Here is a 72089-nt window from a genome sequence, read left to right on the forward strand (position 1 = left end):
GATTCCCCCTCAAATGCAGTGGGTCGGCATGAAATGTTGGTTGCGAAGATATACAAAGCAGTGAGCAGGTAATGGATTGGTGAGAGCACCAACAAGCTTATTGGAAGATGCAATGTGCCTGACTTGCAGCTGACATTTGGCCACACGATCCTGGACGAAGTGCACATCTATTTTGATGTGCAGCTTTTGGATCGCCAAAATCTGGCCCGTATACAGGTTTTTCCGGTGATCCAAAATCAATGGCTATGAAGGTACCAGTTTTTCCCAGCTCATAAAAACATGTTTTTTCATTAAAAAAACATGATCCAAGAGTCTATTCCTACTAAATTGATCATGTTAAACACATCTAACTGCTCAGATCTATCATAAAACACTTAAACCTATAGGGCAGAACAAAAAATGAGACCTAATATGTTCAGTTTATATATATATATATATATATATATATATATATATATATATATATATATATATATATATATATATATATATATATATATATATATATAACTTATCCCTAAAATAAAACCATTTCTCGAATCTCTCCTCTCTTTCCTCTAACGAGCCATGCGAGCTCCCATTTCACTCATCTCTTTCCTCCAATGGCGGAAGCAGCGAAAGTACCAGGAAAATGGGGCCCCATCCTGCCTCGCCCCGTTTGGACCGGGGCTGAAAGACATGAAACGGGGAATGGACTGGGCATGGAGGTTAAAATCAAAACCTGTGCGGTGATGGAGGGCAAAATTTTGAGACGGGTAGGGGTGGAGACCTTGTCCCCCACCCCTGCCCTGGTTCACTCAAGAAATCAGACTTTAAACTTAGGGAACAAAACAAGGAACCCGGAGGGAGGGAGAGAGAGAGAGATCAGGATTACAAAACTAGAGATTCTAGAGCACCAGGTATAGCAGAACCACAAGCATTACAATGGTTGGAAGAGCGAAGCAGAATCATATGAATCAGAATCACAAAAGACCCCTTGTGATTCTGATCCTCACGTAAATGAGAAAACCACTCTGATTTGCCTTTGCAAATGAGAGTTGGTTTCTCACCACCCATTTTCTCATGTTTGGTTAGCCAGTGCCAATGAGATTCATTCTCTCATTTGCATGAGTCTGAATCTCATGAGATGTTACCAAACATGCATGATGCTTCAAAGGGAAATCTGTGCAAGTATACATGCACCTAAAAGCTCACCATGTTAAGAGAAAAGCATAAATAAGGTGCATGAGAGGAGAGAACGAGAAAGTAGAGGAAATGAAATGATAAGCCTTGTCACAGATAAAAAATCGAACTGACTTGATAGGACTATTTACAACAGCGGCAATAGAGGATCAATGAAAAAGTTTTAAGAATATAAGCTCAAATGAACTAGGAAGCAGTGAATCATTCAAGTTCAGGGACAGATAACATTAGACACTTGAAAGAAGAGAAAAGAAGCAGATGGAGGGAATGAAATCATCACTAAGACAGGAATCAAGTTGACCATATCAAACAAAATTATGGCACTTTTCTATCAACAATAGAGGGCAACCATGAAATAGCTGGACTCCACCGCAACTTCATACCAAATGTCACGTCTACCATATATTTCCATATTGAATGGTAGCTTGTATATATCAGTTGCTGAAGCCAAACATATTATAAAGAGGAAATGACTAAAATGCCCCTATAGTAATTTAACAGTGATTATAGCATACATGTAGGTTTTTTAAGACCTTTAAAAATCAACGGCTCACAATGTATCAAAATTTCATGACTTAAGAAATCTTATTTTTATGTGCAAAAAACATGATCCAAAGCATGATTCCTATCACATAAACTATGTTAAGTACATCCATAAGGTCTGATTGAGAAGATACAACCTACAACTATGATTTCTAGTATGTGCAAGTAGGTGCTCCCAGAGCACCGGAGCATATATATATATATATATATATATATATATATATATATATATATATATATATATATATATAGGGTCAACTTTGCAAGTCCTATTTTTCCATTCTTGTCTATCTAGAGCTACAACCTTGGTCACTTTATAGTCCTTCATATCACCTCTAACTCCCTCTTTTTTAGTGGTCTTCCTCCTCTTCTAGTTTCTTCTACTTGTACCATGTCAACCTTTCTTACAGGAGCCGTGAGAGGTCTTCGTGCACCATGTCCGAACTATCTTAAATGGCATTTACTTATTTTGGCTTTTATGATATGACTCCTAGTTGTGTTCTACTATATTTATTTCTAATTTTATTCTTTCTCGTAACCCTCAAACATCCATCTTAGCATCTGCATCTTTGCAGCATGCACTCTATCTTCTTATCGCTTCTTAGTTGCCCAACATTTGACTCCATATAATAGTGTTGATCTTGTAGCAATCTAGTAAAAATGTTCTTTCAATCGTAGAGGTACTCTTTTATCACATAACATGCCACTAGTCTGTCTTTACTTAACCCAACTGTCACTAGTCTTGTTAGTGATATCTTCTTCAAATCCACCACCATTCCATTGTAATATAGACCCTAAATACTGAAAGTTATGGCATTGCTGAACAAACATATCTTGTATTTTTATGATATTGCTCTCACTGGCTTTTGTATTAAACTTGCAATCTATATATTCATTTTTTGTTCTCCTAATTCTTAAACCATTTTTTTCTAGTATGCTTCTCTAATGATCTAGTTGCTTCTCTACGTATTTTATCTTGACTAATCAGTACTATATCATCTATGAATAGTATACACCAAGGGACTTCTATCTGGACAGAAGACATTATTTTATCCATAACCAAGAGAAAAATGTATGGACTTAAATTGGACCCTTGATGTAACCCAACCCTAATGGGGAGCAACCTTGTCTCACCACCTATAGTTCTGATGGTCGTAACTGCCCCGGTATACATATCTTAAATTATTTTAATATATCTATAAAGGATCTGTTTCTTAATACAAACCAAATTAAATTCCTTGGGACTCTATCATAAGGTTTCTCTAAATCTATGAAAACAACATGCAAATTTCTATCATTCTCTCTAAATCTTTCCATAAGTTGTCTTAACAAAAAAATAGCTTCCATCGTTGACTTTCCTAGCATAAAGCTAAACTAATTTTTTTATACACTTGATTTTCTTCTCAAATGTTGTGCTATTATCATCTCCCATAGTTTCATGGTGTGACTCATAAGTTTAATACCCCTATAGTTAGAGCTATGTAACACAGACTTTTCTAACAGGGCACCGCACCCGCACCCATGCAGATGCGACACTTGGATATGGCTTCCCTTATGATAGGTGAAGTCAACCACACAGGGGTCCATTTCTGTCCAAAAGTAGATTTAGTTAACCCTAACAAAATCCAGTTTTATCTATATTATATATATAAATACATAAATGCACACATACACGTAGTGTTAACTTAAAACTGTTAAAAATTATATATATACCCTCCCCACACCCAAGTTTTTTTAAAGTGTTGCATCACCGCATCGTCGCATCTGCACCCGCACCTATGTTACATAGAGTTAGAGCAATTTTGAGTATCACCTTTATTCTTATATATAGGAATCAAAATACTCCAAATAGGACATCAAAAGGGCCATGATGCAGAGTTATTTACAGAAGGGCAATTTCAAGTCCAATCGGCGATCTTTAGTTCCTAGATCTCCAAAGAAGATCCACTTTGTTGAATCATCATTTGCATGCAATTTACACGGTCAGAGTGAGGACTTCCCGAGGGTCGTCAAAAAAGATAACATAAATGCTAGAGGAAATCTTTCTTATATGGCTCATAAAATTAAGATTAAGATAATAACTGATAACTAGAACTTGGCTCACAGGGTTATTTCCAAGGTTGCCAAAATAGGAAGCGGAAGCGGGAAAGGATACGGGAAGCGGAAGCAAGAAGCGAGGCATTTTAAAATTTATACGAAGCGGGAAGCGATTAAAAGCGGAATATGAATAAAAAATGAAGCAATATGGAATCAAACAAGAACCAAATAAAAACTAAAATAAAATTGATCATTCTTATATTTCATGATTTTTTTGTAAAAGAGTTAAATTTTTGTTAAAATCTAACAATGATGGTTACCAATTTAAAGAAAGTACATAGAAAGTGAATGAAAGCGTGAGAGAAAATAAATGAAAAAGATGAAAAGAAACGTGAGAAAAGTATACAGTATGCATAGACCATGTGTATGAGAAGCATAGAAGAAGCATGGGGGAATCGAGCTTCCCATGAAGTTTCGGAAGCGAGGAGTATCACGCTTCCGAAGCAAGTTTCCGGGAAGCGAGCTTCCCACCTACCTAAGAAGCTTCCGGTAACTCTGGTTATTTCTCTTGCTTTCCACTTCATCAATGTTTCAAGAACTCTTCTTCCAGACACACAACACTGCAAACATCATTAAACTTACACTTAGACATCACCAAGGGAGTATTCACAAGATCAAATCCTAGACACCGCAAGAATATGTTTACAACATTAATTAATGCAGGCCAAAAGTTACGTTTTTCAAGCACCAGAAAATTCAATCTTATTTCTAAGCTGAGATTATGGTGAAAAGACCATATCAGGAAAATGCAAGAGGAAACTAGTTTAATATCAAGCAAAATAAAAGATACAACAGATCATACATAAGAAGAATGGCTTGAATATTGAAGTAATGCCTCCCATTACCTTCCTTATAGCTCTTTATTGACTGAATAAGAATGAAGAAAACCAACCACCTTTAGCCCTTGTTTTGGTTTTGATGCATTATCTGCAGTAATACCAATATGCATTACAGGATATCACCTACCCTTTATCCTGATCCCTACAAGAAAAAATACCCAAGCCCTCAATTGCGCTTTTGGTTATTGCCACTCTCAGTCAGATATCCTCATCTCGACACCTAAAACATCTTTAACCAACTCATACATCACAAATGCAATCGCAATGGATGGCACAACCTGTAACCAAATAGCAAAAGAATCAGTCGGATAAAAGAAAAAAATTCAACACATAGGTGATCAACTATGGAATGAAATGTCACACCATTCCCCGGAACCCTGGAGGTTGAACAGGAAAAAACCAACAAACTGTGATCAATATTTCAAATGTATGTGTAAAATCATGTTCCCCATGTCCAATGAACATGTAATCTGCTGCCCAAACAGAGGGAGGCATATCCATGTGTTACATTTATGCTTGTTTAAGACTAACTTTCAATAGGTAATTGACATAAGCATGTATCTCAAGATCCTACGGTAACAGAACCAGGTCTCCAGAACCACAACTTTGGCAACCATGAGCAAGTAGTTTGCTCAGAAAAATAGATGGCTATTAAAATTTGTCTTTTCTGTAGATTTACTTTGGAAAGAAGTAAAAAACATATTCCCAGTGAAATTATTACATTAAACCTATGCAATTGTTGATAATTGGCAGATTTAGTCATCGATACTAGATATCATCTTTCAGGACAACTTGCTTGACCATTTTCAATAAATCGACTGACTTTCTGCTAATTTTGAAGAGCTGGATTAAATTCTCATCAAATTATAGTCATTTCAATAAAATCAAGAGCATATTGAAAATGTTTACTATGAAAGTGGTGACATGGACAAGATAACAATTTCCTTGGTCACAGTAAGGAAAATAGGAAGCAAGGAATTGATGAGAAAATAGTGTTATCCAAGCTGAGTGAATAAGTTTTAGTCTTTGAGATTAATTAGGTACACGATGTTTTTTTTTTTATTCATGTCTTGTCTGTCTGGAATCTAATGGAAACTAAAAAATTACAATTGGAATTAGAGGGGTAGACAATGGAGACTTAGTCTAGAAACTCCCTATGCATAGAGAAATTTTGACAACCAAGAGGCAACTGTGCCCACAATCTCCATTTGCTTTCACTACTGGATTTGATCATTGGCACTAACTGCTATGCTATGTCACATGGGTGTGGGTGTGGGTGTGGGTGTGGGTGTGGGTGTGGGTGCGGGTGCGGGGGTGCGGCACTTTCAAAAAACTTGGGTACGGGGGTGCGGCAAAAATATAAAAAATTATATATATATATATAGAGAGAGAGAGAGATATAGATATATATATAAAGTCCAAAAGTTGGACATAAATGACCCTGGGTGCGTTGACTGCACCCAGGGTCAGGTTGACCGCATCGGGTGCGGGTGCGAGTGCGACGCGGGTGCGGCACCTAGTTGGCGAGTCCCTGTGACATAGCTGCTATGTTGCAGGCGCAGAACTTTCCGACTGCTCTGGCCAAACTACACAACCAGTTGATAGCAACGCTCTTCAAAAGATTCGACTAGGGCCTCCTCAGATTTCAGTCACCCAAATAAAACTGAAGAGTGATTTGTAGTGAATATATGTTCTATTAACACTAATAGGGATGCCTTGATCATAGTTCTCTAACCCCACAAATGTGCCATACATAACTAACCTTCACAGAATTAGGAACTAAACCCTTGTATAAAGCTCCAAAACCTTCATGCCGCACTGTTTTCCTGAATGCATCAACCATGCCAGTGTATTCAAGTGGTGCCTTGCTTCTCCCATCCCCTGTCACAACGGATGCTGCATGGCTCCAGCCTACCATCTGCATTCTTCTGCGTATGACATCAAGTGGGTAAGCAACTGTTTGGCCAATAGTTCCAGCAGCAGCTCCACAAGCAAGCCTTGTAGTCACACTCAGTTCATTGTCTTCAACAAGTCCAAATGGCCTTGTTTTGATCAACCAGTCCTTCAGGGACTCGTATACAGCAAAGTTCAGACCTACATAAGGAATCTGTGGAAACAAACAAAATTAGTCATGATAGCAAGCATTCCACTCACACATACACATGCATACACAACCCTATATATTACTTTTCTCTGGAGAAAATGCAAACAAATATTATAAAATCATGATGTTGAGCAGAAAACTGAAGAGCCATATCAATAAAAAAGGAAGGGTTTCACTAACCACTCCAATGACGGAAGGAAGCCATCCTTTGTACAGAGCTCGAGGGCCTTCCTCACGCAGGACAGTTGACAGTGCATGAAACATTCCCCTATACTGGTAAGGGGACTTCTCTGTCTGCATGAACCATTTTATGTTTTGAGGAGCATGGTAGCCACAACTTAGCATCCAATAATGTGGAAGTGAAACATTAACGAAGAGAAAAACTATGCAAAAATTACAATTAAAGGACCTGGACAGTTAGCCTCCCCCGAACCATGTCCATAGGATAAGTTGCAGACATTGCAATGATGCCCGCACATGCTCCAGCTCCAAGGCGCAGAAGTGGAGTGAGCTGTGCATCTTCTGCAAAATCAGATGAAGGCAAAGTAATCAATTTGTAATAACATTAAATCCATGCCCAACACCATATATGCATCACATATAAGTTCAGCAGGTAAAAAAAATCACACATACATTCAGTAAACAAAAGAAGCTCAATAAGGAACTCACATGATAAACATAAATAAATCATCTAAGTTCCACAGAACAAAAATAAGATCAGATGAATTGAATGATGTCAACCACATCTTTAAATTAGGTCTTGATCGTCCAATTAAAGCAATCAATTACTTATGGCCTGGCTATAATAGGCATTCTAACCTTAGGGGCCCATTTGTTTCATTCCCATGGAAGAGAAGGCTCCTTCATGGTGGCCTGGCTATAATAGGCATTCTAACCTTAGGGTTCCGTTTGTTTCATTCTCATGGAAGAGAAGGCGCTTTCATGGGAAGGGGCATCGGTTAATAAAAACTCCTGCAAGCCAGTTTTCCCATAAAAGTCCTTTGATATTCATGGGGAGGAATGAAGTGATTTTCACATGGGGCCAACTTGTGCCGGCACTGCATTTTCACGCTATGATGCTTGGATGTTTGTTTCCCCCATGTTGGCAAAAAGGGGGAAGCGAAACCAACTGAGCACTTTCCCATGAAAACTATATGAAACAAACAGGCCTTAGAGGTAATATTCAACAATCACTTTGGGAAAAAAAATAAGCTTGAATCTCAAGTTTTACATGTTTGGATTGACATGAAACAATTTTTTTATTTCTTCCCTTTTTTTTATCAGAAAAAACATAGGTACACCAAACTGGGATTTTAATCACCTGTGCAACAGATTTACTAAATAGCTTGGCGTGTTCTATAGGCATACCACATTTATTTGGATCATAAATCAGCAAAACCCAAACCATCAAACCAAAGCGCCCAGCAACCAAAGCATCCAAGGATACACAAGGAGACAAACTCATGCACAAAGATATGCACCCATGCACTCAAAAGGTTTGTGTCTATCAGACTCTAGGTTCAGAGGTACTGGCCAACCATGACTTCATAAAAAACAACAAAGTTGAATCTCGAGTTTAATATCGTCATATTGGGTAGGCACTTTCTTTTTTCAGCCATGGCTTTGGGTTCGTAAAAACCATCTTATGTCTGCCAACCTGAATTTTCAATTCCTTCTGTGACAGGTGCATTTCAATAGTTTGATTAATTGACCACGCAACCATATTTGTGTGGTGTTTGCTTGGCATTTGGCATAATCAAAACAACCACAGCCAAACCCTATTCAGATTTTCTCCAAATCCTCTTTCCCCTTCCTCCTTTTTATGCAGAAAAAGCACATGCGGCACACTCATGCAGACGTGGAGCCTGCAAAGGAATTATGCATGCCATTGCACAAACTCCAGATGCTGGATTACCTTACCCACACACACAGCACAAAGACATGCACAGCATAGAGGCACCAAGACACAGGTGCACACATGCCCACAGATTATTTTAATATCTGACCCTTGGTTCATCTTATGACCCCCACACATACAGGTCTTATGGACTTTATAAGGCATCTTTGTTTGATAACTATTTTTGAAAAAAAAATTCATATTAACAAGTTTCCATAGATTAAGTCTAACAGATGGGGACCAAGGCTGTCCTAGATTATATAAATGTCACATGGATACAGATGCGGGAATGGGACATGATACGGATACAGCTAGTAAACACAGCAATTATAAAAAATTTTGGCATGGATGTTAATATATATATATATATATATATATATATATATATATATATATATATACCAAAATACCCGATAGGGGTATTTTGGTCTTTTCACTGCATAATTTATTTTTGTAAGATATTTATTTAGGTTTTCCTTTTTTGTTATTTTTTTATTTTTCCTTTTTTGTATCTTCCTTTTTGGATCCATTGGGGGCCCCACCTAATGAGACGTTGGGGCTCCCCAACGTCTATTAGGGGGAGCCCCAATGGCTCCCTCTTTTAGCCCTCTCTTTTTGTATTTATAGGGGTCTTCCCCCTCATGTAAAGCAAGTGTTCTCTCACTTTTTCCTTTAATAATATTCATCTTTTGCCTTTTGGCATTCACCCCATAGTGGGTTTGTGCATTTTGCACATTAAGTGCTTGTGATATTCGGTTCTTTATTGTGCCTTTGTATTCCGCATATCTCATTACAATGGAGACATGGCCGTATACACATACATAGATGTATATATGTATGTATGCATGTATACCAGCAAGTTTGAATCACTATAATTATAAAGTCAAATAATAAAACTAAATTGAAATGTGATGTAATTGATAGACAAATTTTAAAAGAAAAAAAACGCAGGTGAATACAAAATCAGTAATCAAGATCCTAAAAAGTAAGACATAAAACATTATTACTCTTGGTTCAAAACTACAAGGGGAAAAACATAGCCAACATAAAAAAGACAAGAATGATCTTGAAAGTGCCTCTTAAAATATTAAGTGGGAGGACCTAGCACCAGCAAAGTGTCCAAACACCATCAATGTTTTCTGAAACTCAATATTTTCTGAGACAAGAATTAACCAGTCGTTTTTACGCAACAAAAGATTCTAAAAAAATAGATACATGCATGCACACCCCTGTTATAAGCAGCTGGCATCCTTGAAGCGCATGCAAGTTCTGGAACATGACCACCTGGATTATATACATTGAATTTTTTATTCTAGCATTTAGAGCAACTCAGCTATTTTTGTAACATGATTATTGTTAAGGTAACAGTCACATGCATACAGGAATAGTAATGGCCTTAAAAAATTTACAAAGTCTGCCATCCATCGTTAGTTGCTCAGAGTTTTCTTAAATTTGCAATACCCAAAGAAAGTGATGTGAGCAGGATAGATAAATAAAAGACAGTTCATACCATTTCCAGACTGTCGCCGGTAAAGCCACAAAATTCCACTGTAATGATGAAAACAAATTATTTTAACATATAATGAATACAGACTCCGAAAAAAAATACAGATAAAGAAAACAGAAAAGTTGATTCATTATGTCAAGAAAACAAGTGAAATAGAGACTGAACACTAAATTGTGATAAGAAATGATCCAAAATTTCACCATAAAGAAGTTTAGCATGAAAATAACAAGGCGAACTCAATATGATCAAGGAATCGTTTGGCACAAAAACAGAAACTATCAATACAAGATTCATTTCTATAACACCAAACATAGATGGAGTGCAAGCAAGTACTGCCGACGGTCACAAGCTCTTAACCTGAAACTTATGGAATACATGCAGCTATGCAAGATTACATAAGCCTGCAGGACACATTTAATGATAGTTTAGCAAAAGCAACACAGACTTCTCCTATAATAATACCAGAATAAAAGAGGCCCAACCCTGGTTTGATTATGGACGGTGAGGTGTCATAAAGCAGCACGGAAACCAAGATACTCCAAACCGAGATCCAAATGCCAAACCAACAAGCATTTGGATGCTTGAACAATACACATTAAAACAAAAACAATACAACTACTGTGAATGAATGATTTCATTAATAATGAACATTAAAATACAAAAAAGAAAAATACATTAAGACCTCACTACAATATACATTCAAACACTCAAAAAATACCTAGAACTACCCATCACTCTCTCACCTTACAAAGGCAGACACCCACCCATATTTATAGAGAAAATAAGGGAGAAGAGAGAGATTAAAAGAGAGGAGCCATTCTAGCCGTCCAACGGCTAGAACAAAGTCAACCTAGGTTGACTCAGCTAATATATATATTTTATGCACAGAGGCCTTTCATTATGTTGTTTTGTGATAAACAGGCTGCCGATGAAAAGGTTAGGAAATAAATCTCCCTTTTTGCAAGTTATACGGGAAGAATCCATATTATAATGGATTAAAAGCATGGGGCGGCACGTGTTATGTTCACATAGATAAGTCTTTGAGGACAAAGTCCCATGAAAGGGCTTATGTATGCAGGTTTGTAGGGTATGCAGATAACTATAAGGGGTATCGTTGTTATGATCCCGTTGTAAAGTGGATTAGAATATCTAAAAATGTGGCACTTGATGAGTTGTTATTTCAAGACGTTAATAAAGACAAATTTGTTCAAAATATGCTGAAATCTGCATCGCATACTGAATGTTATCAGATGTGGCTGAATGTTGAACTCTTTGCCTTTCCCAACCTTGAGCATTACTCACAAGAATGTACCAAAGGTTCATCGAAACTTAAATGTTGAAGAGTTGCAGCCGAATGTGCAGGATAACGATTCTAATGATGGACAACCACCAGCTGATTTTCAAAGATACAAAGAAGGTGTTGTGTATACCAGAAGGCCTAGAGAATTAAAAACATAATCATCCTTAGGAGAAATCCCACATGTTCCAAATGATATCCTTGAGCCAAGGAGATCAACAAGGATTCAACATCTGGTTGAAAGATGGGTAAGTTATGACAGTATCTTTGCAGAACATCAATTATTTTTAACTGAAATAGTAAAACATGATGAGCCCAAATCTTATAGCCAAGCAAACACAAAAGATGAGCAGAGGCTATGAATAAGGAGATGAGAGCCTCACAAGAGTGCCAAATATGGGATATAGTTCCAAGACCAAGTGATAAAAATGTTGTTGGTTCAAGATGGGTGCATTAAATAAAATATAAGCATGGAGTCAGCCTTGTTGCCAAGGGTTATTCATCACAGGAATATGGTTTGGATTATGAAGAGACTTTTAGTAATATTGTTAAAATGTGCATTGTTTGATTAATTTTGTCTCTTGCGGTTAATCATAAATGGGCTCTAAATGAGTTAGATGCAAAAAATGCATTTTTACATGGTAACTTGAATGAAGTTTACATGAAACACCCAGTGGGTTATGATGTTAAGGATTCTCATACTGATGTTTGCATATTAAAAAGGACTATATATGGATTAAAGCAAGCCTCAAAATCCTGGTTTAAAAGTTTTTCTTTAGAGATCCAGAAACATGGTTTTTAAAAGTCTCATCGGATCATTCCTATTTTTTTTAAGAAAGATGGGATAATTACTTTTTTACTTATCTATGTTGATGACATTATAGTTACAGGAAATTTTGAAAGTCATGTCAAAAATATCAAACTCTTTTTAAGTTTGAGATTTCATATGAAAGACTTCGGGAAATTGAAATATTTTTTGGGTGTTGAGGTAGACAGAACATGTGATGGTGGTCTTATTTTGACTTAGCATAAGTATGTCATGGATCTTCTTGGCGAGATAGGCATGAAAGACTGCAAAACAATATCAACCCCAAGTCCCATACATCAAAAATTTAGTACAGATAAAGAGTTATACAGAGATCCCACTAAATATAGAAGTATAGTAGGTATGCTTCAATACCTCACTTTTACTCACCCTGATATTACATATGCAGTTAATCAAGTGTCTCAGTCCATGCATGAGCCAAAGGTCACTCATATGGAGGCAGTGAAACACATATTAAGGTATTTAAAAGGCACAATGGGAGATGGCTTGGTGAATAAAAGAAGGTTATAGGGAGAAAATATGTTGTCATTATTAGCATTCTCTGATGTCGATTGAGCTGAAGATCCAGATGAAAGAAGATTCATTTATGGTTATTGTATGTTTATTCGCAGCAATGTGATATCATGGAGTAGTTGAAAGCAAAGAACAGCTACCAGGTCGAGCAACAAAGCTGAATATAGAGTTATGGCTATAGTTACTTCAGAATTGACATGGATTAGGTTTCTTATGATAGAATTGGGAGAAAAAGTTTCAAAATCTATTTTATTTTGTGATAATTAAAGTGCAATCCAAATATCAATAAATCCAATCCAACATGACAGAACCAAACACATATTGAGATTGATCAGCATTTCATTAGGCATAAAATTGAAGAAAAGGAGTTGGAGACTAAGTTTGTTGGAACTAAAGATCCAACTGCAGATACTTTAAAAAATGCCTGACAGTTCAGAGATTTTGGTACTTAAAGTACAAGTTGTCCATGGTGAATACCATGTACAATTTGAGGGAGGCTATTGGGACGTGAATTCAGATCTAGATCTAGATCTAGTTAAGAGTCCAAATCCAGATCACATCATAGAGAGTCCCCTTATGTAGAGAGTCATGTTGTAAAATCTCTTCTATTATAGAGTCCTTATTAGAAATTGTTATTAGACTCCTTAGAAACAGTTATTGTTATAAAAGGAGGTCAGCCCTCATGTTTCCCTCTTAAGGAACATATCCCAAAAAAGCAAGCCTGTCCATTCCCTTCTTCTCTCCTTTCTTTATTCTGAAATAAATCTGATTTGAAGATTGTGAACCACATTTATTAATAGACACTTGCGCTTCGTTAGTGCGCCTCCAGGCAAAAAAAGCCTTGCCTTGCCTCAAGGCGCGCTTTTCACAACACTGTTGTGGACGCAACAGAATTGTTATTGTCACATTTAGCAGGACAATGAACTGAGGTAATGGCATTTAAACTTGGTTGTGCACTTTATTATGCTTATATTAGGTTTTCATATCCTATGGCAGCTAAAGCTAATAGGTATCTCTGCAATGCTCCTCACACTACATGGTATGGGACTGTCATATGCATATATTAGGCATCATAGTAAACAAATCAACTAGCCATGAATTTGATTTGCGACACAGATATCAAAGCTTGGAAGGTGACAAGTGGATTACACTTCTGCAATATGGAACCTTTCCAGGACAAGATGCTACAAAAGTCTACCATTATTGAAACACATAATAGATCATGATTTCCAGCATAGAAGTACTCCCGCAATGATGCACCCAAAGCCTGACGCTGATGCACAGTTTTAGGATAATTGCATTGAAATTTGTCATGTTATCAAGATCAGATAACATAAATAGCCATACATGCCAAAGCTACTAGCTATAGATAAAAACTAGCACTACCTTGCAGCACTTGTCCACGTTTATGGGAAGCTTCTACATATCCTTAAAAGCTGCATCAATTAGTCTTAGCAAAGTGCAAACCGGTGAGCCCTAAAAGATATTGTTTCCCATCATGAGATCTAAGAGACAATCTTCACAAAGGAATTTGAGCATATCTTGCTGAGATTGTTGGGGAATGATTAATGAGTCATCTTAATCAGCATGCCAGCCAAAGGTAAGGACAAAGAAAGATAAAAGACCAGGCGGCAATGGGATATCATCCTGAAGATCTGCTTACAAAGTTATCTTGCAGTTGTAATAGGTTTATATGAATAAAAACCTAGAGAAAACCAAAGATAATGGTGCAAAAGGGTTGAAGAGAAAAAGGAACACTCTCATTCAGTTTCAAAATGTCCCAGTCTAACATGCCTCCCAGAATATAAATGTCTGGGAAGGAATTAACGTACAGGCAAAAACAATAATAAGCAAACAAAAGCATAAAAGATGCTATGACCAAACATATCATAAAATAGATTGAATGCCCAAGCAACAAAGCTGAATTCTCCAATTGCTGCCGCTTCCTATACATTTTGATACCAAACTCATGCATAAAAAGTACCTAGCTGCCTGCTCATAGCTAAAGAACTTAACAGCTGAGTTTGGCACAATCCGTGCACAGTTGGTGCCGTTCCCTCTAAAGAGTCCCCGAAAACCTTCTGTTCCCCATATGTATTTCAAACCTTGGATAGTGCCATTGTATTTTATGCTGTGGGGATTTTGAACCTATTTTAAGACCAACAGTTAGTTAAAACAATAACAATAGCACATAGGAAAAAAAAAAGAAAAAATGAGTTTGACAAGTTTAAATCTCCAACCAAGAAAACAACCATTTGGTAAATGACAATTATTACTGATATTCATTTACATCTCATGATGACAACTCACACTGATCCAAACTTTTAAAAGATGCTAGCAAGATGCTTCTGTTGTTGTCCAAGAAAAAACTACCAAACCTCAAGAAATTCCAACGTGTTCAACAAGGATGCAAAATGTTAACCAGCTTCTGAGCATACATATGCTGGAAATATTGCTACAGAAGCAATTCTTGGCATCATTAGCCATAATATTTATGCCATAGTTTGTCTGGACAAGATTATATCGGTAATATTTTATATAGAACTAAAAGCAAAAAGGCAGCAGCACTCCACCATGAAAATTTTGCATACTGCCATTGTCAAAGCTTCCACAACATAAGTTTATCAAAATGTCTTCATATTCCCTTAGCGTGCAGCAAGATTTATGTTTCTTCACTCCATTTGCCCAGTTTCTCCAATATAAAGGATTGAGATGAGTAAAAATATTAACATATTTGAATACATTACATGTGAATGCACCTTTTCTTACAAAAGTTTTGATCAGTACATCAACAAAATAAAAGGGCTATCAACTAAAGCAAGGAAATAGATGACAGGAAATAAAAAAAGAGACCAGTTACTTACTGTTCATAACTAAAAGAAATAGTTCATGAAATCTCAACAGTGAGCAAAATATCACAACGATTGAACTACCTCATGCTTTGCTTGAATAATGCACAAGCAGCTAAATACTAATGTCCATCTCAAAAAAAAATGACCATATCAGGTGAGAAGCACCTCTGACGATAATATTGTCAGAAGTGCATCGGATGCCATTCATCCATGAGATGATCGGCATACCAAGCACCACCATTTTTCCTTCTTTTTCAACCATTCTTTTTTTTTTGCTTTAGATGTTGTTCATCTACAAGATGAACGACGCTCAAAATTTTATTGAGCCCCATCTGAGAGGTAAACTATCCAACCATGGTGTTTGGGCTGTCATTGATCACATGGATGAAGGGCATCCAAGGCACCTCTGACCTGATCCTGTCTCAAAAAATATAACTTAGAAAAAAAGTCAGAAGACCAAGGCAAAAACCTTAAAGAAAATTCTATGAATAAAATTTTCTTCAACATATGGCCCACATATATATAACCAGAAAAATCATAAATGGCACGATGGAGCCAAGGTAGCATGGTCATATGGGGAAAGGCGATAAAGCCTCCAGGAAGTCTCTTCCTTCTCAAATACAAAATAGTGATAACAGTTGAAATTATGAAAGATTTCTTTAAAGATAAAGGAAATTGCAATGAAGAAAGTACACAAACAAAACCATTTCCATTTGATTTGCAACTTCTATTTACTCCTTCATCCTTCAGTGGTTGTATCCACTACCAACTATGACCTACACCACCTCTCACACTGCCTTTAGTGTCATTCGCACCTGTGAGACCTCCAATGCCAAGATGATTCATCATAACAGGAGCCTTTTGCTCATGGAACTATATTCTTCATTAGGGAAACACGCCAGGTTTTTTTTTCATGTATAGGGGACAAAACTGTCAGTCTAACTGAAATGGATTCTTGGACCACCAAACTGAGGAAATAATAAACCCAAACGCGAAAAGAAATGGAAATAATACTACAATATAGAGGAAAAAAATATGCCCTATGACAAAGGAAAGAGCATGAACAATGAATTAAACATTTTTCATAGGTTAGACCTTTGTCATCTTCCCACAGTAAAAAGGAAAATAAGAAAACCTTGGCTTGTCCAGGAACACAGAATAAAGAATCAAACAATAGACTTATGTGCAGTTAAGAGAAGATAAAGATAACGATAGACACAGTGTCGCCATTGGGCTTATAAACAGTATATGCCTTTGTTATCTTAAGGGACAACTAGATACATATTTCCTGGATCAGAAAAAATTTTCAAGCTTCATCATCATCCAGAATTGCATTAATTTGATTTCTTACATGATCCTCAGCATCATAAATGCCTAAGGAAGACGCTCGTCATTATTCACAAAGAGTAGTGCTATCATAGACTTTGCTGCATGGAAACATCACTGAAGGACCTATTGGTCTGAACAGTTCTCTTAGAATTCTCACTGACAAATTTTAATTACTTTTAGTCATTTCAGGTGAAAATAGCTAAAATTACTTTTAGTCATCAGAAGCTGAAACAGTTACTTTACTATAAACATATGATCCTAGTAGAATTTATCAAGCGGGCCTAATGTGCTACTTTGAGCTACAGAATTATTCTCTATTGAGATCCTCACCATGTTCTGTACATGAATAACTGTTACTGAAAAATAGTCAGTGACTTGGTCTTCTCTATCACCACCTTCACTAGAACCATCTCACCAATATCCAACTGCATTAAGTCAATATATGGATGGCAAAAGGAGTCTGAAGTTATTTGTCCATCAGTATTCCAAAATGTAGCATAGTCAAATATAATGGTAATATTTGTGGCATTCTTCTCCCTAACTTTCTTATGAACACAGAGAATAACATGGCATCCTTTATACAATCTGAATCATCAGGCATATGATGCCTTTTGATATTACCATCCATAAACACACCCTATGCTAACAACAGAATAAATCACCATAGAAGGACCACATCTAACTCTTCCTATCTTGCAAAAAACTTATAGGTGCTCATTAAATACTCCATGGAGGGTCAAAATGAGGAAAGAAGGTGATCCAGATTCATCTTGGCTATCCAAGAATGGAACATTGTGAATTGATCTTCACTTTGTCCTTTTTTGTGTAGATACCAAAAGCAGCTCTCTCAGCACATGATAAGTGGGGCTTCTTATTTCAAGCCCAAAAACAGAATGCAGTTTTTCCCATTAACCAACAAGAGAAGTCATATAGAAGCAAGACTGTATTCAATGGGATCCTCATTTGATAAAACCATCTATTTATACATCTAATGTTTTTCCCATCATATTGTTCATTCATTCACACAGCTATTCAGGAATTTTTTTCTCAAAAAACAGACTTCAGTACATAGTACATACTTTATTGTGGTTATTGAGAATCAAAACAACATATCTTTTAGACCATTTGCCCCACTTCCCTAAATTCAACTTCTTCTGTATAAAACCTCCTACACTTATTTTTCTATTTTCTGACTAATTCATTCTTGCATATATTCATAAGGCAGACTATAACTTCCACATTAACTTCTCAAAATAGTGTTGAGTGTTTTCTGCCTAAAAGTTACACCATAAGATATATCTTTTGTTAAGAGTTGTATGTACATGTGTACATATATATGTATTATATATAGCTATGTCACATGGACTCTTATAAAGGGTTGCGTCCACGTGACGCGATGCGGGTGTGGCACCCAATGCGGCTATCATAAAAACCAGCTGCACCGGGTGCGGTCAACTGCAACCAGGGTTATAAGTGTCCAGAAATGGACTCGGTCGAGTCCATTTCGGTCCAAAAAATAAATAAATAAAATGTGTTTTAAGGGGGGGGGGGGGGGGGGGGGGGGGTAGGGCACATTTGCGTAAACCCCCCCCCTCTTGACCCTTCCTCCGCACCTCTCGTAACCCACTCCTCCTCCTACCAGTCGACAGCACAGCGGTGGTCCTCGTCCTGCTATGGCAGCGACGGCAACAGGTAACCTTACTCCTCCCTTCATCTTCCTTCTCTTCCTCCCTCCACCGCCTCCTCCTCTCTTTCTTCTCCTCCTCATATCTCTTTCTTCTTATTCCTTCTCCTCCTCCCCTCATTGTCGAAGGGCCGAACCCATGGTTGGCTTAAGCTCTTAGGTTAAGTTCTACTGGGTTCAGCAGAACCTAAACCCAGGCCTAGGTTCGGCTCTGCTGAACCCAGGCCTGCTAGGTTGGGCTCCTGGGTTCATCAGAACCGAACCCAGGGTTGCTGGGTTCGGCTCTGCTGAACCCATAGTTGTTGGGTTCAGCCAGAGCTGAACCCATATCTTATTTTTAAAAGGCAAGCTGAGGTAAGGCAGACCCCTACCAGTTATGAAACTATACCATTGGGTTTTGAACCTGCAACATCCCAACACAAGGTGACGTGCACCTGATGCTTCTATAAGACAAGTGGAGCCCCACGTTAACAAATATTGATCCAAATTTGAATCGAAACAAAAAAAAGGTTCAATAGATATACAAACTAATCGTATCCAAATGCATATTTGGATCTTATTTTATTATCTATGTTGAGAATAAAGTGGTGGATTAGAGGTCTAACCAAAGCCGATCAATTAGCTCTTTTGAACCCAGGCTTGGGTCCAGCTCTGCTGAACACAGGCCTGGGTTTGGCAGAACCTGAACCCAAACCTGGGTTCAAAAGAACCGAACCCAGGCTTGCTGGGTTTGGATCTGCTGAACCCAAGCCTGAGTTCGGCAAAACCTGAGTTCAGAAGAATCAAAACCCTGACCTGGGTTTAGAAGAACCCAACCCAAGCATGCTGGGTTCAATTTATGAATTTTATTTTAATAAAATATTATTTTTTGGGTTTTAAGGACGAAAATGGTAGACAAAGGGAAAGGACTCACGAACAAAGGAAAAGGTATTGTGTCATCTTCATCTATACGTACAAGTTCGACTGTTAGTGTTGATATAGCTGGTAGTGGTAGTGGTAGTGGTAGTGGTAGTGTTGGTTCTCGTTCTTCAGTTGTATCATGTGATGATGGGTCACTACGGGCACATGCGGAGAAACTTGGAAAAGCTAGAGGTGGTGGTGGAAATATCATATTTCGGTGCAATATTTGTAAAGTAAGTTCTATAGGGTCTTATACAAGAGTTAAGACTCATTTGTTGAAGATATCAGGACATGGGATTTCTGGATGTAAAAGAGTTGATGAGACAATGCAGAGGCAATACAAAAAAATACAAGATGAATATGAGAAGAATAAGACCGAATCTTGTGCAATCAATATACCCCTTTCAAGCCATCAAGAAGATGCTAAAAAAAATAGTTGTAAGAGGTTTCAAAACCATTGGATTTCTCTCTTTGTCTCACTTGGTGGAGGCTCTTCAACCACTACTCAAAGCTTCATCCACCACCACCAGTTCGCAATTTTCATCTCTTCCCCTATCGGTATGAACTCCAACCTAAATAAATCTACTAAAATTTAGAGACCCCCCGATCGGTCGGTATCCTATGAGTCTCTCTCCTCAACATATGACATGTTTAGCTCTTATATACTCTTATTTTGAACCTAAGACTTATGGTCAATCTAAAGATCTTCTAGAGTGGGTCAAAGCAATGAAAATTGAGTTGGAAGCCTTAGAAAGAGCCAAGGCTTGGGATATTGTGAGATTACCAAATGATAAAAAACCAATAGGATGTACATGGGTATATAAAGTCAAAATCAAAAGTGATGGGACATTAGAAAGACACAAGGCTAGATTAGCTGTCAAAGGATATGTCAAGAATATGAAATAGATTACGAGAAAACCTTTGCCCTTGTAGTAAGAATGACCATTGTTAAGACTCTCATAGCCCTAGCTTGCAATAAAGGTTGGCCTATATATAAAATGGATGTGAAAAATGCTTTTTAAATAGATAATTGAAAAAAGAAGTCTATATGGATCCACCCCCAGGTCTTGAGGGGATACATTCTCTAATTAAAGAAAGCTTTATATGATTTGAAACAAGCTCCTAAAGCCTTGTATGATAAATTCAAGGCTATCATGTTAAATTTTGAATATAGATCATGTTATATTGATATTGTTTTGTTTGATACGACATTTGACGCAAGGTATCGTCATCTTATTGTTGTATGTAGATGACATGGTCATCACTGGTGGAGACAAATAGGGAGTTAGTCATATTAAGATTGTTCTTAAAAATATTTTTGAAATGACTGGTCTTGGATTTCTTACATATTTTTTTGGTATAAAAGTTACATACTCATAGGATAAAGGTTGGGTGGATGAAATGGAAAAGTGCAACTGGAGTGTTGTGCGATCGTAGAATGCCATTGCGGTTGAAGGGAAAGTTTTATAGGACGACAATTAGGCCCGCTTTACTATATGGTACGGAATGTTGGGCTGCCAAGAGACATTATATTCAAAAAATGAGTGTAGGTGAGATGCGTATGCTTAGATGGATGTGTGGAAATACAATAAAAGATAAGATTCGGAATGAGAAGATACGTAAGAAGGTAGGCATTCCATCCATTGAAAATAAGATGAGAGAGAATCGTTTACGGTGGTTTGGACATATTCGGCGAAGGCCTAATGATGCTCCAGTTAGAAGGATGGAGAAATGGGAAAATATATTAGTTAAAAGAGGTCGGGGTAGGCCTAGGAAGACTTGGATGGAGATGATAGGAAAGGATATGAATGTTTTGAACCTCACCGAGGACATGGCATTAGATAGAAATGATTGGAGGAGAAGGATTCATGTGGAAGACCCAGAATGATTTTCTTTTTTGGTTCATATCGCCGACCCCAATTGTTTTGGGATAAAGGCGTAGTTGTTGTTGTTGTTGATAAAAGTTACATACTCACCTCGTGGGTATTTATCAACCCAACCTAAATTTGCAACTGAGATCATTATCGGGTCTGGAATTACTGACAAGAAAAGGGTCGACACCCTAGAAGTGATTAATGCAAAAAATGAAAATTGATGATGAAACACCTCTGGAGGATCAAACACTGTACTGTCAGATGATTGGAGCTCTCACATACTTATCTATCACCAGGTTTGATAGCGCTTATGCAGTTCACACTGCAAGCCAATTCCAAAACTCACCAACTATTGTGCATATGAGCGTTATGAAAATAATTAGATATATTCAGAAAACTGTTTCTAAAAGCCTTTTTTATCATCTTCCTCCCTTGATTTAATTGTGTACTCTGATTTAGATTGGGGAGAAGATCCTAATTATCAGTACTTAACTAATGGTTTTTGTGTGTTTTTAGGTTACTCGCTTGTGTTATGGAAGTGCAAAAAACAATAAAAGGTTTCTCCTTTATCAACGGAAGCTGATTATCGAGCCATGGCCACTACTATATCTGAAGTTGTTTGGTTGAGGTGATTGCTTGAAGATATGGGGATACATCTAATGATGCACACAAAGCTTTATTGTAATAACAAGAGCGTCATTTACATTGTTGACAACCATATGTTTCATGAGAAGACTAAGCACATTTAAATAGATTGTCACTATGTTCGCGAAGAGCATTTGAAGAGAATCATATTATTGTCATACGTCATCTTATAATATCAATTGGCGGATTTCTTCACCAAGGCCCTTCACTCTCCTAGATTCCAATTTCTCCTTTTGACAAACTTTCGGTGATCTCACCGTAAGTTTGAAGGAGAGTGTTAAGAATTGTATATACATGTGTACATATATAAATATGCATACACATATATGTATATAAATACATATATATAAATTTTATCTAGGTTATTTTGTTTTTTTATTTTTCTCATGGGCATTATGGTCTTTTGACCAACTAGACATTGGGAGGTCCCCAACGGCTAGTAGGCCTCTCTTGTTCCTCTCTCTCTCTCATGTATATATATGGGGGCATTAGGGTCCCAATTATTTAATGCAATGCATTTTATATTAATAAAATAATTATTTTTATATTGTGAGTGTGTGCCTTTATGCCTCATGAGAGCTCTCCCTTTGTGGATTGTATTGTGTTATTGCCCTAGTAGGCATCTTCTTTGATTCTTGGAGATCTCATTGCAGCTTTCAAATAACATCATTCTAAAGCTCAATCATTTAACTTTCTTTCTTTTAAAAAAAAAAAGAAATAACTCATTCAAAGGGCCCGAAGGAATTTCAAGTATCAACTTTTGACCCCAAACCAAGGTTGCCAGCCTAGGAAGCAAAAACAGGAAACGATACGAGAAGTGGAAGCGAGAAGCGAAACATTATAAAATTGATAAGTGAGAAGCAAGGAATTAATTTGAAAGCAAAACATGAATGAAATAGGAAGCAAAATAAGAACGGAATAGGAATCAAAAAAGGAAGAGAATAAAAATAACTATTCTTAAATTTCATGATTTTTTAGTGTAAGAATTAATTTTTTGTTACAATCCAACAATGATGGTTACCAATTTAGAGAAAGCACATGGGAAGTGAGTGGAAGCGTGAGAGGAAGCTTATGAAAAACACGAAAAGAAATGTGAGAGAAGCATATAGGAAGCATGGATGGAGTGTGTGAGAACCATAGGATAACCGTGGGAGAATCGAGATTCCCATGAAATTTCGGAAGCGAGGAGTATCACTCTTCTGAAGTGAGTTTCTAGGAACGACACTTCTCACTTACCTAAGAAGCTTCTGGTAACTCTGCCCCAAACAAGACCAAACTTGGAAAAAAGAACTTTCTTTTAAGGAAACAAGAAAAGAAAAGAACAAATTCAAACATATCAATAAGAGATTCCTCTTTGAATATTTCTATTTTGTACTTGTTTGCTAACTTTCATCCTTGAAATAAAACCCCAGATGGTGGAAGATGGTCAGTTTATCCTAGTAGCTTTCAAGAATTAACTAAAAGATGGAAGTTTTTTCTCAACATGATTGAATATTTTAAACTCGCCCTCCCCCCCCCCCCCCCCACACACACACACCTCCCTCCCTCCCTTCTACAACATTGCTTCTCAACTTTTATCAGGGGAGAAAGGCACAACCTTTTACCTCATGTAATAATCCTATAACTCTTCAACGTTGTAATTACATGGTTCATGCAAGGATTGGCATGCTCACACAGGCAAGCCCCCTGGGTTCCACAACCTAGGTTACCAACACAGGCACATTAGCTGACAACTGACCAAAGTAGAGCCCAGCCAAGTGCTTAGTCTTTACTTTTTCTAATTTTCATTTGTTTCCTCACAAACTTGCATTTGTTTGCTTAAGATTCTGATGATTTCTTCTTAGCAGGCAATGTCTGGCCAAGTGGTTTGAATCTTTCAATTTGAAAGAGGGCTTTCAGATTCATTGCATGTGAAGAAACCAACACAAAGCAATAGCAATGTCCATCCAGTTACAATAGCTGCAATTCCCAAATTTATATTTGTGTCTCCAGAAATACATAAAATAACAAAAGACAATCATAGTCAACATCACTAGAGCATCTATATTTAAGAAAATTGACCTAATAATATATCAATAACTTCAGTAAATCAGGCAGACATTTTTAGAACACCATTCAATAGAATGTTTAAGACAAGTAAAGTTCCAGGAACATTAGAAATAGATAACTAATTATGTGCAGTTGTAAACACTACCTGAAGCAATATTTTCAAACGTTCTAACGGTGCAACAGCAGTCCGTGACCTGTCATAAAACTCCAATTGTCAAAAACGAGAACAGTAGTAAACAACAAGATATCAGGACTAATGGCCACGAAACAATAAAATAAATTTATGATGGTGACTGTGTTGATCACATCCACAAAGTGCATGTCATGTCTAGTGTCAGTGTTGGCATGTGCCATGATCTGACCAATATGTAGAGATATATGTAATCAATGTTTTAGGTTGATAATTTTGCTAATCCATATGCTAATCTTTGATCAAAATTTGAGAAGGGCTGGAAACTGCAGCCGGCAATCAAATCATCAGATTTTTCTTGCACCAATTTTAAGTTTTTTAGGTTACCCATGGTACTTCCTACTTTTGAAGCACATGTTTTCCAATATATGCAAATCCCATAGGCTTCATTTGTACATAATTCCTTATTGAACATTGGTTGAATTTCTCAAGTCATTTGAAATTTGATTTTATAACTAAGCTCATTAAAAATGTTGTTGGCAAAAAATGTGATGCTGATTACTCTGATCAGGTCACTGATAGTCGTTCAAATACTCCATTTTTTTCCCAAAGAGTTTAGACAGTGCATGATACTACAATACTACTATATCCATTTCATAGTAACATTAAAATTGTTACAAAATAAATTATCAGAACTCTGGATTCTAGTTTTTCTTTCTGCAATATTTCCTACTATGCCTCTCCTTTCCAATTTATTTGCTTTATTATGTTTATTCTAGAAGTAAACCAAGCAACCAAAATTAAAGAGACAAGTGCATTTTCTTACTCTTTGACCCATTAATGGTTACATATAGAAGTTGAAGCAAATCTTTTCAGATGCCAAAAGGCCCAAAACTATACCTAGAAGCAATATACAAGCTGGTCTTTGTCCTCCAACTTGTAAGCTATTGATTTTAAAAAATGTCAGGCTCCAAAGAAAATAAAGTTTTGCATTTCACCAGAGTAACTAAACCATCAACACTTTGCCCGAGCAGCACCATGTTATTTTATTGATCTATGGAGAAGTAGCAGAATGCCCTGACCCTTTTTATGCTTGGGTATTGACTGTAAGACGACTGATAAATTTAGACTTCCACGGTTATAAGCATAAAAAGTAGATGCGCAATTCATGAATCTCATTGCACTAGCAAGACTCTTTTATGAAACCATATAAATGTAGATAATTAAACTGCAAATGGAAAATAAACAGAAGTATCCAATAACTTGACATTCCTATAAGAAGATTATGATTTCAACACGCATGAAATTACCATTGTGGACCAGAACTCAAAACTAGTATCAGTAGAATCTTTCGTCAGAGTATCCCAATGAAAATGTCAAATGAAAACGGCAATCAAGGCAAATATTAAAAATGTAAGAAAATTCAGATTAGTAAGGGTAATGACAAAATAAGAGTTACGTTTGATTAATAAAATTCCACGTTGGAAACAAACGCAAAGTTAGACTTTTAAGGTGCAGATAGCAGCAATCAAGAATAAACTCACATGGTTATGGGACTCGACAATCAAACCCTAGTCGCTTCTTTTTATCTTGTCTAGCTGTATCATTACGGCTTAGCACAGAGAAAACCAAAAAAATCGACGCATCTATCAGGCAGAGGAAATACACCATAAACATATCTAGCTTGTTCCAGTGTCTCGGCTAGCAAATAACGAACGGAGTTGCACAAAAACAAGGTTACATTTTCCTTTTCTCCCCTTCTCAGACGAACTGAAAGAAACAAAAAGAACGAAGCAAGGATAGGCATCACCCGAGATTGATCAATGAGAACTTGTTCGCGCGGGTGGTTAGAGACAAAGGGAAGAGGTGCAGGAGGGGCGTAAATACGGCGACAAAGAAACATTCAGAAATGTTGAAACGAAATCCGTAAAATAGCTAAAAACAAGGGAAACAGCATCGGTTGCAGAAGCAAGGTCACTAAGCAAGAAAGAAGAAGAAATCAAGTGACTTGGGGCGTTTCACTTAACTAAGAGAGCAATGATAGGAGATTGCTGAGAAAAAGAAAAAGAATCAAAGAAAACCGATCGCTCTGTGACCGCAATGGATCAAAGCGAGAAAACGAACCAATCAAACCCTCGATCGTCGGCGGAGAAGCGACCCAAACGCGCAGAGTTAAGGAGGAAAAGAAAGAGGAGGGAAGAGGACGAGAGACTCACACTCCGCCAGCTACGCCGCCGGCAACGAGCGATTTGCAGACGCTGAGGATGGCGTGGCTGGGCGCCTTTACTCCCTCGCTGGCGAACTTCGCCTCTTCCGCCAAATTCACAATCCTCGTCACCGTTGATTCCTTGCTCTGCACAACATTCTCCGAAGCCATAAAAACCCTGGCAGAAAACCCTTGACAGAAAAACCCCGAACTCGTCGTTCCCGTGCAAGCGAGCGAGCGAGAGAGAAGGAAGGCCCGAGAGGTCTCTCCTCCGTCGAGGACTGCGATTCTCCGTCAGTGGACTGTGACTCAACCGAGAGAAGAGATCGGCATGGAGAATTTGGTGGAGGGAAAGATGAGGGCCACCAAGGATCAGTCCAGAAGCCAATCGTTGTTGTCGCTTCCCCCGCACGATTCTCCCTTTCGCTCTACCGAGTTTCTCTTTTTGTATATATATGAAACGTTGGGAAACGTTTCCCCTGGCCGTCGTCGGTTCCAACGAAAGCCTAAATCGAAGATCGGCCGGAAAAGCCGTCGCCGGTGGATCCCCGTTCGACCGCAGAAGATATCGGGATCCGCTGCGTCGCCTCGGCGATTCGGCATAGGAAAAATCTCGGGAAGGGGGTGGGGAGTCCGAACTTGTCGAGATCGGGGGGGATCCGAGATATTAGGGATGAAACGGGTCGGATATACCGATACGTTTCATACTATGCCCGATTCGTGTTATTGTTTCGGATAATTCATATCCAGACTCAGGTTGGATTTGGGAAAACAATCATGTCGATCAAACCCGGGTAGAAATCAGATAAATAAACGGGTTCAGAGCAGATGGATTGCTGACACGTGTACAACTGAAGAAGTCCCGTTATGTTTCTGGCACCCTTGTCCATAGTACATTGATAAGTCATCCATGTCCATAGTATGGATTTGGATTCATGTCCAGATCCATCTTGGAAGGAACTTGATAATAAGGGTTATACCTTACTTTTGGGGCTTTACATTTCTGTTGTTGGTTCTCTAAACCTGGTCCATTTTCCTAATCAGGGTTATACCCTACTTTTGGGGTTTTACATTTCTGTTGTTGGTTCTCTAAACCTGGTCCGTTTCATTATAAATATTATTTATTTTTTAACTTCTACATATACCGTTATTTTCAAAGATTTTTTCTCAAAAACACACACAAATTTTCAATATCTTGTGAGATTTTCCGGTGACCGTTTCGAACAAACCAGTGTCCCTTTTACTAGGACTGTCAATGGGGATCGGGTACCCAAGCGGTCCCCAACCCAAATTCCTAGGTATGGCCGTAAGGGCATAAAAATTGCTAACCGAAATAATATTCGGATCAACCCAAACCCCACCCAAGTAATATGCAGGTTGGGTTTGGGTTATGAATTCTTTCAGATGTATGACCGGGCTCAACTTCACCCCAGTGTTTTATGCAACAAGTAATAACAAAAGTAAACCCTTACCATTGGCAACACATTCTCTTAATGAGCCCAGCCAAACACGAGCTGGCTTGTATAAAAACATTTCATGTTATTTATACATAGTATATATATTTCTATATATTTTACTTGAAAATATATATAGCTTTTTATAAATTACACTTAATATCTCATATTTTATGTATATGTATATATTTTTCATTCATCCTATATATATATAATGCATTTTTTTATGTTTATTATTTATAAAAATATATGTTTTATCTATATGTGCACTATCGAGCCCTGGCGAGCCGAGCCGAGCTGAACACCTTGTATTTAGGCTGGACTCATTTAAGCTACATGAGCTGCTAGTGGCTCTGCTTGCCAACTATATGAACCCATCACGAACAAGTTCATGACGAGCCAAACTGAGCTGAGTCACCAGCTACTCAGTTCGTTTACCAGCCCTTTCTGGTGCACCTTGGGCTGGGTTTGGATTCTTTTATGCCCTCACACATTCTGACCTAAGGGGCAATGTGTACGTGGGTGTATACATAATTTTTCGTGCTCCATAATTCTTGAAGTAGGGAGTGGTATCAAATGCAGATAGCATTAAAAAAAATGCCTTAACCCTCTCTCTCTATAGAGTCTTAGACGAACTCGAACCTTTGCCAACTTCTCTTGTTTACCCCCCTCTCGCCGGTTGGTCAAATTTCTGCTTCTAAGCCAAGGGTGAACACTTATTTTTTTAAAAAGTCTAGCTGGGTTTACCAGTTATACAACGATACCAATGGGATTTGAACTCGCAACGTCCCAACACTGAAGGTACTAAGTTACTCTCTTTTTGTTGCCTTTTCTAATGTTCTTTCCGTTTATGATGATAATTTCTTCCAATATTATGTTTTATTTATTTTTTCAAAAATCATTATTTTGATATACATGTTATAACATATGCCTCACACCCAAAGCATCATGCTACTACTTATGACGTTGTAAGAACTAGCATAAGGTTTGAAGAGTGTTGGAATAGAGGTCCAACTGAATTGAGTTTGGTCTGACATCTGTTCAAAATCTGATATTTTATTTGGACATTGATTATTTCAACAAGATTTCATTTGAATGTGCATTCAAATTATATTGGATTACATATGGTCTATGTTGATGTTGTGCATTCGCTTCAGCACAAACTGATCAGCTTTAGATTCAAGTTTTGTATATGTTACATTTTGTAAAAAGAAGGGAATATTTTTCATTCCAAATTTATTTGTTTTAATACTAATAATGAAAAATAACTTTATACAGGTAGTGCTTGGAGCAAAAGCTAATTTGATGGAAAGGAAAAAGGAACAAAAGCAAATTTTGGGCCTTACAAGGATTTCACTCATCTGCTAGAGGCAACTTGCAAATTTCACAAGTTTGAAACCCACAAGTGTTGTCCAAGGTCGAAGATGGGTGTACTCGCTGGTGGGTAGGGGGGACCTCAAGGGTTTTACCAACCAGAGGCCAGCCAATGTGTGGCCAGTAACGAGGGGGATTTTTTTTTTTTGGATTATCAAAAGAAGAAAAAAAGAAGCATATTATTATATTATGAGCTTTGTTAGACACAAATGTGCATAATTGAGTACGTTAAAAAAAGTTTCAAAATATAGCACATTAGTGCTTTATTGTTTTTACCAAAAGTGTTTTGAAAATGTTTAGTCCATGTCTAAGAAGGAGAATAGTCTTTACTTTGGTAAACTTTGTGTATTAGGGTGATTTGTGGATGTTGTTGCTTTCCTTTACATGGAACATATGCGATCATTTATGGGCAAGAGAACACTCATACAACGGTGTGAGGCGTGTGCAAGGTGCCAAGGTTCGCTTTGACCAAGTCATCTTTGATTTTTTGTTTTTTCAAATGGTTTGACTGTTTGAAAGACTTAAAAAATGTATTTATATATTGTTTATGGGGCTTTGTGATTGATGGACGATTTTTGGAAGTCCTTGATTGTTAGTCAAAGGCAGGTGATGGTCATTTTCAAACCGTTGAATTTATGACCTTTAATTTCATTTATCACAAAAATGTCTTGACCTTCTTAAAGTTTATAAATTTCTTTATTTTTGTTTTTTTTTATCATATTTTCTGATTCTTAAGCGTTCTTTTATTCTATTCTTTTGTTCTCGATTTGGCTTGCCAAATTCAAGTGTAAGAGAGGTCACCTGATCTAGAGAAGCAGTAACGCTTTTGAGATCCAAGCCTAGTTGTATCCTAGAAATTCAGTTGTGAACAAACCTTTTTAGCATCTTAAAAAATCCCAAAGTGGGGCGATTGAAGTTCTAAAAATAACGATCATGTTTTTAAGCTTGAAATCTCAATTTTCCTAAATCATGTTTTGATCACCATTTATACCAGCAGAATATGTCCGATTCTGGTTAAGTAGAAGTTTCAATCAATAAGAGCATGGGCCATACTAGGCTCATCATCTGAATTTAATCCACAGATGGTTGTTGTCTTGGACTTAGCTTGTTTGCATAATTCTTTTGCGTAGTTATTTTACCGAAGACAATTATAAATGTAAATGCAAACAAAATATACTATATACATGTAAGATTCAAGTATGGAACATTGAAATCATCATACTCAATGTTTAAAACCCAAAACAAAAAAAATATGATTAATAACATATAGATTCAATAATGCACTCAGTTACATATTAGGATCATAGTGAGAGCCCTTAACCATATCTAGATCTAATTAGCATTGTCTTCATTACTAGGCCAGATTTTGTGTATAACTGATTCTAATTTTCGATTGGAATTGGGTATAACCTGAAGTCACATCGTGTTGCTCTGTCAATTGGATCAGAAGGTGTACTGGTCATGTCTAGGTAAAAAAACAGTTTCTTCAGAAGATGTGTATCCCGAACCTGATCTAATTCGCAATCTTATTACTTGTTTAAAGTTTTCATCACAAGGAGATTTATGAAGAACTTGTACCTGGTGATTTTGATCAAATCACGCCTCAACCTATAACAAATTTGTGTTCAGCGCTTATGTAGGCTCAAAATGTTAGGTGGGAAACTATGCATATACTGAGGATCACTAACATATTGTGTTATCAACCACTTCTCAGTCCCAAGCCAATGGAGTTGCTCAGTGAGGATCACTAACATATTGTGTTATGTTTATGCAAAATCCCTTACTAATAATTTTCACCACCAACCACCACATGAATCTATAGACACAAGAGGCAACCCTAACATTTTTGTATTTTTATTTTTTAAAATTGAAAAATTGTGGATCTTAATCGAAACCCAGGTCGAATCCAGATTGGTATGAAATTTAACAAATCATATCTGGCTCCTTATACCAATTGGATTGTTTGGGTTTAACCCAAATTCCAGTTAGGCTTCCTTTATCACCAAACCCTGACCTAATAAAGTTTGGTATGGGAACCATGCAAGTGAAACCCAACCCATTGATAGCCATATTCATTTTGCAAGTTTGCTATTGGAGAAAGAGAGAGAGTTTTTCACGGTAGAACTTTTTTATGCAAGTAAATAAGATGTTGGAAACATAATTTTTCTTTTTCTTTTACCTGTAGTAAACTTTCTTTTTTTTAAGGTAAATAGGAGGTGCTGGCAACGTTTCCTACTCCCTTTAAGAGTCAAAGGCTGAAAGAGAGAGAGGGACATTTAGACTTCAAAGTGGTTCTACCGGTAGGAGACCTTCCAAATGTATAAATTCCATCAGTGGTATTGGACACGGGTCGGGTTTGGTTAGTACCCACGTGAAACCAGACTTGGACCAGATTTTTGGGTATGGTATTGAATTCAGACATGGGTCTAATCAGGTTCATTATAAAAAAAACTATACCCAGACCCGATAAGAACTACATGAACCAAACCCAGATCATAACCGGTAAAACCATATTTTTTATTATTTTTACATTGAAAAATTGCGGGTCTTAATAGAAACTCGGGTCGGGTACAGGTTTAGTATAAAATTTCACAAACCATACCCGGGTCCATGTAAAAATTGGACATTCTTAATTGGATCTTTTTATTTATCACCATACCCGAAGCCTATAAGGTTTGGTTCGGGGGTAAACCAGGCCCGTTGACACCCCGAGTCGCAACCAAGCGTTAGCTATAGCATTTCTCCTTCGCAATACCATTTCAACACCTACACGCAATTAACGAATGATAGGATAAAACAAAATATGATCTCCAAGCATCGCAACCACATTCATCAACACGTGCACGATCACATGCAAGGCAAAAGGTGAAGAACAGAGAATCACCCAATTGACCCCCAAACGTATTGAAATTTTAAGAGGATACAGATGCATGGTGGTACTGATGACTCTGGAAAAAGGACACGAGAGAAGGGATTAAAAGAACAATATCAACCATCTACCATGTTAAACACTCAGTCCACAACTCCCAAAAAGAATCGAAGCAGTAGTAGTGGCTATGCTACATAGACATGATCACAATCCCCCCCTCTAAACCTTCCTCCCCAAAGATCACAATCACCCAAACCACGGAAAGAGATCGATAGCCTCATTGTCTTCAGAAAAGATTGTATTGAGACGAACCATCGAAAGAGTGGATGAGGTAGGTGAGCACCAGAGCCACCAGCATCAACACGTATGCAATTCCTTGATCAATCGATGTCCCTGCAAATACAAAAACGCCACCACCATAAAAATTAACAAGTGCCTCGCATTACCTCTTCATAAGAAGAAGAAGAAGGAGGAGAGAAACAAAACTAAGGATGGAAAGAAAAAGGGAGACAGAAAAGCAACTGACCGTCGCTTGTTGGTCCGGGAGCGGGAGCGGGAGCGGGAGTGCTTGCCTGAACCAGAGGCAAAGCAACCGCGAGAACGACCACCATCGCCACCAAACAAACCCTAAACATCGATGCCATTTTTGTCTGAGTGCCTTCTGTGTCTCTTGCAATACACAACCAAACGAACAAAGAAGAAGAAAGACAAGAACGTGTGCGCCCCTCCGGAAGGGAAGAGATGAGATGAGATGAGAAGAGAAGGAAAATCCTCTCTCTCTCTCTCTCTCTCTCTCTCTCTCCGTTTCTCTCCCACGGAATTGGGTGGAGAAGGGATGGGGGGGGGGGACCCTGTTTCATTAACCCCCACAAAGGCGCTCTATCTGGCGACAGATTCGGTGGAGACCTCTTCCTTCGCTGGTCCATGTGATCCCCCGTATCACTCTCTGCTACTCTGTGGCTCCGTTATTGATCTCTCTCCTACCTGCCCCCACACTGGGCGTAACTGTCTTCTCTATTTTTTGACTATTTTGAAAATGTCTGCTTTTTTTTCATCTTTTTTTTCCCGTCAGAGGAAAGAGTAATTGTCACAAGATGTTTTATTTGGTTAAAAAGGGCTTATTGAAAAAATAAGAAAAAGGGTTAAAGGGGACACGTTTAAAAAATCTATATTTATTTAGAATGAAAAAAGGTTACTTGAGCTGAAGCATGCCTATCCACCTTCCATGCATAAACTTTACGTCCTGTCTATCGGAAATAGTTTTGTTACATTCCTAAATCCTGTAAAAACACAGGTTGGGTAGTAAAGGACAAGATTTTTTTTAATGATTTTCATCACAAGACATTTGTACCATGTTCTCCATGAATAGCGTAATATATTTTAGTTTTTTATGACTAAGAACCCTCACCGAAATAAGGCAAAATCTACGACCACCTTGCCTAATGTGACCCACTTATAAAAGCTACGAAACACCCGTGTGTTTGTGGGGTTTGATCCCGTGCCATTAACTCAACGCCTTCACAACCACCCCGCTGGTTCATCGGAGATTTTCGTCGATGTGGCCCACAACCACCTTGCCTTATGTGACTCACTTCTGAAAGCTAAAGAACACTCATGTGCTAGTGGCGTTTGATTCTGCGCCATCAACTCAACGCCTTCACAACCACCCCGCTGGCCACTCCGGCGACCCCTGGACTAGCATAGGAAAAAAAATCGCCCTTTTCCTCTGACCTGCCATCCGTGCACTGGGGTCATTTACGCAATCTCTCTCTCTCTCTCTCTCTCTCTCTCTCTCTCTCTCTCTCTCTCTCTCTCTGCTGTTTTCCCTCCCACCCCGTCTCTGTATCGTTGGTTGTCGAAGTTGCCATTGCTGGACTCCTTTCCGTGTCGATCGCTGCTGAGCATGAAAGCACCTGTTGAGGTCACTCACTGCTGCAGAAAAAGCGATCTGATTACGTTGTTCATGCATCACTCGCCACCAAGGAAGAAAGCACCTACCGAGGTCACCCTTGCCCTATCCTGCCACCACCGAAGAACAACAGTGTCTTCCTAAAGCCTGATGCTGAAGAAGCTCACCTCTTTTTGCTCTTCTTCCTGTGCAGTTGGTGTTGAGAAGTCAGAAAGGCTGGACATCATCGTCTCTTCCATCGAGTGGCTAAGGTTCCTCTCCAAACGAAGGAGGTCAGACAACTCGACCTCATCGAGTGGGCCATGGGCTAGCCCCTATCCTTTCACGCTTGACTCCATTGGAAATTCATAGGTGTGACCTGCATATGATGAGTTTGATGCCAAGATGTGCTACTCTTTTAGTGGAAGTTCATGGTCCTGAGTTTTATATGTAGTATGAAGAAATCATGGTTTGTTTACAGGGAATCACACTTTGGCTTGAGCAAATGTGATGCAAACACATGATTATTTCAATTGTGCATTACTGATTTTCAAACAAACCAACAAATTTTCTTCACCAAATTAACTCCCCTTTTATTTATTGTGGATAGTTTGAATTTAAGAAGTTTGTGTCACCTGTTTAAGTTCAAGTTTTTCCACTTCATAGTGAAATTTCATCATCTTGAGTGATAAAACTCATTTCCCCATTCTAAACTTTACGTTCTCCTTTTGGTTGCCTTCATCTCTTTTTTTTCCCACTTTGTTATTTTTAAACTCCCAGACAATCCATTTTTGTGATTGCTGAGTTCAAATAAGCTTCCAGTATTATTATATTGAGCTATTATTTTCCAATGAAACTCCAACAAAACCAATTCCTTCCGTATTTCTCCTTATTAGGGATATGAATTTTTCCTCCTTCATCGGCCTCCCTTATGAGACTTAAGGAATGGGTCATGAGCATGTTTGGACTTCCATAGGGTCGTATGAGTATCAATAGGAGTATAAGGCAGCATTTTTCATATTACCATGGGACATCACAATGAAATTGAAAAAATTGGCAATGATGCTTTTTTATTGGCTTTTTCACTTGGGCTTTCCAGTTTTCACATAACATAGAAATGTGGTAAACATACATGTGACTACCTTGGTGACTTTTCATAATATAGCACACAAAGCTACATGTGACTATCTTGGAGGAGCAACTCTAAGAGTTTTTGTTGAAAAACAAAATAAAGATTGAATATAAATAAAATCAGAATATAAGAAAGAGAAATGAATAAATACATCAAATATATGTAGTTCAGCCAAAGACCTACAACAACGTGTAAAAACTCTCACCGCCTCTTTATTTCTCATTTATCCAATCCCTAAAGTTACGAATTTATACAGGTACATGATCCAGATAAATAATCTTTATTTACAACTAATATGAAAATATTCAAGATGGGATAAAGATGAGTATAGGTGATAATATTGGAGACTGCAACTGCCCTTAGAGATAAATGATGATCTTAAAAACTGTCTTCTGTGATTGAAAATATTCTTTCATATTGTTATATATTTCAATACACCCCCTCAAATTGGTGGGTGAACAAAGAGAACTCCTAACTTAAAAAATAGGAAAACATATACGGGAATTGAGGGAGATGATTGAACACATCAATGTTTGAGTGATAATAACACAACAATCACTATAAAATAAAGAGGTAAAAGATACGGAGTATTAACTACGGATGCCAAAAATTGTATCTAATAGTAGTTACTAACTACAATTTAATAAAGAGTCATGGCTAATAATGAGTTTTGAGACTTTTAAGTATGACCCTTTGGCTTTTATCTATGATTTTAGTCGCAGTTAAATATTCGCATAAGGTGTACCTTTGTTTTGCTTCTCTTTCTTACAGTTTTCTGTGTTGCGTATTGTATAGTAGAGTAGATGTTTATTAAATTTAAATTCATGACAACAGTTATATGCTATGGAAGGCCCTACTTCTCTTTCAATTATGACTTCTATATCCATTGTGCTTAGGCTTTGGAAAAGGTTCTCATTTTCTCAATATCTATTGGCTTTCATGAATACAACATACTAACTATTGCATGCATTTTATTATTTTCAATTCATGTAATATTTCCAAAATCATCTTTCTCATTCTATAGTTTGATGAAGATTGTTTCTTATTTTACTGAAAAATCAAAACAAGAATAGACAATGTAGTGAGAAGTTGTTGATTCACAATTTTTTATATTTTTCTTCAATTTTATCTTCCTTAAGAATTGATCCTTAGTTGCACAATAGGTTTGCTACTGACACCATTATTTATGTCAATCCTAGATTTTTTTTTGCTAATTAATGCATATATTTAATTTTTATTTTGAATAATTTGGTTACATGAGGCTAATCAAGCAGACATAAAGGCTGTAGGAACATGCAATGATGGTGTTTGAAAAATTCTTCAAGTGACTTGGTGTATGTTAGTAATGGAATAATTATGAAGGTCTTGATTGAGGCAGTTGTAGAAAAGAAATGATGTTTTCATGTTTAGATTTGTTTTGTCACATTTACCTTTAGAATTTTGGTACTTAGAAGTGATGACATATGATAGTTTTATGTGCATACAAAAAAAAATATCATTAACTATAGTTATGTGCCATAGTTAATAGTCATCAGTGACTATTGTCATTAACTATGACACTTGGCTATACTTAATACTCATAAGTAACTACAACCTATAGTCATAGTTAATAGTTTGTCATTATGAGGTCAGTATCCTCATTTACTATAGCTATCGGTTGTTGTTAATTTTGTACTCATTTACGATGACTATATTAACCATGACTCAATGATAGTTAATGGTTATTAGGTATGATACTATCCACTATGGTCAATGGCTATAGTTAAAGCTTATTTACTATAAATTTTTTAGCATTAACTATGACCAACAATCATAGTTAATAGTATAAAATTTTGTAGTAAATAAAGCATCAAACAAACTATAATCTGAATTAAAGTCATTGAAAGATGTACAACATAAAGATTGTGGTATGAACTTGTCGATGAAAAGAAAACTGCTAACTTCAAGTTGGTGAAGACAAATCTAGTCATGCTCTGATACCATGTTGAAAAATAAACTAAAGATTGAATACACATAAAATCAGAATCTAGGAAGGAGAAAAGGATAAACACACCAAATATACATGGTTCAACCAAAGGTTTACATCTACGAGAAAAAGCTCTCACACCATTTTTCTTTCTCATTTATTCAATCACTTCTCAAGTTACATATTTATTGTAACGTCCCAAAATTTAAACTCTAAAATCTAAGATTTATTTTTTAAAACATATTCTTTTATTGTAAAAACCAAAATATAGCAAAAACTTTATTCGCCTAACAATCTTGGGTAGTTATAGGTACAAAACTAAAACTAATTTCTATCATGCATTTAATAAATTAAAACCATCATCCATAAGGTCCTAAATTAGAGTTTATATAGATCGAAAAATTTAATTAAAAAAAAAGTCTAAACAAATCCAAATAGATTTAAACGGATACATGACCCAAATAGTTGATCCCCATAGCTCTTCATGCAACATCCTGCCATCACTCTAGCAAGTCTACTCATCATCTGCATAGCCTTAATATAGTAGTCAAACTCCAACTGAGTTTTCAGTAGGTTAACACTAACAATGAAATACATATGTAACTAAGAATACTTCAAACATGCATGTAAAACAATAATTATGCTACGATTTAATCAAACATTGATATCATACAGTGACTATACAAAGTTTAAAATTTTCTTCAAGTGGCTTGGTGTGTCTTAGTGATGGAATGATTATAAAGGTCTTGATTTAGGTAGTTGTAGGAAAAAAATCTTATTTTTCTTGTTTGAATTTGTTTTGTTACATTTACCTTTAGGATTTTGATACTTTTAGAGGTGATGATATATGATAGTTTTATGTGCATATAAAAAAGAATATCATTAACTATGGTCATGGGACATAGTTAATAGTTGTCAGTGATTATTGTCATTAACTATGACACTAGGTCATACTTAATACTCATCAGTGACTATGACCTATAGCCGTAGTTAATAGTTTGTCATTACCGGATCTGTATCCTCATTTGCTATGGCTATCAGGTGTAGTTAATTTTGTACTCATTTATGATTACTATAATGACCATGACTCAATGATAGTTAATGGTTATTAGGTATGATACTATCTACTACGATCAATAGTTATAGTTAAAGCTTATTTACTATAATTTTTTTAGCATTAATTATGACCAACGACCATAGTTAATAGTATAAAATTTGGTAGTAAATAAAGCATCAGACATACTATAATTTGAACCAAAGTCGTTGAAAGATGCACAATATGAAGATTATAATATGAACTTATCAATGAAAAAAAGACATATAACTTTAAGTTGGTGAAGACAAATCTAGTCATGCTCTGATACCATGTTAAAAAATAAAATAGAAATTGAATACAAATAAAATTAGAATATGGGAAAGAGAAAAGGATAAATCTACCAAATATAGGTGGTTCGGCCAAAGGACATCCATGAGAAAAAGCTCTCACACCCTCTTTCTTTTTCATTTATTCAATCTCTCCTCAAGTTACATATTTATTGTAACGTTTAAAAATTTTAACTCTAAAATATGTATTTTTTTTTAAACCTCTTCTTTTACTATAAGAAATAAAATAAAATAAAAATTTTATTTGGATAACAATCTCAGGTTACAGGTAAACAACTAAAACTAATTTCTATCATATATTTGATAAATTAAGACCATCACCAAAAAGGTCATAAATCAAGGTTTATATAGATTGAACAACTTAATTAAAAGAAAATGTCTAAACAAGTCCAAATAGATTTAAACGGATACATAACCCAAAATGTTGATCCCCTTACCTCTTCTTATAGTATCCCTCCATCACTTTAGGAAGTTTACTTCTCACATGTATAGTCTTAATACATGTGTCAGATTCCAACTGAGTCTCTAGTAGGTCAATACTAATAATGAATTGCATAACTAAGAATACTTCAAACATGCATGTAAAAAAGTACTCATGACATGGTTTAATCAAACATTAATATCATACAATGACTATAAAGAGTTTAAATTTCGTTTCAAGTGGTTTGGCGTGTCTTTGTGATGAAATGATTATAAGGGTCTTAATTGAGGCAGATGTAGAAAAAAAATCTTGTTGTTCTCATTTGGATTCGTTTTGTTTATTTTGTTACATTTACCTTTAAGATTTTGGTACTTGTAGAGGTGAGGATATATGATAGTTTTATGTGCATGTAAAAAAAATATCATTAACTATAGTCATGGGCCATAGTTAATAGTCATAAGTGACTACTATCACTAACTATGACACTTGACCATATTTAATACTCATCAGTGACTACGACCTATAGCCATAGTTAATAGTTTGTCATTACTAGGTCAATATCCTCATTTGCTATAGCTATCAGCTATAGTTAATTTAATTTATGTTCATTTACTATCATTATATTAGTCATGATTCAACGATAGTTAATGGTTATTATGTATGATAATATCCACTATAGCCGATGGCTATAATTAAACCTTATTTACTATAGTTTTTTAGCATTAACGACGACCAACGATCGTAGTTAATAATATAAAATTTTATAGTGAAAAAAGCATCAGACGAACTATAATCTAAACCAAAGTTATTAAAAGATGTATAACATGAAGATTGTAGTATGAACTTGTCGATGAAAAGAAGACTGCTAACTTCAAGTTGGTGAAGACAAATCTAGTCACACTCTGATAGCATGTTGAAAAATAAAATAGAGAACAAATAAAATTAAAATATATAAAGAAGAAAAGAGTAAAACACACCAAATATACATGGTTCGGCCAAAGGCCTACATCCATGAGAAAAAACTCTCGCACCCTCTTTCTTTCTCATTCATTCAATCCTTCCGTAAATTACATATTTATTGTAACATTTCAAAATTTTAACTAAAAAATACAATAAATTTTTCTTAAACCTCTTTTTTTATTATAATAAACAAAATATAATGAAAATTTTATTTAATCAATAATCTTAGGTTGTTATAAGTATACAACTAGAATTATTTTTTATCATTTATTTAATAAATTGACATTGTCATCTATAAAATTATAAATCATAGTTTATACAAATCAAATAATTTAATTAAAAGAAAATGTCTAAACAAGCCCAAATATATTTAAACAGATACATGACCCAAATAGTTGATCCTCTTAGCTCTTCCTGCAACATCCCGCTATCACTCTAACAAGTCTACTCATTGTCAGCATTGTCTTAATATAGGGGTTAGACTCCAACTGAGTCTCCAGTAGATTAACACTAATAATGAATTGCATATGTAACTATGAATACTTTAAACATGCATGTAAAAAAGTAATTATGCTATGGTTTAATCAAACATTAATATCAAACAATGACTATATAGAGTTTAAAAATTTGTCAAAGTGGCTTGACGTATCTTAGTGATGGAATAATTATGAAGGTCTTGATTGAGGCAGTTGTGAGAAAGAAATCTTATTTTTCTTGTTTTAATTTGTTCTGTTTATTTTGTTACATTTACCTTTAGGATTTTGGTACTTGTAAAAGTAGGAATATATGATAGTTTTATGTGCATGTAAAAAAAATATCATTAACTATGATCATGTACTATAGTTAATAGTCATCAATGACTATTGTCATTAACTACAATACTTGGTTATACTTAATATTTATCAGTGACTACGACTTATAGCAATAGTTAATAGTTTATCATTACTAGGGCAGTATCCTTATTTGTTATGGATATTAACCATAGTTAATTTTATGCTAATTTACAACGACTATATTAGCCACGACTCGACAATAGTTAATGGTTATTAGGTATGATAGTATCAACTATGGTCGATGGCTATAATTAAAGCTTATTTATTATTATTTTTTTAGCATTAACTATGATCAATGATCATAGTTAATAGTATAAAAATTTATCATAAATAAAATATCAAACAGACTATAATCTGAACCAATGTCGTTGAAAGATGCACAACATGAAGATTGTAGTATAAACTTATTGATGAAAAAAAGATTGTTAACTTTAAGTTGGTGAACACAAATCTAGTTATGCTCTGATACCATGTTGAAAAATAAAATAAGAATTAAATATAAATAAAATCAAAATATAGGAAGGAGAAAAGAATAAACACATCAAATTTACATGGTTTGGCCAAAGGCTTAGATCCACGAGAAAAAACTCTCACACCTTTCTTTCTTATTTATTCAATCCTTCTTCAAGTTACATATTTATTGTAACATCACAAAATTTTAACTCTAAAATACGAGACTTTTTTTTTAAACTTCTTATTTTATTGTAAGAAACAAAATACAATAAAAAGTTTATTTGATTAACGATCCCGGGTGGTTACAAGTACACGACTAGAACTAATTTTTATTATGCATTTAATAAATTAAAATCATCATCCATAAAGTTATAAATCAGAGTTTATACATATCAAACAACTTAATTAAAAGAAAATATCTAAACAAGTCCAAGTATATTTAAACAAATACATGACCCAAACTGTTGATCATCTTAGCTCTTTTCGCAAAATCTCGCCATCATTTCAGCAAGTCTACTCATCACATGCATAGTCTTAATATAGGGGTCAGGCTTCAACTGATTCTTCAGTAGGTTAGCACTAATAGTAAATTGCATATGTAACTAAGAATACTTTAAACATGCATGTAAAAAAGTAATCATGCTACAGTTTAATCAAACATTGATATCATACAACAACTATATAGAGTTCGAAAGTTTATCCAAGTGACTTGGCGCGTCTTAGTGATTGAATGATTATGAAGGTTTTGATTGAGATAACTATAGAAAAAAAACCTTATTTTTCTCATTTAGATTTATCTTATTTGTTCTGTTATGTTTACCTTTAGGATTTTAATACTTATAAAGGTGAGGATATATGATAGTTTTATGTGCATGTAAAAAAAAATCATTAAGTATGGTCATAGGCTATAGTTAATAGTCATCAGTGACTACTGTTATTAACTACGATACTTGGTCATAATTAGTACTTATTAGTGACTAAGACCTATAACTGTAATTAATAGTTTGTCATTATCGAGTCCGTATTCTCATTTGTTATGACTATCAATCGTAGCTAATTTTGTGCTCATTTACAATGACTATATTAGCCATGATTCGTAGATAGTTAATGGTTATTAGATATTATATTATACACTATGTTTGATGGCTATAATTAAAGCTTATTTACTACGGTTTTGTTAGCATTAACTATAGCCAACGATGGTAGTTAATAGTATAAAATTTTGTATTGAATAGAGCATCAGACAAACTATAATCTAAACCAAAGTCATTAGAGATGCACAACATGAAGATTGTAGTATGAACTTGTTAATAGAAAGAAGATTGTTAACTTAAAGTTGGTGAAGACAAATTTAGTCAAGCTCTGATACCATGTTGAAAAATAAAATAGGTATTGAATACAAATAAAATTAGAATATAGAAAAGAGAAAAGGATAGACACACTAAATATGTGTGGTTCAACTAAAGGTCTATAGCCAGGAGAAAAATTTCTCACACCCTCTTTCTTTCTTATTTATTCAATCCCTTATCAAGTTACATAATTATTGTAATGTTCTAAAATTTTAACCCTAAAATAAGAGTTTTTTTTTAACCTCTTCTTTTATTATAAGAAACAAAATATAGCGAAAACTTTATTTGGTTAACAATCCTGGGTAGTTATAAGTACACAAAAAGAACTAATTTGTATCATGCATTTAATAAATTAAAATCATTATTCATAAGGTATAATTCAGAGTTTATATATATTGATCAACTTTATTAAAAGAAAATGCCTAACCAAGTCTAAATAGATTTAAATAGATACACGACAACAGTTGAACCATTTGGCTCTTTCCGCAACATTCTGTCATCACTCTAAGAAGTCCACTCATCACCTGCATAATCTTAACATATAGGTCAGACTCCAACTGAGTTTCTAGTAAGTTAGCACTAACAATGAATTGCATATGTAACTAAAAATACTTGAAAGATGCATGTAAAGTAGTAATCATGATACAATTTAATCGAACACTGATATCATACAATGGCTATACAAAGTTTTAAAATTTTTGCAAGTGGCTTAGCGCGACTCAGTGATGGAATAGTTATGATGGTTTTGGTTGAGGAAGTTATAAGAAAGAAATCTTATTTTTGCAATTTGAATTCGTTATGTTTATTTTGTTACATTTATCTTTAGAATTTTGGTATTTGTATAGGTGAGGATATATGATGGTTTTATGCATATGTAAAAATACATACCATTAACTACGGCCATGGACCATAGTTAATAGTCATAAATGACTATTGTCATTAACTATGACACCTGACCGTACTTAATAGTCATCAATGACTACGACCTATAGTTGCAGTTAATAGTTTGTTATTACCAGGTTAATATCATTATTTGTTACAACTATCAATCGTAGTTAATTTTGTGCTTATTTACAACAACTATATTAGCTATGACTCTTTGATAGTTAATGGTATGAAATTTTGTAGTAAATAAAGCATCAGACAAACTATAATCTGAACCAAAGTCACTGGAAGATGCATGACGTGAATATTGTATTATGAACTTATTGATGAAAAAAAATTTATTGTCTTCAAGTTGGTGAAGATAGATTTAGTCCTACTGTGATACCATGTTGAAAAATAAATTAGGGATTGAATATAAATAAAATCAGAATATAGTAAATAAAATCTTTTGTCTCATGTAGTATGCTCAAATAATTAGTTGCAAGAAGAATATCATCAACATATAAAACCAAAATTATGAACTTACTTTCACTAGCCTTAAGGTATATGCATTGATCACCAATGTTTTAAGTGACTCCAAAGTTTAGAATTACCTGATTGAACTTTTTATATTACTAGCAAAAGGCTTGTTTAAGTTCATAAATTGACTTCTTTAATTTGTAAACTAAATGATTCGGGTCATTTACACTGAAACCAGTAGGTTGTTGCATATATACCTCATCTTTCAGATCCCCATTTAGGAAAGCAGTTTTCACATCCATTTGATGTAGCTCTAAATCAAAATGAGCTATGAGGGCTATGATTATCCTCAACAATTCCTTAGTTGAGACAAGAAAAAAAATCTTATTATAATCAATGCCCTTCATTTGTGTGAAAAACTTTGTAATAAGCTTAGACTTTTACATCTCTATTTATCCTTTGGAGTCTGTCTTGATCTTAAAAACCCACTAATAACCAACAAGTCTTACTCCATCAGGTTAAGGTACCAGATCCCACACTTAGTTCTTTGTTATAGAGTCAAACTCTTCTTTTATGACATTGATTTCTGCAAAGGTGGAGGGATCATCATCAATGTCTATGAAATCATTAAACTCTTGCAAATATACCACATAGTTTGTATGGATAGTAGATTTTTTGATCATCGTAGACCTCCATATGAGTGCTACAGGTGGATCAAAATGAACATCTACATCCTATTGTTGTTGTATATCCTCATCAACAACTTGTTCTATTTGGAATCGATGTTCATTGACCAGATTTTCTCTGGCATTATCCAAATGGACAATGATAGGAAAGATGGAGTCTTTTTCTTTCTCAGGTATTGAACTTGAATCCTATATTTCCTCCAATTCAAAAATTCGATATGCATCTATCCCAATAGAATGATTTTCAAGAAATATTGATTTATCTATTTTCACTATCTGTGATGTATGGGATGATCAATAAAACTTAAAGCTCTTTTATCTTTCTGAATAACCAATAAAAAATCTACTAGTCGTCTTAGGATCAAAGGCTTTTATATGTCCACAAATACACCAAATATACGTGGTTCGACCAAAGACCTACATCCATGAAAAAATGCTCTCATATCCTTTTTCTTTCTCATTTATTCAATCCCTCTTCAAGTTACATATTTATTGTAATACTCTAAAACTTTAACCCTAAAATATGAGGATTTTTTTTAAACCGCTTATTTTATTGTAATAAACAAAATACAACGAAAACTTTATTTGGTTAACAATCCTGGGGGGTTACAGGTATACAACTAGAACTAATTTGTATCATGCATTTAATAAATTAAAACCATCAACTATAAGGTCATAAAGCAGAGTGTATATAGATCAATAAACTTAATTAAAAGAAAATATTCAAACAAGGCCAAATAGATTTAAACGGATACAAAACCCAAACAGTTGGTCCCCTTAGCTCTTTTTGCAGCATCCTGTCCATCACTCCAGCAAGTCTAGTCATCACTTGCATAGTTTTAATATAAGAGTCAAACTTCAACTGAGTCTTCAGTAGGTTAGCACTAACAATAAATTGCATACGTAACTAAGAATACTTGAAACATGCATGTAAAACAGTAATTATGTTATGGTTTAATCAAACATTGATATCATACAATGACTATACAGAGTTTAAAAATTTTTCTAAGTGGCTTAGCATAACTCAGTGATAGAATGATTATGAAGGTCTTGATTGAGGAAGTTATAAGAAATAAATCTTACTTTTGAAAGTTGGATTTGTTTTGTTTGTTTTGTTACATTTACTTTTAAGATTTTGGTACTTGTAGATGTGAGGATGTATGATGGTTTTATGTGCATGTAAAAAATATATCATTAACTATGACCATAGGCCGTAGTTAATAGTCATCAATAATATTGTCATTAACTACAATACCTGACCATACTTAATAGTCATCAATGTCTACAACTTATAGCCATAGTTAATAATTTATTATTATCGGGTCAATATCTTTATTTGTTACGACTATTAGCCATAGTTAATTTTGTGCTCATTTACGATAACTATATTAGCTACAACTCAGTGGTAGTTAATGATTATTAGGTATAATATTATCCACTATGGTTGATGATTGTAATTAAAGCTTATTTACTATGATTTTTTTAACATTAACTATGACCAACAATTGTAGTTAATGGTATAAAATTTTATAGTGATTAAAGCATCAAACAAACTATAATATGAACCAAAGTCGTTGGTAGATGCACAAAGTGAAGATTATAGTATAGACTTGTCGATGAAAGAAGACCAACTTGACATCAAGTTGGTAAAGACAGATCTAGTCCTGCTTTGATACCATGTTGAAAAATAAAATACGGATTGAATACAAATAAAATCAGAATATAGAAAGAGAAAATGATAAATATACCAAATATGTGTGGTTCTACCAAAGGTCTACATCCACAAGAAAAAGCTCACACCCTATTTCTTTTTCATTTATTTAATACCTCCTCAAGTTACATATTTATAGTAATTCTTCAAAATTTTAACCCTAAAATACTATTTTTTTTAAACTTCTTCTTTTATTGTAAAAAACAAAATATAGTGAAAACTTTATATGGTTAACAATCTTAGGCAGCTACAGGTACACAATTAGAACTAATTTGTATAATATATTTAATAAATTAAAATCATCATTCATAAGGTCATAAATGAGAGTTTATATAAATTAATCAACTTAATTAAAAAAAATATTTAAACAAGTCCAAATAGATTTAAACAGATACATGACCCAAACAATTGGTCCCCTTGGCTCTTTCCGCAACATCCCGCCATCACTCTAACAAGTCTACTCATCACCAACATAGTCTTAATAATATAGAGATCAGACTCTAACTGAGTCCCCAGTAGGTTATCATTAATAATGATTTTCATATGTAACTAAAAATACTTGAAATATGCATGTAAAGCAGTAATCATGCTACAATTTAATCTAACATTGATATCATACCGTGATTATACAGAGTTTGAATTTTTTTTTCAAGTGGCTTAGCGTGACTCAGTGATGAAATGATTATGAAGGTCTTGATTGAGGAAGTTATAAGAAAAAAATATTATTTTTGCAATTTGAATTTGTTATATTTGTTTTGTTACATTTACCTTTAGGATTTTGGTACTTGTACATGTGAGGATATATGATGATTTTATGTACATATAAAAAACATATCATTAACTATGACCATGAGACATAGTTAATAGTCATCAATAACTATTGTCATTAACTGTGGCACTGGGCCGCACTTGAGAGTTATCAGTGACTACAACCTATAGCCGTAATTAATAATTTGCCATTACCGGGTCAATATTCGCATTTGTTATGACTATCAGCCATAGTTAATTATGTGCTCATTTACGACAACTATATTAGCTATGGCTCAATAGTAGTTGATGATTATTAAGTACAATACTATCCACTATGGTTGATGGTTGTAGTTAAACCTTATTTACTATAGCTTTTTAGCATTAACTACGGTCAATGACATGAAATTTTGTTGTGAATAAAGCATTAGATAAACTATAATCTGAACCAAAGTTGCTAAAAGATGCATAACGTGAAGATTATAATATAAACTTGCCGATGAAAAAAAGACTCCTAATTTCAAGTTGGTGAAGACAAATCTAATCCTGCTTTGATACCATGTTAAAGAATAAAATAGTGATTGAATATAAATAAAATCATAATATAAGAAACACAAAAAAACAAATACACCAAATATACGTGGTTCAACAAAAAACATGCATCCACAAGAAAAAGCTCTCACACCCTTTTTCTTTCTCATTTATTCAATCCCTCCTCAAGTTATATATTTTTTATAATGCCTCAAAATTTTAATCTTAAAATATAATTTTTTTTTAATAACCTCTTCTTTTGTTGTAAGAAAGAAAATACAATGAAAACTTTATTTGGCTAACAATTCTACACGGTTCTAGGTACACTACTAGAACTAATTATTATCATGCATTTAATAAATTAAAATCATCATCCATAAGGGCATAAATCAGAGTTTATACAGATTGATCAACTTAATTAAAAAAAATATCTAAACAAGTCCAAATAGATTTAAACAGATACAAGACCCATATAGTTGGTCCCATTGACTTTTATCCTAACATCCTGCCATCACTTCAGCAAGTCTACTCATCACCTGCACAGTCTTAATATAGGGGTCAGACTCCAACTAAGTCCTCAACAGGTTAACATTAACAATTAATTGCATACATAACTAAGCATACTTGAAACATGTATGTAAAACAATAATCATGCTACAATTTAATTAAACACATAACATAAATATGACATCAATCTAAATTAGGCTTGTGCTTAACATTCAACTATTCAGAGTGTGATATAAGCAATTTTATGAACAATTAATTAATGCATGATTCTACCCAAATAACTAAAACACCCTTATATGCATGGGTAGCTTCTTATTCCATTTTATATTTTTTTATTTAAATGATGAATGTCATGATTTATACTATGTACAATACATTTTTTCTTTTGCTTCTCTTTTTATAATAAATTTGTGGGTACAATACAGATATTCAGATTCTGTGGCAACTGGCTTAAGGTGTATATTCAAATAAATTGGTGGCTTTATTAACCTAGCCTTGTTGCACATCACTAGCCTTGTTGCACATCACTGGCCTTGGATTTGGGGTGATCTAGTGTCGAGAGAGATACCCAAATCCGCTAGATCCCTGATATATTAGATTACGTTCAACTGATGTGTATATCTACCACCTCGCGACAACAATGGTAGCCAATATCTCTTATCAATATGGGGTTGGAGAAAGCCACCTTTCAGGCTGTAAAGAAGTTTTTTGGGGCCAATATTAGTACAACTTATCCTCTCTGTGTAAGTCCAATATCAGTATTTAAGTTCATTATTCATTTAAGCCCTTTCCACATTTATAACCACATACAAGTTTAAGAGTCTCCCACAAGGGCTAGGGCATTGTCTCAAATAGGGAAAAATATTAGTCATCAATAGACTTTAGGCTAGCTTTTGAGCCTTCTAGAGTGCATGCCATTTTCAACATTTTAGCATTTAGTGATGTATACCATATAAGATGTTGCATATAATCACATCATGCAATACATTAAAACATCATGCACAAAAAAAATTCATGCTATACAATTTAGCTACAAACCATACATGCATACTAAGCATACGAACCATGCATCAAAGCCACTATACATTTCTACACCATACTAGGTTCATTTACAGTGCATAAACAATTAAATTTTAGATCAAGTTCACCCCTAGAACTGTGCTTTATTGTAGGACCCACTTTTGGTACCCAAAACCAGCAAGTACATATGAGTTTGAAAATTCAGTCTCCATAGGTAGATGACCCTCCAAAAAAATTTGTAGATGCACACGTGTTAGCTAAACGCAGATGCAAACCTGAGATCAGAATAATTAAAAATAAATGTTTAAAAATTTAGACACTAAAACCTGATTTTTTGTCTAAAATAGGTCTGCCCATACCTATCCATTTCTTGAATAGTCAATCAGAACAACTTAAACAATTCGCTAATTTTTTATAATTGACATGTCTACAAACAATATACCAACAATTAGATCCAAATATGTTACCAAAATGTTATTAAATATTTTGTACCACAGACAATTCTTGTTCCTAGACAAAACAAAATTCAGGACAAAACTGTTTTTGGATCAACTTGCTCAACTTTTAATTCACAAAATGTAATGAATCAAAATATAAATTTTTTATCTCAGATTCTCTTTCATGTTAACTGACAATCATAAAATTTTTAGATCTAAACATCACAACATTTTGGATATCATGTTAACAATAATATTGATTAAAAAAGCACAAGAAAAATAACTCAATGACCATGCTATGTATATCAACAACTCTATGAAGTTGCAAGTCTTCTTTGCAATGAATTTGAATTCTCTAGATAAAAAAAATAAACCATCACCAACAATAATTAAGTCAAATTTTTACTAGTTACCCCAAAATAAGTAAATATACTAAGAAATCAACCCAATAAAACTCAAGGCTAATAGTTAACTTCAACGCCAATTCATAAAGGAAAATGAATAAAACCATGAACTCCTTGCTAACTTCATCGAAGTGAATGGGGTAGATGCAAAAGCCATATCACCATAGAAAGAGTGGGGATTAAAAAACTATGAGTGGAAGCATAATACCATCAAATGGATAGAACCCTACACAGTCCCTAGTTTAATCCATCCATGATGAATTATTTTTATTTGACAAAATTAACACAATTCACAAAAAAAAGAACGCAAAAGAAAAATTTGAATGATAAAAAGATCCCAATACCCTAAATCCCCATGAAGAGAAGAAACCTAAATCTGAAAACAAAAACCAAGAAAGCCAAAGAACACCATCATCCACAAAGAAACAAATAATTGAGAAAAACAAGAGAGAGAAAGGGGGTTGGGAAAGGTTCTAAACATAAGAAAAAAAAAATCTTAATCCACCCTCCATCCAAAGAATCAGATAGATATTTAACATGGTTCAAATATTCTATCATGGACTTATCTCTTTTACTACCATCTTGAAGGTCCTTTTTGATTTGCATAATTTTGAGACTTGATTGTAAAGCATATGTTTTATTTTAAACCAACCCATGCCTATTTGACATTAGAAATCTTGATTATTTGACTAAGGACAACCTCTGTGATGGTGGCCTTAATCTTAAGGCTAGTTGGTCTGACCAAATCAGATTACCTTCATTACTCAAATATTAAATATTGATTGGGCATAGGGCATAGTGACAAACATTAAAAATGAAAAAATCTCATTTTTCAAAAACTCACAAGAATTTAAAAAAATTTCATAATTCTTGCATTTTTGGCAAAACCTTGGCAATAAAAAAATAAATAAAAAAATATAAAAATAATTTTTATAATAAAATATTAATAAAATTTATTTTAAAATAAAAACACGAGTTTTTTTTATGAAAAATAGTCATTTAAAACATAAATATTGTGTTTAAATTGCGATATTTATGTTTTTCCATAAATCTTGCGAGAAATTATCGTTTTAAACTTTCAAGATTTTTTTCACAATATTATCACACGATTTTCATAAATCTTGCAATATTTGTCATTATGGCGCACAATATGTCCCATCAACAAATTTAATTAAATCCTAGTTGATCATCACATATTTTATTTATCCACCGTAATAGATAATTGTTAAGGTCACATTTTATATAAACCAAACTTGAAAAGGTGTTTCACCGACTCGTCACATTAGACACAAGGGAAGAACTTATTTTGACCAAAACACACTTTACAACATAATAGGGATCATCGAACCTCTTGACCATTCCCTACTTCACTTAATGAAAAAATGAATTTAGAGCCAATAGGCTTACCCCAAGATTCAACATTAACTGGTCGTCGATCTTCACCGATCTATAATGCCCAATGACACACAATCAACAACTCCAATCAATCCTGCACTTGAATACGATAGTTGAGAATGACTTATTTGGGGGTTCAAACAATTATGGCTCTGATACCATGAAAACTATTTGAATCTAACGTTGGATTAGACTTAACCAAACATCAATACATGTACATTGACATACGATTTTACGTAGTTCGACTGAGCTAGGCCTATATGTACAGTGAAACTTCTCTCCCTCTTTCTTAATAAATTTTCAAGAGAAGAAAGGTGTGTATTTATACTAACATGTTACAAGAGTTCTCAACATAGGAAGTTTTCCAATATCCCATATGGGAGGTTTATCAATCTTGCATGACTACCAAGGTGGTATCTCATGTGGTAAGCATGGTCCTGTGCCAAGTTGAAGGCCCAGGTTTGAATCCCTCTACCATATGGGGCTTAAGACATATCTGGTAGGCTTGCTTAACTCTAGTTTGCCTTTCAAAAAAAAATCTTTTTGCTTGAGACTCCTTACAATCTTTCTTTTTGGGTATAACTCTTGCTACATTAGACAAGATATAACTCTTCCAACATATGGACTCTTCTCAATGTATGCTCTCTTCAACCTGTGGCTCATGTGGATCTACTTCGTGTAACTTTGAACCATGTGGATCTGGATTTGAATCTTCTTGTTTAACAGGCAAAACCACAACATATTGCACTATTTGAAGGGGCGAAAGTTTTTCTCAATCCCCTTGGGTGATGTGGTTGAGGGAATTAGCCATTCATATCAAACTTTTGGGAACTCCTAATCCTAGCTAGTTGAAACAGAGTTGGAAGGGTAGGCATAAAGTTACCCAAGAAAAGTATTTCAATTAAAGGGTAAGGTTCCAACAATTTTTTTAAAAAAAGCCAAGACATGGCATTCTCGTAATATCAATAAATGCTTTTTAGGTCAGTAGATTTGTATAATGTGAACCCACAAGGGCTCTAATCACTGGTAAGGATGACATATGAAAGTCTCCAAATAAGAAGATCCGATTAAGACCTGAGTCCGGACCCGAAGATCTGATTAATACATGGACCTGGGTATAATTTGTAAAATTTTATACCAGACCTGAACCCAATCCTAGTTTCGATTAAGACCCACAATTTTTCAATGTAAAAATGATAACAAATATAGTTTTACCCGGTATGGTCCGGTTTGGTTCATGTAGTTTTCATCGGGTAAGGGTATGGTTTTTTTTTTATAGTGGACCCAATTAAACCTAGGTCGGAACTCAATACCATAACCAAAAAATCTGGTCCAAGTCTGATTTCAGACCTGGGTCTAAACAAAACCCGACCCGTTGACACCCCTACATAAAACACCTCAGGACATTTAAATATAAAAAAATGTTTTACATTCGTACAATTTGGCACAAACTTTACCCGTTATCAATCTCTAAGAAGCAGTGTAAGTACATCAAGTTACAATGATTTTTTTATTTATGACAAGCAAGCCTCAGGATAACCTCGTGATATTTAACTCGAGACCCTTCGGTTCTGATAGAGTGACCTAACTTTCCAGCTGTCTCATTTGACCCTCAAAGTAACAACGAATTGGCCAATCAAGAACCAGATCACAATGTACTTTTTTTACTTTTTAAAATTAGGACAAGTCTACAAGCAACCTATTTATTTTAACGGAACCACATGCTATGATTGACACATGCCCTCTGTTTTTCAAATGTTTGATATTTACGAAATTAAAAAAGATAGTTTTTAAGAATTAAAAAAAAAATTTATTTTTTGACCCCTACCAGTTGTACATCTATACCATTGGGTTTTGAATATGCAACCTCCCAAAAGCAAGGTCCCGTGCACTAGCTGCTCCTACCAAACAAGTAGAGCCCCTGTTGGTAAAAAAAAAAAAAAAGTTACTCAAACCACTCCACCACTTACATGTAATGCATGCAGTTCTTACCAAGACGTGAAAGAATTGATTTTTTTCCAAAAATGGGACACGAGGGCATGGGTTGTTTATTTTTAATCAATAAAAATTATTTCTTAAAATATTTTAATGTCAAAAATCATTTTATTGAAATAAAATTAAAATATAATAAAATATTATTTAAAAATTTAAAATAATATCATAAATGCCGTTGTTCGTGTTTAGGGATTTTTTGTATAGAACAGGTCTGCTCGTACCTGTCCATCCCTTGGACACTCAATCAGAACAACTTAAATAGTGCAATGATTTTTTATAATTGACATGCCTACCAACAATATACCAAAAATTAGATCCAAATATGTTACCAATACTGCAGACAATTTTTGTTTCAAGGCAGAACAAAATTCAGGACATAACTGTTTCTGGGTAAACTTGCTCAACTTTTAATTTACAAAATGTAATGAATCATAATATAAATTTTTTATCTCAGATTCTTTATCACGATAACTAACAATAGTAAAAATTTAAGATCTAAACATCACAACATTTTGGATATCATGTTAACTACAATACTGATTAAAAAAGCACAAGAAAAATAACTCAATGATCATGCTATGGATATCAACTCTATGAAGTTGCAAGCCTTCTTTGCAATGAATTTGAATTCTCTAGATAAAAATAAATAAATAAACCATCACCAAGGAAAAATGAATAAAATCGTGGACTCCTTACTAACTTCATTGAAGTGAATAGGGTTGACGAAGAAGCCATATCACTAAAGAAAGAGTGTGGATCAAAAAACTATGAATGGAAGAATAATACCATCAAATGGATAGAGCCCTACACAGTCCCTAGTTTAATCCATCCATGATGAATTATTTTTATTTGACCAAATTAACACAATTCCCAAAAAAAAACACACACACACAAAAGAAAATTTTGAATGATGAAAAGATCCCAATACCCTAAATCCCCATGAAGAAAAAAAACCTAGATCCAGAAACAAAAACCAAGAAAGCCAAAGAGCACCATCATCGGCAAAGAAACAAATAATTGAGAAGGGGTTGGGGAAGGTTCTAAACGTAAGAAAAAAAAATCTTAATCCACTCTCCCTCCAAAGAATCAGATAGATAATTAACATGGTTCAAATATTCTATCATGAACTTATCTCTTTTAATAACATCTTGAAGGTCCTTTTTCATTTGCATAATTTTAAGACTTATTGTGAAGCATATGTTTTTTTTAAAACAACCCATGCCTCTCTCACATTAGGAATCTTGATTATTTGACTGAACCTATGTGACCAAATTGGATTACCTTCATTACTCAAATATTGATTGGGCGTAGGGCATAGCGACAAACATTAAAAATGGCAAAATCTCATTTTTCAAAAACTCACGAGAATTTAAAAAATGTCATAAATCTCGCATTTTTGGCAAAACCTTGGCAATAAAAAAATAAATTTAAAAAATCTAAAAATTATTTTTTATAAGAAAATATTAATAAAATGTATTTAAAAATAAAAACACATGGTTTTTTCCCATGAAAAATAGCCGTTTAAAACATAAATATTATGTTTAAATCAAGGTATTTATGTTTTTTCATAAATCTCATGATATTTTGAAAATCTCGCGATGTTTTAAACTTTCAAGAAATTTCTCACGATATTATCGTGAGATTTTCATAAATCAAGAACCATAACCAATATATGGGACCGAATCACAATGTACTTTTTTTACTTTTTAAAATTAGGACAAGTCTACAAACATCCTATTTTTTTTAACGGAACCACATGCTATGACTTACACATGCCCTCTTTTTTATTAAATGTTTGATATTTATGAAATTAAAAAAGATAATTTTTAAGAATTAAAAAAAGATTTTTTATTTCTGAAACGCAGACCCCTACCAGTTGTACATCTATACCATTGGGTTTTGAACCAGCAACGTCAAGTCCACTAGCTGCTCCTACCAAACAAGTGGAGCCCTTGTTGGTTAACAAAAAAAAAAAAAAAAGTTACTAAAACCATTCCACCAGTTGCGTGTAATGCATGCAGTTTTTCCAAAAATGAGACACATGGGCATAGTTTTTTTTTTTTAATCAGTAAAAATTATTTCTTAAAATATTTTAATGTCAAAAATCATTTTATTAAAATAAAATTTAAATATAATAAAATATTATTTAAAATTTTAAAATAATATCGTACACGCCGTTGTTCGCGTTTAGGGATGGCAGTGGAGTGGAGGGAACCCCCCCCCCCCCCCCCCCCCACCTCGCCCTGTTTGGACTGAGGATGGAGGACATGAAATGTGGAATGGACTTAGGATGGAGGTTAAAATTAAAACCTGTGCAAGAATGAAGGCGGAAATGGACTTACTCTTGCCCCCGCCCTGCTCCGTCCTATTATTACACCCTTATAAATATTATAAAATCTTATATATATCATAATCATAACGTAAAACCTTTTCTCGAATATCTCTTCTCTTCTTTCTTTCCTTCCTCTAACAAGTTGTGCGAGCTCTCATTTTCTTTCCAATCCTTCTTCTAACAGTAAAAGACAGAAGGCGGCAACAACAAAAAAACCCGGGAAAATGGAACCCCACCCCGTTTGGACCAAGGATGGAAAATGAAAAGGGGATGGAGGTTAAAATCAAAACACCTGCTTAATGAAAGCCCTAGCATCGAAGAATACCTCAACATAAGGGTATTTGGTCCAGTGGTATGGTTCTCTCTTTGGGTGCGTGAGGTCCCGAGTTGGATTCTCGGAATGCCCCATGTTTTCTCTCTTTGGTTACATAATAAGCACGTTTTAATTTTTGACCTAGAGTTGGGCAATTTGCTGAAAATGGAACCCACTTAAAACATTTTCGAAGATTTAGTGGATTTTATTTTTGTGTACACTGATTCTATGTGGTGGGATCTATTCAGCCTAGCATTTTCCTTAAATATTTAATTCTTTGCATGACTGTTTTATATGAAAAGTTATAGTGAGTTGTCGCTTTTTTGAAATTGTGGTAATTACCATAAAAATAAATATACAACTTACATAACTCTTTTTTAATTTTTAAAAATGAGTTACATAGCAAGCTAGACCTGTTTATATTTTAGCAATTTAAAATAGTTCAAAGCTAAAGATCGCTTTAAATTTATAATAACATGATCTATATTAAACATTAACCATGGAACGAGGATAAAGGAAAAAATTAATTTTTTTGAGTTTTATGTAAAGGTGAAATTAAATCTAGACTTGTAAAATACTTTATCAAATAGCTAAAACCAAAACCAGGTCTCTTTAGGTTGGGGCCGTCCGGCCCCACGACGTGGCTTTGCCTCCTGTCATTTTTGCCCATCGTCCCAACAACGTGGCTCCTGCCATTAACAAGGAGGTTCCTCATCTTAACAAAAAAAAAAAAATGTAACAAAATAGTAACCAGAAAATTTAAAGCGAATATTAATAACTAGATTGTCATGATTTGGTAAGACTCGCTTTTAATTATTGATCACAGAGACGTTTTTGTCTGTTGGGACAGCTGCAGAGTTGTCACTGAGATGATTGATGCTTCCACCGTTGGGCAACTTCGTCCAGCGACGCGTAAGACGAACCACCGTCCGCAAATGCCTGAGCAGCAGCTCGGCTGAGCTCAGCCACTCTCTCCTTGAGGCGCTCGCCGGCCTCCTCTTGCGTGAGGAGCCTCATCACCCTCGCCACCTCCTCCCTCCCCACCATCCCAACCTCGTAGTCAACCGCCACGGCCATCCGCGCCTCCTCCGCCAGGAAGCGCGCGTTCATCCGCTGCTCCGCGTACAGCGGCCAGGCGATCATGGGCACGCCGCTCAAGATGCTCTCAAGCGTGGAGTTCCACCCGCAGTGTGACATGAAGCCTCCCACCGCCACGTGGCACAAGACCTCCACCTGCGGGACCCACACCGGCACCACCTTCCCGAAGCCCGCGGTCCTCTCGAGAAAGCCCTCCGGCAAGAAACTCGCCGGGTCATCGTCGGGGCCGGACCCGAAGTATGAGCCGTCCTTGTCGTCGGAAGGCGGCCTCACCACCCAGAGGAACCGCCGACCGCTCATCTCCAGCCCCGCGGCGAGTTCCGTCAACTGGTCCGCCGAATGGACCCCACCGCTGCCGAACGACAAGAAGAGGACGGACCCACGTGGCTGCTGATCCAGCCACCGAAGGCACTCAACGTCAGCGGCGAGGTTGGGTGGTCGCACCAACGGGCCCGCCGGATAAACGGGAGGAACGCCGGCCGGGTAGCCTTCGCCCCGCCGGAGAGCGTCGAACGCGAGAGGCTCCAAGGCTTCGAAGGTGTTGACGAGGATCCCGGACGCCCTGGGGAAGTGGGCGACCAAGCGGCGGTAACACTCGTAGGAGACGTTGGTCCGGTCTTGCATGGGGTCGACGAGTTCCCTGCCTTTGAAAGGCGGGCACCCGGGGGCCCGGACAGGCTCCGTCAGGTCTCTGTATTCGCCGGGGATCTCTCGCTCCAGCCTCGGGCAGTAGAGCATGAAGGAGAGAATGGTCGCACTTCCAGTGAAGAAGAGGTAGCTCGGCACCTCGAACTCCGCCGCAATGTCGATGGCGTCGCCGCCGAAGAGGTCGAAGACGAAAGCGGAGGCCGGGAGAATCATGGGGAAGATGCGCCGAAGAGCCGGCATGGACCTCCGCATGATGGTCCATAACCGGGTGACGACCTTTGCATCGGGCGGGAGGTCGGAGGTCGACACCGGTGGGAGGTCTACGAAGGATACGTCGCTCGACTCCTTGGCGAGTTCCTCTAGCGCCAAGGGCGGGAACTCGCCGGAGATGACGACGAAGGTTATGGAGAAGGAGTAGCGAGAGACAAGGTGGCAAGCGAACTGCACCAGAGGGAGGAGGTGGCCCAAGCCGGGGCTGGGAAGGATGACCACGCGGGGTTTCTTGGTTTCCTCCATTACAAACGAAGGCTGCAAGGGTGTTTGCAAAGGGAAGAGGAGTTTCTCTGGCCTATTCTAAAAGAGGAGCAAGTGGAAGCAATTTAATTGTAAGAAAGTTGGCAAGTTGGGAAGGCCCTTTTCTATTGCTGTGAGGCCAACCGCACCTCATCCCCTCTTAAATGTTAAGATGAAAGTTGTTTGGATCAAATTTGACTTTGTAGATTGATTTACCATGGTCGATTTAGTAAGAATCCACTTCTGTATCTAGGGATGGCATAGGATGGGAAACGGCCCCGCCCTGCCTCGCCCCTTTTGGACTGCGGATGGAGGACATGAAACGGGGGGGATGAAGGTTAAAATCAAAACCCGTGTGGGGATGGAGGCGAGGATGGACTTACGCATTCTCCGCCCCGTCCCACTCGATACCTGTTAATAAAATAATTAAAATACTATTCGAGGGTTCGACCTCTTTCTTTAGGTTTGGCAGTGGACCCGGGAGAAACAGGTCCCGCCCTGTCTTGTCCTGTTTGGACCGGCGATGGGGACATCAAACTGGTATGGAGGCAGGGATGGAGGTTAAAATAAAAACAGTGTAGGGATAAAGGCGAGGGTGAAGGGCAGAATTTTGAGACAGGGCAGGGGCGGAGACCTTGTTCCTTGCATCTGCCTCCGTCCATTGTCATCCCTATATGTATCTTATTTTTTATGAAAGAGTATGATTTTAGCCATTTAAATATCGATCTTCACTAAATGAATAAGGTAGATGATATCTCATAACATCTTATTTTTGAGTCTGAAAATCAACGACTCACAATTCATGAAAATAAGAGTGATCTATAATTGGTGTAAAACATCATATTTTATTAATCTTTAACACATAAAAATAGCATGTTAAACATGATTCAAAGGGTGTACCATACTAGAGTGTGTACCATACTACCATAGAAGCACCCTTCAGAAAAAAATAATAATAGACGGAGGCCCCACTCCTCCCCTCCCATTCAAAAGGGTGGAACACCTACGCATATAATGTGTTCAGCACCAACATTGGATCACGCCTCTCTCTTTTGTGGGTAAATAAGACCTGAGATTTCTATGCTAATGAGCTTGCATGTGACGCCTATCAATAAAAAAGAAGAAGTGAGGTATCAATCCTAACCTGATTAATGCTTGGGATGACAGTGGACCGGGGGAAACGGGCCCCGCCTCGCCTCATTTGGACCAGGGATGGAGGACATGAAACGGGGATGGAGGTTAAAATCAAAACCCATGGGGAATGGAGGCGGGCATGGACTTACGCTTTCTCCAGCCCCGTCCTGTCCCTGCCCTCTATCCCCGATCCTTCTTTAAAGATGGCAGTAGACCGAGGAGAAACGTCGCCCCGTTTGGACCGGGGATGGAGGACATGAAACGGGAATGGAGGTTAAAATCAAAACCCGTGCAGAGATGGAGGGTAAGATTTTGAGATGGGGGCGACCCGCCCCAGTCCACTGCCATCCCTAATTAATGCTTTGTTTGGGAGCTGTTGTTAGGAGGGATGATGAGAGGGGGTAACAAAATCAACCAATGTTGTTAGTATCGATCTTGGCCATATATTGGCCAACGATTCAGGTGAATAGGCCGATACTGATACTCAAGTGAATCGTTTTCAATCGGCCAAAAAATAATTAAAAATATTACATGTAAATCAGAACATGACACGTGTTAAAATTATTAAATAATATTTAAAAATAATTTTAAGTATTTTTTACATTTATTAAAAAATAATTAATTCAGGGGTGAAACGTAGGGCCCATACGCACCAATACTGATTTGGCAACATCCTTACAAAGACGTTGTTGAAATCAGCTGACCTACCGACGCTACTCGATCTTAAATATCTCTCCTACCAAAGTGGTGTTCCCAATCGATAGAGAGGATGCGAATTAATGAATCGCCCATCGCCATTCTTGGTTAAGATGAATTGATAAAGACGTAAGACTCGTAAACTCCACTCCAAGTAGTTGGGTTGTTGATAATAATAATATGTACTTTATTTATTTATTACATTAGGTGCCATATGGGTACAACATTTATAAGCAATAAAATTAAATGATGTTATCAAGAGCAGAATAAAAAATGTTATCAAAGCACTTACCCGTTGATTATTTTAAGACCAACGACTAGATAACACTTAAAAATGCATGCTCTTATTTCATAAATGTTAGCTCACTAATTAAAAACGTATAAGGCTTTCTCAAAGGAAGTATTTACTTTGAATGGTGATGCCCATTTATTACTTCTTTATGGATGCATGAGATGCTCTCTCACATGCATCCATGCCCATTTATTACTTTTTTTTATATTTCCTAACTCTCATGCAAAAAAAAAATTTATTTAAATCACTGTTGCGTAGAAAACAATTTTACATGGATTACAATTGGATTGAATCAAACTAAAAGCATGAGTGCTATTAAAAAATAAAAACAGGAGATTGCTTATCATTTTAATCAACTACCTAATTTCTTAGGCCCACCCAAGTATCAACCTCAAGTTTCCTAATAATAATGGCAAAAAAAACTACATCTACTATAGATGAATTGAATTAGATCTGAATCCAACCATATATCTAATTTCAAACAATAATTTTAATACAAAATACTTTGAAATGTAAATCTAAATTGATATAAGAAATAAAGCTTAGGTTCAAACCAAAGATTTGAACAAATTCAATCCATTTTGACCCTATTATTAAGAACCCAAAGAATTTAGATATGGGTTAGATATCCAATTGAATATGAGTCCATTCAGTTAGATTTGACAAAAGAAAATATCCGACTGCCAAAGAATTTACATGCGGGTCAGATATCCAATTGAATATGTGTCCATTTAGTTAAAATTGACAAAAAAAAATATTCAATTGATATTTAACCTAAATATGAATTTTATATAGAAATTCTAGGTCCAGAAATGACTCCAAATCCAAATAAGATGCATCAATGTTATGTTCTGATCCAAATCTAATGTCTGGATTTGGGTTAGCTAGATCCAAATGAATATTAAACGACTAACATGAGAAAGAGAGAGGTGAATGTCTTTCAGTTACTACGTACTAGAGGTGAACGTTTTTTGGTAACTACTCACCAGAATCCCTTAGTAAGGAGTTGTAAATACCTCTTTACGGTGAAAGATGGTAAAAGTGAGGATCTATAACCTCCTGAATTCCAGCCTAAATTTATTATTCCCTGCCTTCTTTCAAACATCCTCCAATTTTTGTTTTGAAATAGTCCAACTCAAATAACTATCTTTGACACCATCTCATCTCCTCCGACACCCTCCTCCCAAACACATCGTAATAGGAAGAGAATAAGTGCATGCTGTTGCACAGAAATTTCCAACAGAACTATCGATTAACAAGTGGTTGGATGTGTAATGCAACTATGATTTTGGTTGGTGGACCAGAGTTATAAATCTTTCTTTTTTCAATTATTCTTGGGCTGAACAAGCATGTTTTGCAAGGGTGTCTTCAGAGAATGACACTTTGTGCATGAAACAACTTGTTCTTTGTTCTTCATTCCTCGTTGCTCTTGGCAGGAGAGACTATATATAGCCTGAACTTATGTGTTAGGTAATTTGGTGATAAATGCCAATCTTGTTGAGCTTGAGCTTCTCTCATCACTTTGGCTTCTATATTTTTTTATGCTTCTTGGTTGATTTCTTTAAAACATTTCTCATACTTGACCTTTTCCCATTAAGACATTTTTAGCTTCCGAATGGTTCAGCGGGTTATTCATTTTGTTTGTGAAATTTCATACCATACCCGGGCCCGACCCCAATTCCAACAAAGATCCATACATTTTCAATGTAAAAAATATTATTTTGCCAAGTATGATACTAGTTCATGTAATCCCTATAGGATCGGTATGGTTTCTTTTATGGTGAGACCGATTGGACCTGAGCCCAAACGTAATACCAGCATCTCAAATAAGACATGGGTTTGGTCTATCTTGGTTACAAACCAAACCTGACCCATTGACACCCCTCTTGAGGGGTGGCAAGGTGAATGCTCTTCATATGTGAAATGAGGCCACCAACCGATAGGAAGAATTTGACAAGAGAATAAATAGAAAAGTACGATTCATTTGGGCAAACTAGTATTCTTTTGGTCATATGGCACAACTCCATTGCATGCTACCATTTCCCTAAGTACTGCTCTTGCCTTTGAAATTGATATGCAACATTTTTTTTGAAATTGAAATTTATCAAATTATTGCTCATTGAACTATTTTTCTTTACCAACCTTTTTTTGAGGCATCCAAATGACCAGCCACAGTTTTTCTATGACAACGAACTCTCGACCAAGTATGGAAAACCCCAGGTGGGCTCCACGTCCACCCTGCCTTACGTGGCCCACCTCTGAAAGCTATGGATACACTCCTGCATCAGTGGAGTTTGATCTGGCGTCTTCATATTGGCACCCTCACGACCCACCCTGCTACCCTGCAGTGGTCCAGCCACACGTAGTCATCCCATTCATGTTTTTTTATCAAGTGGGCCTTGTGAATATGAAGTTAGGAGCATGGTTCTTAAGAAGCCTACAACCTACTACTATGTGAGAATCTAATTTAGAATTAGTCATCCATTTAATTGACTAATTAACAAAATTTTACACTACAAGATAAAAAACCTTTACTGGTGTGTCCCCCCCCCGACACGCTAGCAGAAGGCACATTTTCACTGGCGATATTTTTCTTAGTGCCAGTGAAAAAGTTCTTATACTGACAGCAGTTGTTCTGCACCAGAATAATCATTTTTTTTTGGCGCACAAAAAAAGTGTATCAAGAACAATTTTTCTTACGCAAAGAATATTTATGCCAGTAAAGATTTGTTTTTTCAGGCACACAAGAAAAGTGTGCCAATAAAAAAATTTGTTTTAACAAAAATATATCAGATCCAGAAACTTCACATGGGCATCTCTCTCTCTCTCTCTCTCTCTCTCTATATATATATATATATATATATATATATATATATATATATATATATATATGAAAATCGGCCACCACCACCGGTGCGGTGACCATCGGCCACCTCTACCAATGCAGTGACCACCGACCACTCTCTCTCTATCCCTCTCAATCTCCTTCTCTTTGTGCTCACTGGCTGCCACTGTTGGCCAGTGCACTCTCCCTCTTACTCTATATCACTTTGCTCTCTCTCCTATCGCTTTCGACCACCGACGCAATGCCCTACCATCCTGCCAAGGTATGTTTTTATTTTATTTTAGGGATTTTGTATTTTAATTGCTAATTTAAAAGTTTATTTAATGAATGCATGCATAATCTAATTTTTTTCAAGTATGTTTTAGATTTTAAGGTTTTTTATTTTAATTGCTAATTTTATAATTTATTTATTGAATGCTTACTAAATCTAATTATTTTCAAGTATGATTTAAATTTTAAGGATTTTACAATTTAATTTCTAATTTTAAATTTTATTTAGTGAATGCATGCTTAATCTAAACTTTTTTTCTAGTATAATTTATATTTTAGGGGCTTTGTATTTTAATTGCTAATTTTGAAATTTATTTAGTGAATGCATGCTTAATCTGATTTTTTTAAAAATATGATTTAGATTTTAGAGGTTTTGTATTTTAATTGCTAATTTTTATAATTTATTTAGTAAATGCATGCTTAATTTATTTTTTTTCAAAATATGATTTAGATTTTAAGGATTTTGCATTTTAATTGTTATTTTTGTAATTTATTTAGTGAATGCATGCTAAATCTGATTTTTTTTTCAAGTATAGTTTTGATTTTAGGGGTTTTGTATTTAAATTGATAATTTTATACTTTTTTTTAGTGCATGCATCCTAAATCAATTTCTTTTCTCATGTATGATTTAGATTTTAGGGATTTTACATTTTAATTGCTAATTTTATAATTTATTTAGTGAATGCATGCTGAATTTATGATGAATTTTAATTTCACACTTGTCAACATGAATTTGCATCGCATGAAGGTCAGACCCTATGTGTATGCATTTCAAGTATGACTAGTCTTTTATATGCAAGATCCTACTACTACATATTGGTAGGTTATCATTAGAATAAAACATCAAGATTTATTTGACATGCACAACCAACATGTAGGTAAATTGTATGACATGAATGACGATGAATGCGAATCATATTAGGCTGGTGAATTAGGTGCTACTGAAGTTGTCCAAAGTGTAAATGGTGATGCTAATATAGATTGGGTTAGGACAAATATCCTTGGAATAAACATTGAAAGCCCAATTAACACACTCATAAAAGAATGTCTACATGATAATGATATGTTTTCATTTATTTGGTGATATGTTTGTATTTTGTTATAGTATTCATATTTTTTGTAATATATTGATTGAATATATCTTAAATCATATTTTTTTAAGTATGATTTAAATATTTGGGTTTGCATACTAATCCATATTTTTTATAATTTTCTTAGTGAATGCATGTTAAATCTGATTTTTTTTTCTCATGTATGATTTAGATTTTGAGGTATTTTTCATTATGATCTATATTTTTACAATATATTTATTGAATGAATGCTTATTTTTAATGTTTATTTTATAATAAATATTGTTAACTTATTGTTAAATTTTCAACAAATGCTTCCCAAATACGTATCATCAGGAGCATCAATGTATGAAAATAATTATAAGGTTGACATTAATATGTATGGTCAACCCATAGGGCAAGAGGCATAATACCTGACTACACACTTTTATATTTTTTTCCTGACACGCATTATCAGATTCTTATAATGAGGATGCTTGGACTTCTGTACTGATATATAGTATAATTTTAATATTTTTTTATTCAACTATAGGTAAGATACATATATTGTTATTGCATAAAAAGTTTGACATTCATGAGATGATGAAAGCATGGGTAGGGGTGGGCAATGGGCTGAGCAACTTGATGGTCCAAGCCGACCCATCCCAACATAGGCCAGGTTTTGGCCAAGATTTTAGGCCAAGGCCCATTAGGTACCAAGCCAAAACCTGACCCGTTATATACGTGGGATAGGTTCAGGCTGACCCGCAGGCTATCCAACTAGATTGATGGGCTACCGGACCAGACTGATGGATCTGGGTTATTTATTAATTTTTTAATAATATAAAAGTTTAGAAAACTAACTATTGTATAGTAACTTGGTAATTATTATTGTTCACTTAATTAGTTGCATTAATTTTATGAAAACTAGAAAGATAATGAGTTGGGTACATAAAAAGTTGAGAACTTGTTAATTATTGCTATTTACAAATGGATTTAGGTTGGGTTAGGCCAGACCCGACCCACTTCACATTGGCCCATTGAGCCAATTGGCCGGTCAATGGGTTGCTCTTCAAACTCGAGCCTGTTAAGAACCAGACCAAAACCCAGCCCATTAGTAAACACATTGATTCATCTCCGGGTTAGGCTGCACTTAAAGCTCGACGGGTTGAGATCTAACAGGCTCAGGCCGACACGATGCTCACCCCTAAGAATTATTATTGAAGGAAGACGTAAAAGCTTGGAGAAACTTTAGGTGAGAACTTAGGAAGATCTTCAAGCAACATAGTATTTTCGATGAGTGCCTGACATCACATTCACCTTACATCCCTTCTCATCAGTAGAAAAGCAAGATGCATTATTTTGAATTATAAAACTTCAGGTTATGAAATGTCATCCTTTCCTTATTTCATGAACTGTAAATTATTTGTACATATTTGAAATAATATCTTTTTAGCTTACTTTGTCTAGCATGTTAATTCATGGAATTTATTTAATATTCTAAGTTTTTTTAAGTTCAAATATGAATGTTGAAGTTATAGAGGGTAGAAAAAAGAAATATGTATAGTTGTGTGTATGTATGCATTAAATATTGTGTTTCTTGTAAGGCTTCAAATGTGAATGTTAGAGGTATGGAGGTTGGAGTCATGAGGGTTCATTATTAAATGAATGAAATGAATGAAAAGTATGATTTAGAATGTATGAAATGAACAAATGTATGAACTACTTCATGTTAAATGAATGAATGTCTATTTTTATACACATATTCATTTTTGAAAGAATGAAATAATATATGTATGAGCATGTTTATTATTGAATGCATGTATGTATGAGCAAGTTCATTTGGTGTTGAATGAATGAATAATTGTAAGCGTTGGTTCATATTGAATGTGTTGAGCTCCTACACTGATTTCGTTGATTACAGAACTCTCTAAGGACTAATTATTGAACTACAAGTGTGTAAAAAATAATATTACCTAAACTGTTTTAAGAATCATATTTTATTTGTAAATATCTCTTAAAAAGTGCAAAAAGATTATGCAATTTTAATATCGATTTTTGGAGATATACATATGCTTATAATGAAGAAGAGCCAACCCTTGAGCCGCAAGAGTCGACCTGATATCCTTATATAAAGTCATAAAAGAGTCGATGCTTAAAGCAAAGAGTCGACCCTTGAAGAAGTGGATATATCATGTCTCAAAGCAAAGTGAGTCAACCCTCCATTAAGGAAGAGTCGACTCTCAGACAACCAAATGCACAGTCTTTTACTGTGCATCAAAGAGTCAACCCTCAGAATGAAGAGTCGACTCTCTGTGAAAGCTACATACATACTATTTTTAAAGAGTCGACCCTTTAAGTTTTAAAGTTGACTCCAGGATGTAATAGATGGATTTTAACAGTAATATAGCCATTATAAAAGGTATTTTTCGTATCTAACGGTTCTCCAACAGTCATACTTCATCCCCTACTGCAAAATTAAGATGCAGGAGTGCTTTGAAGTGGTTGAAATCACATATATCTTTAAGTACATCAAAGATTCAAAGCTTTCAAGTATTCAAGTTCTTCAAAGATCTCCAAACAACGAACTATCTTGAACCTCTTCGATTGTGTTGGATATATTTAGGCATTTTGCTTTGGTTTTTCTTCACTCATGAAAATCATTGTTTATAAATCTTGTAATTATAAAAGAGTGACTTGTTTTCAACCTATTTTTATTGGTAACTCTATGCTTGAGGTATAGTGAGCCCAAAAAAGCTCACAATTAGTATTTCACAAGTGATGTAAAATGATTGTATTGGTTACTAGCACCGTCAAGCTACTGGATTTAGTGGATTAAGCGTGAGGATGAGGAGACGTAGACCAAGATTAGATTAACCTCTATATATTTGGTGTCTTGTATTATCTTATTCTCGCTATCTCTTGCAATTTCTCTTGTGTTATTGGATAAAGTTTTAAAACTCAATTCACCCCCCTCTTAGGTGTTTTAAGAACTTCACTGTTTAAAGAAGATATCTATGGAAAACATCGTAGGAACCCTTCTTGGTGAAGGAGCCTCGTCAATTCAGCCTCATCAATTTGATGTATCAAATTATAACTATTGAAAGATTAGAATGTGTATATTCATTTAATCCATCGATTGTGAGGTTTGAAAGGTTGTCGTGAATGGGCCATTCAAATCAACCAAGGTGAATAAATCAAAATGGATGAAATATGATTTCAAAAAATTAATTATCAATGCTAATGTTGTAAATTTGTTATTTTGTACTTTTAATGCTAACAAATTTAATCGTGTCAATTTGTAGTAGCGCTAAAGAAATATGGAACAAGCTTGAAGTCACCCACAAAGGTACTAACCAAATGAAGCAATCTAAAGTAAACATGTTGGTACATGACTATGAACTCTTCAAAATGAAGCCCGAAGAATCAATATTTGAAATGTTTACAAGGTTTACCAACATCATCAACGGATTGAAAGCTCCTGGAAAAGAATACTCAAGCTCGGAGTTGGTAAGTAAGATACTTCAGTCAGTTCTCAAAACTTGGAGCCCAAAGGCAACAGCTATGAGGAAGCCAAGGATCTCAATAAGTTGTCTTTGGATGAGCTCATGGGTACTCTAATGAGCTCATGGATGAAAGACCTTTGCCTTAAAAGCAAAGTCATTAAATCTCCTTGAATCAAGTAGTGATCAAGAAAAATAGAGCAAAGATGAAGAATTGGCCATGATGTCAAGAAGGTTCAAAGAATTTCTTAGACAACAAAAGAGGGGAAAAGGAAGTAGTAGAAGATTTATGAAGAAATCATCACCTCACAAGAAGCAAGCTAAAGAAGAAATCATTTATTTTGAGTGTAATAAACCAATACATATTAGAATAGTTTGTCCCTTATTGAAGAAGAATATTCAAAGCAAAGAAAAGAGAAAAGGTAAGAAAGTTACGATGACTACTTGGAGTGATGAAGATAAATCATCATCCGATAAAAGTGAGCATGAAGTGGCAAACATATGCCTCATGGCCAACGAGAATAACCATGAGGAGGTAATTGATCTTTGATGAACTTTTAGAAGAATTCAATGAATTATTAGAAATTTTTGTTAAAACTTAAATTTAAAACAAAAACCGTAAGAAGAATGTTAAAAGATTAACTAAACTCAAAGAAAACTTGCAAGGTGAAGTAAATGACTTAATGATAAAAAAAACTCTTGTGACAAAAATTAATTGCTTAAGAAAAAAATATTGATTTGAACAAATATCTTACAAAATTTGTAGGAGACAAAGAAAAATTAGATGCAATGCTTGTGTCTCAAAAAAGGGTATTTTGAAAAAAAGAGATATGATATTCTTCTAAAAATGATTCTTCCCTAAAAAGAATGTATATGCTAAAGATATATTTTTGAAAACGAAACTATCTAGTACTCCTTTTGACACTAGTAATTTTTGTGGTAAAAAGGGGTATATGTATAAAGCTTATTGATTTTGAAAAAATACTCACAAAGGAAAAACAATGTGGGTTTCTAAAGATCAAATCAAATTGTGGACTAACTTTGGTGGTCCCAAATTCATTTGGGTAAAAAAAATATGCACTTGAACTTATCTTTCTTGTAGGTATGCTTTGGAGCCAAGGATGATGATGATGCTTGGATCCTAGATAGCGAATGATCAAGGCATATGACCGAGGACAAATCCTGCTTAAACTCTCTCATCAAGCAAGATGGTAAATTGATTGTCTATGGAGATAATAGGAGAGGAAAAATCATTGAGGTAGAAGCCATTGGTAGTGAAAGCTCTATCTTTATTTAAAATGTCATTTAGTATATGGACTAAAACACAATCTGCTTAGCATTAGGCAACTATGTGACAAAAGACATAAAGTATACTTTGATGAATGACATTATAAAGTAATAGGTAAATTATCTAATATTATGAAATTTTATAAAAATCATCTTGGAAATGTGTATGTCATTAAATTAGATAAATTGCATGAAAAGAATGCTTGTTTTATACAAATGAAAAGGATGATTATTGGCTTTGGCATAGAAGGTTAGGACATGCCAGCCCTAGCGTTATATCCAAATTAATCAAGTATGAGTTAGTAAATGGTTTGCCTATACTACGTTTTGCTTTGGATAAAATATGTGATGCATGTGCAAACACTACAAGAAAATTGTTAATTAGCGACGGAAATTAGCGACGGAAATTAGCGACGGATTTTTTTCGTCGCTAATTAGCGACAGATTAGCTAGAGATAGAATCTGCCGCTAATTCGCGATGGATTAGCGAGGAAACAACTTTTATCGCTAATCTGTCGCTACTTAGCGACGGATTAGCGACTGCATTTTTTGTCGCTACTTTTTATTACAAGAACACCATTTTAGCGATGGATTTAGAGAGGGAACTCTGTCGTCGCTAATCCGTCGCTAATTAGCGACGGCGTAGCGACAGAATATATTCCGTCGCTTTTTTTTGTATTTTGATTTAGCGACGGCGTAGCGACGGAAACATTCCGTCGCTAAGCCGTCGTTAAATATCGCGTAAATCCCTAATCCCATCCCTCTTTCTCTTTTTCCTGTTTCGCTGTATTTCTCCCGCCCGCCGCCCTCTCCCTCCCTCCGCCCGTCGGCTCTCGCCACCGTCCGGCCGCCGCCGCTTGCCTGCCGCCGCTCCCCGTCCACCGCTCGCCAGCCAGCGCTCGCCACCTGCCGCTCCCCGTCAACCTCCCGCCACCGCCCGGCGACGCGCAGGTAATCTTCTTCTTCTTCTTCACACTGTACGCCCCGGCGATGGCCGATGAGGTTGAGCCCGGGCTATCGGCGGCGAACCTCGCCTGAGCTTGCCTTGCCTCAAGCTCATGGCCTGAGGTGAGGCTTCGCCTGAGCCGGGCTTGCCTCAGGCTCATAGTCTGAGGTGAGTCCTCGCTTGAGCCAGCCTCATGCTCGAGCCATAAGGTGTGCTTGTTGAGGCCAGGGTCGAGCCCTTAGTTGATTTTGCAAACCATTCTGACAAATTAACAGTTGATTTGGATGGTGGAAGCATAGGCACTCGGGCTTATGTCTATGAGTGGTTCCCTGATAACAGTAGACACCATGTAAGTCTTCCATTGATAGTTGAATCATTGCCTAAAGATCCTCAAAGAAAACCCATTGTGAGGAATGGTCGTGCTTATCGTCGTATGGAAACAGAACCAGGTTTTCATAAGTTAGTACACAATATCTCGGGATTAAAGTCTGCCATAGAGCCTCTTCTTCAGTGGGCTGAGAAGCAAATACCCAAAAGAGCACACAGGACTACGCCTTTATACCTTTATGCTACAGCAGGTCTTCGACGGCTACCACAAGCTGATTCAGAATGGCTTCTGAATAAGGCATGGTTAATTTTAAAAAATTCATCATTTATGTGTCAGAAGGATCATGTGAAGATTATCAGTGGCATGGATGAAGCTTATTATGGATGGATAGCTCTTAATTATCACATGAATACATTAGGTTTTGGAAAATCAAAAGCAACATTTGGCTCTCTAGACTTGGGCGGTTCCTCACTACAAGTAACTTTCGAAACTCGGGATATTTTGCATGGTAGAACAAGTCTGGATTTTAGCATTGGAGCTGCTAAGCATCATCTTAGCGCAGATTCTCTTTCTGGTTATGGACTAAATGATGCATTTGATAAATCCGTAGCTCTCCTTCTCAAGAAGCAGGTTGGAAACATCAATAAAAAGATAAATGGCAAGATAGAACTTACTCATCCGTGCTTGCAGACTGGGTATAGGGAACAATATGTATGTACCCAATGTGATCCAATTGATCAGGAAGGGAGTCCCCTGGTTGGGAGAAAAAGCATGAGGAAAGAATCAGGAACCATTATTGTGTTGCAGGGTAGCCCACATTGGGAGGATTGTGCATCACTTGCAAAATCAACTGTTAATTTGTCAGAATGGTTGCATTTGGATGCTGGCACGGATTTTGCAAAATCAATTAAGGGAGGATTTTGCATTTGTCAGAATGGTTGCATTTGAAAACATGGGAGCAATTTGAAAAATTAGCCTTTAGTTTTTTCATCGAGTTCTCACTACAATTTGATGTTCAAGCTTCAAAAACAAGGTTCGGAGTGCACTTATAATTTTTCTCCCTTTTTTTTAGGGGAAGACGCTAGTTTAAAAAAATATATCATCAATGCTTCTTTTTCACTTTATTTCATCGCATTTCATCATTAGATATATCATCAACAATTTAGTTGTTTTTTGCATTGCATAAGTGTTTGTGTTTCCCTAATTAGCTTCAATATTCATTTTAACACAGTGTTTTTTGCAGATTTCTCAACGGAACTCGCTTGTGCCCCGCCACCCGTGGTAAGTAAGTGACAAAAAAAATGCAAATCAGGTAAATACCCGTGGTGAGTAAGTGATGCAAGCGCATCACATGTTATTTAATTTATTGAATGTAACACTTTATTGTTCACACACTCACTTAGTTGTTGATATCTAGGACTGCTTTGTTAGAGTTTGGAGATCATGCTGAGCATGATTTTAATGTATGAGAATAGAAGTGTTCTTATTTTTGGAGTACGGAG

At 35.7% G+C, this 72089-nt stretch overlaps 1 protein-coding gene and 2 pseudogenes across 2 annotated transcripts; all 3 read right to left on the bottom strand.

Moving 5' to 3' along the window:
• Positions 1-4565: 4565 nt before the first annotated feature.
• LOC149836787 (mitochondrial adenine nucleotide transporter ADNT1-like) lies at positions 4566-26913 on the bottom strand. The gene is made up of 8 exons (XM_090005577.1): positions 26485-26913; positions 24284-24332; positions 14790-14953; positions 10173-10210; positions 7175-7287; positions 6946-7059; positions 6424-6768; positions 4566-4939 (listed from the first exon to the last, which is right to left on the bottom strand). The coding sequence occupies exons 1-8, from the start codon at positions 26643-26645 to the stop codon at positions 4856-4858; spliced, it is 1068 nt and encodes a 355-aa protein (XP_089861703.1). The 5' UTR covers positions 26646-26913; the 3' UTR covers positions 4566-4855.
• A 5544-nt stretch (positions 26914-32457) lies between these two features.
• LOC149836788 (arabinogalactan protein 16 pseudogene) lies at positions 32458-32883 on the bottom strand (annotated as a pseudogene). The gene is made up of 2 exons (XR_016432226.1): positions 32698-32883; positions 32458-32564 (listed from the first exon to the last, which is right to left on the bottom strand). The product of XR_016432226.1 is annotated as an arabinogalactan protein 16 pseudogene (transcript).
• Positions 32884-56831: 23948 nt separating this feature from the next.
• On the bottom strand, positions 56832-58258 carry LOC149836789 (UDP-glycosyltransferase 72B1 pseudogene; annotated as a pseudogene).
• Between the last annotated feature and the right edge of the window lie 13831 nt (positions 58259-72089).

This window comes from Nuphar pumila, chromosome 5, assembly GCF_984573655.1.
Source record: "Nuphar pumila chromosome 5, dmNupPumi1.hap1.1, whole genome shotgun sequence".
NCBI lineage: Eukaryota > Viridiplantae > Streptophyta > Magnoliopsida > Nymphaeales > Nymphaeaceae > Nuphar > Nuphar pumila.

Excerpts from the sequence above, each read along its gene's own strand:
- LOC149836787 (XM_090005577.1), bottom strand. The coding sequence starts at position 26,645 with ATGGCTTCGGAGAATGTTGTGCAGAGCAAGGAATCAACGGTGACGAGG. Across the intron at positions 14,954-24,283 it reads GTTTGAAAATATTGCTTCAG|GTTCAAAATCCCCACAGCAT; the intron begins GTAGTGTTTACA and ends GTCTTAAAATAG. Across the intron at positions 7,060-7,174 it reads GGGGGAGGCTAACTGTCCAG|ACAGAGAAGTCCCCTTACCA; the intron begins GTCCTTTAATTG and ends TGGTTCATGCAG.